Genomic DNA, 71196 nt, shown 5'->3' with positions numbered 1-71196 from the left:
GCTGTTTTCCTCTTCTTTGCAGTTGCTAACATACATTCAGTTGTCCCTTCAGCAGCAATGTAAGCTCCACAACAACTCTTGTTAATTTCTGGGCCCCCACATTTAACACCGTGCCAGAGAAGAAGCACAGAGTGGGCTCTCAATAAATAACTAATAAATCAATGAATCACTGAATGAATCAGCCCCACCATAACTGGGTCACGAAACCAAACAGCTTCATGTCCATCCCCTGACCTGACCCCCCAGCACAAAGATTAGCCAAGGATGGGACTCAGGGGCGTGGCATTCCCAGGGGGTGTGCCCACATGCTGTGCTGTTGGCAAGCTACAGGAGGGCAGAGACCTCCTGCCTTCCTGTCTCCTGGATATTTACTTTTCCCACCCCAGTGCAGGTTCCCATCAGTTGTACGTTTCCCCGAAAGGTCCCGTGCGTGAACGCCCTGTGTCTTTAGGCACTGGTGTCATGATGTAGACATCCATGCTCCCTCTTGCCAAACAGCTGTCAGAGTTTGGCAGTGGATGGCCATGGTGTCTTGGCAATCCAGCAGGGCAAGTTTCTACCTGAACTTCAGCTCTGCCAGTGACTGGGTGAAGGGGCCAGAAAGAGAATCTGGGCCAAGGACAGTGCATTCCCATTTCTGATTCCCAATCACTCTGGGTGAGGAGAAAAGGATGTGCTGATGGTGATGGGGAAACTCCACTGAGAACACACATTCTTTGGACAGATAGGAGGAAGCTTGGGTCTTCCATTCATTCCCTTTGTGGGGTAAAGCATTTAACTTCACCCAAAGTAATTTGGTTCCTGAAAGATAACTCTAAACCTTTGTAATTTCCTGAGTAATTGAAGCGCTTTTGTTATCTATAAACCTCCAGACCAGACCTGAAAGAGTATGCTAATGAGGTGGCTCAGGTTGGGGTTGGTGATCAATTGATCAATCATGTCTGTGTAATGAGGCCCCAAGCTCCATGGGCTTTCTGGTTAAGAGACATCGAAAGACATTGAAAGACATCTCAACACAAGGGAGAGAGGTGTCCCTTTTTGGGACATGGGAGCTTGGCATTGGGAACCCTCCCAGACCTTGCCCTATGTGTCTCTTCTTTGTATCCTTTTTGCTGTAATAAAACTGTAATTGTAAGTATAGCACTTTCCATGAGCTCTTTGAGACATTCCAGTGAATTATCAAACCTGAGGGAATAGTGGGAGCCAGCAGGTCACAAGTGAGGGGCACTGGGAAGCACTGAGCTTACAGCTGGTATCCTGAGGGGGTAGAGGAACCCCTGAATTTGTAGCCAGCAGGTCAAAAGCGAGGGTGTCTCGGGGACTCCCATGCTTGGGGTTGGTGTCCTTTAACTTGTGAGGGCTGACCTAGCTCTAGGTGGTTAAGGTCAGAGGAAGGAGGGCTGCATGTGCAGCTGGTGTCAGAACAGAAGTGACAGAGACATGGAAAGTGGAGATTTGATCTGATCCACACATCCTGCACACAATTCACCTGGGACAAGCCTGTTCTTCCACGGTCCCCAGTCAAGAAGCCCCTCCTGATATCAAGTCTGATCCACCGCATTCAGAACTGTGATCCCTCCCCAGTGAGCACTGCCCCAAGGGTGGAGAAATCAAGTCTGACAATCCTCTTCAGGGATCAAGATGGAGCAAGTACCATTCTCAACCCAGCCTGTCAGCAAATGTGTTGTTGCTGCTGTTGTTTCCAAAGACCCTGGTCCTAATTCTGTCTTGTTGCTTGCCCCTACTCCTAGGAACATGAGAAGCTGAATAAGAAAACAGGCTTAACTCTTCCCTTGGCATGGATGGAGCCCTGGTGGTGCAGTTAAACTTGGCTGCTAACAGAAAGGTCAGCTGTTCAAACCCACCAGCAGCTCTGTGGGAGAAAGATTGTGGCAGTCTGCTTCCATAAAGATTTACAGCCTTGGAAACCCTATGGGGCAGTTCTACTCTGTCCTATGAGTCACTATGAGTTGGAATCGACTCAATAGAAATAGGTTTTGGCATGGATAGAAACTTGACAGAGATGAGTAAGAGTGAAGCAGCTTGCAATATTACTACCTTGGGCCTGCAAAATGCTTTATGTTAGACAAAGCATTTCCTCATTTGAGCCTTAAAATTGTGGGATGAAGAATACTATATTAAGTCCATGGTAAAAAACCAAACCAAGCCAATTGCCACAGAGTTAATTCCAAATCATGGTGACCTCATGTGTGTCAGAGTAGAACTACCCTCCATAGGGTTTTCAAGGCTGTGAACTTTCGGAAGCAAATTGACAAGCCTTTCTTCCGACGTGCCTCAAGCACTTAACTGTTTGTACCACCCAGGGACTCCTAAATCCATATTGTTGTCAGGTGCCATTGAGTCGGTTCTGACTCATAGCGACCCCACGTACAACAGAACGAAACACTGCCCAGTCCTGCGCCGTCCTCACAGTTGTTGCTATATTTAAGCCCATCATTGCAGCTACTGTGTCAATCCATCTCGTTGAATGTCTTCCTCTCTTTTGCTGACCCTCTACTTTATCAAGCATGATGTCCTTCTCCAGGGACTGGTCCCTCCTGATAACATGTCCTAAGTACGTGAGACAGAGTCTCGCCATCCTTGCTTCTAAGGAGCATTCTGGCTATACTTCTTCCAAGACATATTTGTTCGTTCTTCTGGCAGTCCATGGTATATTCAGTACTCTTCACCAACACCATAATTCAAAGGCATCAATTCTTCTTCGGTCTTCCTTAGTCATTGTCCAGCTTTCCCATGCATATGAGGTAATTGAAAATCCCATGGCTTGGGTCAGGCACACCTTAGTCTTCAAAGTGACATCTTTGCTTTTTAACACTTTAAAGAGGACTTTTGGAGCAGATTTGCCCAATGCAATACATTGTTTGATTTGTTGATTGCTGCTTCAATGGGTGTTGATTATAGATACAAGTGAAATGAAATCCTTGACGACCTCAAATCTTTTCTCTGTTTATCATGATGTTGCTTACTGATCCAGTTGTTAGGATTTTTGTTTTCTTTATGTTGAGGTGTAATCCGTACCGAAGGCTGTAGTCTTTGAGCTTCATCAGTAAGTGCTTCAAGTCCTCTTCACTTTCACAAGCAAGGTTGTGTCATCTGCATATAGCAGGTTATTAATGAGTCCTCCTACAATCCTGATGTTGCATTCTTCTTCATATAGTCCAGCTTCTTGAATAAGTATGGTGAAAGGATACAAACCCAATGCACACCTTTCCTGATTTAAACCACGCAGTATCCCCTTATTCTGTTTGAACAACTGCCTCTTGGTCTGTGTACAGGTTCCTCATGAGCACAATTCAGTGTTCTGGAATTCTCATTCTTTGCAATGTTACCCATAATTTGTTATGATCCACACAGTTGAATGCCTTTGCATAGTCATTAAACACAGGTAAACATCTTTCTGGTATTCTCAGCTTTCAGCCAAGATCCATCTGACATCAGCAATGATATCCCTCATTCCACATCTTCTTCTGAATCTGGCTTGAATTTCTGGCAGGTTCCCGTCGATGTACTGCTGCAATCACTTTTGAATTATCTTCAGCAAAATTTTACTTGCATTTGATATTAATGATATTGTTTGATAATTTCTGCATTCTGTTGAATCACCTTTCTTTAAAATGGGCACAAATATGGGTGTCTTCCAGTCTGTAGCCCAGGTAGCTGTCTTCCATCTTTCTTGGTATAGAAGAGTGAGTGCTTCCAGCGTTGGATCTGTTTGTTGAAACATCTCAATTGGTATTCTGTCAATTCCTGGGGACTTGTTTTTCACCAATGCCTTCAGTGCAGCTTGGATTTCTTCCTTCAGTACCATTGGTTCTTAATCATATGCTACCTCCTGAAATGGCTGAACGTCAACCAATTCTTTTTGTATAGTGACCCTGTGTATTCCTTCCATCTTCTTTTGATGCTTTTTGCATCATTCAATATTTTGTCCACAGAATCCTTCAATATTGCAACTCGAGGCTTGAATTTTTTTCTTCAGTTCTTGAGACATATGGAGCATGTTCTTCCCTTTTGGTTTTCTAACTCCAGCTCTTCCTTTACACATTCCATTCTGTCTTCTCAAGCTGCCCTTTGAAATCTTCCATTCAGTTCTTTTACTTCATCATTTCTTCCTTTCACTTTAGCCTCTCTATGTTCAAGAGTAAGTTTCAGAGTCTCTTCTGACATCCGTTTTGGTTTCTTTTTTTTTCCTGTCTTTTTAATGACCTTTAGCTTTCTTCATGTATGATGTGCCTGCTGTCATCCCACAACTGGTCTGCTCTTTGGTCATCAGTGCTCAATGCATCAAATCTACCCTTGAGGTGGTCTCTAAATTCAGGTGAGATGTACTCAAGGTCATACTTTGGCTCTTGTGGACTTGTTTTAATTTTCTTCCAAAAGTATATTACAAGGTGCTAAATACTATAAAAAATTAAAAGGAGATCAGGTTAAGGGAGATCAGGTATATTGGGGTGGGGGAACATGTCATAATATTAAACAGACAGTCAAGGAAGGCAACAATGTGGAGGTGAGATTTGAGTGAAGACTTGAAGGAGGGGAGGGAGTGAACCAAGCAGATATTTAGGGGAAGATTATTCCAGACAGAGGGAGCAGCCTGGTGAGCTCAAGGAAGGGCAAAGAGGCCAGTGTGGCTGGAGCAGTGTGTATGAAGGTGGCAGAGTGGCAGGAGGTGAGAGAGGAGAGGTAGCAGGAGGCCCGACGGTAGGGCCTCACAGGCCATTGTAAAGACTCCAAAGGGGAACCATTGCAGGGCTTCCAGCAGGGGCATAGCATGACCTGACTTAGGTTTTAAAAGGTTCCCTCTGGCTGATAGAGGAGCCCTGGTGGTGCAGTGGTTAAAAGTTCGGCTGTTAACCTAAAGGTCCGCAGTTCAAACCCACCAGCTGCTCCACTAGAGAAACCCTGTGGGGCAATTCTACTGTGTCCTATAGGGTTACTATAAGTTGGAATCGACTCGATGGCAGTGGGTTTGTTTTTTTGGGGGGTTTTCTGGCTGCTTGTTAAGAAAAGATTGCAGATGGGCGAAGATAGAAGCAGAGAGACCAGTTAGAAGCTATTGTCAAATCCAGTCCCAAAGATAAACAACCCTGGTGGAGCAGTGGTTAAAGCAGTCGGCTGTTAACTGAAAGGTTGATGGTTTGAACCCACCAACAGCTCTGCTCGATAAAGATTACTGTTCTACTCTGTCCTATAGCTTCAACTTGACAGCAATGGATTTGGGTTTTTGTTTTGTTTTGTTTTTTGGTTTAGTATATACAAACAATGGAGTATTATTTAGCCATAAAAAGGAATGAAGTTCTAATACATGCCACAACACAGATGAACCTTGAAAGCATTATGCTAAGTGAGAGAAGCCAGACATAAAAAGACAAATATGTATGATTCTACTTCAATGAAATACCTAGAAGAGGCAAATGTGTAGAGACAGAAAGTAAATTAGAGGCTATCATGAGCTGGGGAAGAGGAGAATCAGTGATAATGCTTAATGGTTACAGAGTTTCATTTGAGGTGATGAAAAAGTTTGGGAAACAGCGGTGATGGTTGTACAACATCGTGACTATAATTAACGCCATTGAATTATACATTTAAAAATGGTTAAAATGGCATCTTGTATGTTATATATATTTTACCACAATTCAAAAAATAAACAAAAAACAGGCCAGAGATGATGCTGGCAGTGGCTTCGCCCAAGGTGGTGTCAGTGGTCAGATTCTGGATGGAGTCAGGCAAAGTATGGAAACGCCTGGCAGAGCTAAACAGGCAAGTTCTAGGGTCTTGGGCCCTTCGCCTCTCTGCCCAGGGAAGTAACCTAAGGACAGCTGCTGTCCCAGTACCCCCAGGGAAACAATCTTGCTCTGGTAGCGGCTGGGGAGGCTAATGAGAAGGTCAGGTTCTATCCCATTCGCCAATATCTGGTGGAGACATTAAGGGCTGATAGTGCCATGCAGTGTCATGGAGCTGGGGGTTGGGATGCATAAAAGCAAAGCGATCATAGTTTCTCCCATGAGTACAGCCAGTGGTGTGTTGGTCAGTGTTCAACAACTGGCTTTCTGGGGAAAAAAATGTGTGTGTATATATAATTTTATTGTATATACATTTATATAATTTTATTGCACATAATTTTATTGATATAGAGGATATAGAGTATACAATTTACAAATGATAATAGAATATACATTATCCTTCACTGTGAATTCCATAGAGCCAAGTGATTGTCACAGAATGCTTTTGCGGATTTTTGCAGAACTCTTGAATCTGTAGCCAAGCTATGGTGGCAACTGACAAACGAGTGTCATTCCAACTCCAACATGAATGTGGGTTGATATTTTCATTAACATTAAAGGTCAAAATGAAAGTGAAACCATGAAGACTTTTTTGGAACTTCATTCGTTCGTCACTAATGTGAGTGACTTATTCGCTGCACGGGATAATAGTTTTCAATTACTGGAAGAATATTTCCTCAATTTTTTGTGCTATTTACAATGTAATGGCTACAGACACAACACACTTTTAAGTTTAATCTGCATTATTAAGATTTTCTCCATCACTTTTTAAAGTCTAGACAATCAACAAAACAGCAGATGAAGTCCTGATTTATAGCGTTTGCCGATTCCCATGTTGTAAATACTCCCACCATAGCCAGCTGAAGCTACCAATGTGACAGACAGCTCTGAACATGGAGTTGGGAAGAGCTGCTTAGTAGTATACCATTACATAGTATTTCCAATGGACACATGCAATAGATGTAAATAACCTCAAGAGCACAGATAAATGTAAAATGTAATGAAATAATTAGGAAGTGAAGTGCTTTGAGTATTTATGGTTCTTGTGTTTAATATAACTTATTTAAGTGTAAGTTTATATAATTTAATTTTTAATAATAGTTGCATTTATCAACGAGCTCACAAAATTGCTGAAAATGTAACAATCAATTGTCATGAGTCAATGACACAAGCTAGCTCTAGCACACCACTGGCTGCATAGTGCTTTCCCAGAAACCCCCGACTCTTCCCACCAAGAGATAGGGTAGCTACTGCTACCAAAAAATGGAGAAACTGAGCCTCAGAGGGGTGAGGTGAGTTGCCCAAGGCACCTGGTGGCTGATGTTCTGGAGGAAGAGTGGCTGCAGGGAGTGTGGTGTGAGTGGGAGGGAGGGTGGTGGGCATCTGAGAGAACCAGAGCAAGCAATTTCGTACACAGGCAGTGAGAGCCGACAGAGGTTCCCAGATGTGAGGGGCACTCAACCCCACGCCCCATCACTGCCCCCAGCTCCCTACAGCCTGTGGGAGCCAGCCTCTCAGAAGAGGATGTTCACGGGAGAGCCAACCTCACCTACGATGCGTAGGCTGTGGGTGATTAACAAATTAACTGTAAATCATGTGCCAATCAACATAAATAACAAGTTTGTCCACAGGATGGAAAAATCTGCTGGTGCCACCCTCCTCACTGGGTTTTCCAGAGTCAGCACGTACAGACAGGGCCAGCAGTGGGACAGGCAGAGCCTCTGCATCATTTTGTCCCAAAGCTCTAGTGTCTCAGAATTTGGGGAGGGGCCAAGAGAGGGGTTGAGAGGCAGGAGTTGGCATCCCAAGGATCACAGCTGTCCTCCGATTCAGCATTTAGTACCTGCTCTCCACCAGGACAGCCTCTCTTTCCCCTTAAGTCCTCAGGGTGCTATCCAGCTCCCCAAGTTCCTTCTCTACCCACCAGGGCCTCCAAAACACTCACTGATTTTCTGGGTCTCTGAAAGCAGAGTTATGATGGCAATTCTGGGCCACCCCAGCTCCGCAGGCCCACCTAGGTCCTGGATGTGGGGGAGGAGCCATGACAGGGGTGAAAATCACTGACTCCCAAGCCCAGGGCCCATGACTGCAGTGGCCGCTGCTAATAATACAATAAATCCTTTAATGTCATAATTTTAATGTTCTTTTTTTAACTATTTAATGATCTGGCTCCTGTCTTCCTCTCAAATCTCATTTCATGACACTCATCATTGCTCCGCTCTGCTCCAGTCACATGGGCCTCCTTGCTGCTCCTCAAGTATGCTGAGCAAGTTTCCACCTCAGGACCTTTGCACCTCCTTTTCCCTCTGCTGGCGATGCTTGTCTCCTGGATATTTATCCACAGGGCTTATTCCTTCATTCAAGTCTCTGCTCAAATGTCACCTCGGAACCTCAGACAGATATTTCTTTCTAGTCCTTTATGCTGCTATTGCTCTTCATCTAACCTGTCACTGCTAGACATTATGTTATACAGTAAACCCTGTGAAAGCCAGAAACTGTGTAAGGTGGAAACCCGTCAGAGAAGGAAAACCCAAATACAGTGAAAGCTGTGAGAGCCAGAACTCGATGGGACTGCCTTGTTTTCCCCAGTCTCACAAGTTTTTTGTCTTTGACAGGATGTAGTCTTACCTCTTTTCTATCGCTCTCTATTGGTGGAAAAGTATTTGAGTTTTCCACTAAAAAGAGATATATACATATATAGAGAGAGAGACAGTCCTGATGGCGCAGTGGTTAAGGGCTCAGCTGCTAACCAAAAGGTCAGCAGTTCAAATCCACCAGCCACTCATTGGAAACCCTTTGGGGCAGTTCTACTCTGTCTTATAGGGTCTCTATGAGTTGGAGTCAACTCAATGGCAACAGGTTTGTTTGGTTTATACATATATACACATACATATGTGTATGTGTATATAAATACAGCACATTTGCTTTTTCTATTATATAACTTTCCTCCCACTGGAATGTAAGCTCTATGAGGGCAGAAACTTTGTTTTCTGCTGCATCTCTGCTGCAGACCTGATGCAGAGTAGGTGCTCAGTCACAGGGTGCTGAACGAAGGCACGAATGAGTGAGGTAACACTGTGAAGCTCTCTGAAGTCATGCTAAGGTGACCTGTGGGCTCACTTACTGAATTACTACTGCAGAACTCCAAGCACCTCACTTCAGCATGAATTTGTTTCCCATGAACCATCGAAGATACATTTTAGGGGAAAAGTTAAATGTGGTAGTGATGGCCCTGGCAAATTTGGAGATTCTTGAATCAAAATTCTGCCAGGCAGTATATGGTTATAAGCATATACTTAGAGCCAGGGCCCTGGGTTCGGATCCCAGGTCTGTTTTTCCCAGCCTGTGATCCTGGACATGCCCACTCAATCTCTTTGAGTCTCAGTTCCTTTATCTGTAAAATGGGAATAGTGAAGATAGCTCATGACTGAGTCACTGTGGAGATTAAAGGAAATAATGGGTGTAATGCGTTCAGCATGAAAGTGAGGCAGTTCTTGGTATTAATGCTGCATTTTGCAAGATTAAAAACATTTGGAGGCAAGAAGCCCAACTGGTCTGTAAAGAAAGGAAAGAGTCTTGGCCAACTGGGAAGCCGTTTCTCGGACAATGTTTGCAACTTCTGACTTGACCCTGAAAATGTTATTGGGGGAAGGATTCCAGAAAATGAGTAATTTTTCTTTAAAGTTGTTTCTCAAAAGAGACAGGCAATGACAGCCTTCGTAGACGCTACAGAGCAGGAGGGACAGGCTGGTGCCCTTGAACTCATGGGCCTCCCCCGAGCCCTGGTCTCCTGCTTAGCCAGCCCTGACAAAGGAGGGTCCAATGTCTGCTGCACCTTCCCACCCCCTAGTTCCCCAGTCTGGAAGCTCGCTCCCCCTCAATTTTCCTTGCCAGTAGGACTTGGATCTGGGATGTTGCTACCTGTGTGCTATGATTGAATGCAATGCCACCTCCGCACAGGGTTCCCCACCTGGGCCTCTGCAGGGCAGCTCTGCACACAGTCAGTGGCACTCACCCGGCTTTAACCACCCTGGGTGTGGGGAGAAACGCGTGGGCCTGGGAGTCCCAAGGACCAAGATAAAAACTCTGGTTCTGCCACTGTTACCTGGCCTTTCTGCCTCCTTTTCTTAGAGGCATTCTTGGGGTCTGAAGGGCCTCCATGAAGACCACCTGGGTTAGCATTGCTCTCTCCCCAACTGCTCCCCCACTTTCAAATTCCCCAGATGCTATTGACAGCTCAGAGGGAGCTCCTCAGCCCCAGAAAGGAGCTGACCTTAGGTCCAGCTCACTCTGAGGAAGAGGATGAGGGAAGCCAGTGGAAGGTGAGTGGCTCTTAAGGAGAAACAGGCAAGAACTGCAGAAAAAGATAAGCAGAGACCAGAGTGGGAAGGTAGGAGACAGGGAGGAAGTGCTGACACAGCACTCATTCTGCAAAATTCTGCCATAAATCACTCTGCCCGCTCCCAGCAGCCTGGAAGCCCCCACAGTAGGAGAGAGAAGACTCAGAAATCCCAGATCCTAAGCCCAGATCGTTCCCTGGGAGGGCTGGGGAACTTCGGACAGCTCTTTGTTCTAAACTGAGGGGCTTCAATTTACCCTATTGTAAATCAGTGAGCACCATCCCTCCTCCTGGGCCCTGTGCAGAGACCCTGCTCACATACCCTGGCATCGAGGTCCCCACACAGAGGTGGGCGGATAAGCAGCGGGGTCATTATTAGAAATTATCTTTCCTACCAGTATTTAGGAAAAGTCTCACGGAGCTCAGAAGCATGTCTGCTCTGGGGTGTGGAATCATAACTAATATTATGTCATGCCTCACAGCATGAAGACCACAGTCATATGTATTTTTCCCATTCTACTCCTGAAACAATGCATTAATGCCAGTAAAGCAAAGATTTTTCCCCCTGGTTTAACACACCAGGAATTCACCATTCAAAGAGGTAAAGGGGCTGTCCCAAGTAATTGTGGAGGGGACCAGAGCCCAAGTCTCATGATTCTAGACCCCACCCTCACCCTTTCCACTAGCCCACACCGAAAGAGCTGGATCCTGGAAGGATGCCCTGAATCTGAGGCACTGAACCCAGGGAGGTAGATTTTGCGGGACTCTTGAGAGTGCCTCTGGAACCAGAGGTTGGGCTTCGCTCCCAGCTGAGCCACTTACCAGTGGTGTGAACCCAGCTACCTTCTCTGTATAATAGAAATAATACACATAGCACCCCCCTTCTAAAGTTGTTGTGACATTAGATGAGATAATGGATTCAGAGGGCTTAGCCAAACTCCTAGCACAGAGAAAGTGCTCAATAAATGTTGTTAGTTACCATTGAGTCAGCTCTGACACATAGCAACCCCAGATACAACAGAATGAAATGTTGCCTGGTCCTGCACCATCTTCACCATCGTTGGTATGCTCGAATCCACTGTTGCGGCCACCGTGTACTTTCAGTGTCTTCCAACCTATAAGGCTCGTCTTCCAACACTATGTCAGATAATATTCTGTGTGATCCATAGGGTTTTCAGTGGCTAATTTTCAGATGTAGATTGCCAGACCTTTCTTCCTAGTCTGTATTAGTCTGGAAGGTCTGCTGAAACCTGTCCACCTCTGTTGGTATTTGAAATACTAGTGGCATAGCTACCAGCATAACAGCAACACACAAGCCACCACAGTATGACAAACTGATAGACGAATAGTGGTAATAAATGCTAGCAATTGTTATTATCATTCCTAAGGCTCAAGGGAAAGGTACTTGTGTGTTTTCCCCACCTGCCTTGCCTGCTGAAAGATGGATTTGGTGACTCCCAGATCTCAAAGCATTTGCTCCTTTCCCTTCCCTTTCTGTGGAGGCTGGAAGTCATGCCACCTGCATTTCAAATGTCAGCAGGGTCACCCATGGTGGACAGGTTTCAATAGAGCTTCCAGACTAAGGCAGACTAGGAGGAAAGGCCTGGCAATCTACTTCAGAAAATTAGCCAGTAAAACCCTAGGTAGGCAGAGCTACCTAAAGATCAGGATTTTTCTTTTTTGTGTGACCCTTAGATGGGCCCTTTGGTCAGGCAGCATGACGGGGTGGGAGTGGTGGTCACAGAAGCATTCGGTTGCTCCTTCCCACTTCTTCAGAATATGGCGGTTGCCTCAGCCTTCCAGAATATGCCACCTCACATGCCACTAGGAACCCCATTTCCCTCTCGAAGGCCAGCTGGCTGCCTGGCATCTCAGTCTGGCTCCTCCCTTGGTCCCCTGGCCCTCCTCCAGGACCACCTTGCCCCGCTATGCCCGCACGTGGGCATTGCACGCCCTTGGCAGCTTCCATCAGCGCACATGGGTCTTCTCCTGCGGTCCTCACCCCTGCCGCAGCCAGCAAGCCAGGTGAGGCGCTCTGCCATTAAATGGTGCTGTTTAGCCTGGGGTCTGTGTTGTGGTTTTGCCCAGCTGAGTCTGTGTGCATTTAGACTAATCCTATTAGCTGGCAGGAGTGGTCTACCTGCTGTTTAGCAAGAGTGCTTGTATGATTCCCATTTGATATGCAGCCACCTTCCCTCAGTGGAGAAGCCTCCACTCTCCTGCATCCTACAAGAGCAGAGAGGCAGCGGGATCCACTAGAGAGGTTGCCTGGGTCACCCACCCTCTGCCCGCAGACCCATCCACCAGTCTGCACCAATGACTCTGCCTTTCAGCACCTACCCGGGACTCCGCTTTTATCGCAAGCCATTTCATCCGTCTGCGTGTTGTGTTTGTTGTATCCCTTCTAGAAGGTTCCAGGACCATGGACGTGGCTGTTTTACCACCGGCAGGAGGCAGGGGTGATCTGAACAATGGTCAGAGACCACCCTGTCCTTTCCCTCACATGATCCATGAGGTTTACAGTGTTGAGTGGAGAAAAACTACAGTCCAGTCCTGTCACTGTCAGCAGAGGACCTCAGGGAGTCCCTCTGGCCCTCAGTTTTCTCACCTGTAAAATGGAGCTAATAATACCTGTCCTGCTTATGCAGAAGCTTGTCATGAGGTGATATGAGACTATTTATTGAAAGTGCTGTGGAAAGTGTCCAGCCTGCACAGCTATCAGGGAAGGCAGTGGGGGTGGTGTCATGGGCACATGTTTGTAGGCAGGATCCAGTTCTGCCCCCTTGTGTGCCACCATTACACACGGCCACTCTGTTTCTTTATCTGTAAAATGGGGATAATAATTCCTGCTCCCTCCACTCAGAGTTGACGCGAAAACTGACTGAGATGAATTTTGCCTGTCTTTGAACTCTTACCATGTGCTTTCAACACAACACCTAATTTCACACCGACAACCAGCTGAAAGCTTGGCAGATTGAACTCACCCAGAGGACTTCGAAAGAAAGGCCTGGCAATCTACTTCCAAAAAATCAGCCACTGAAAACCCATAGAGCACAGTTCTGCTCTGCACATATGGTATCGCCATGAGTCGGAATCACCTCTATAGCAAATAACAACTATTGATAAGGAAACTGAGGCCGGGGCAAACCCGGCTCTCACTGCCTCCAAAACCTGTGCGTCTGAAGTCTGTGTGCTTCCTGTGGTGACATCAAGAGGGTGCAGTTCTGTCCACCCACACAGGGTCACACCATGGTGCAATGACCTCTGCCTGGAGGTGGGCGGGTGGGATGAGGCCACTCCTGCCCCAAACTGCACAGGGTCAGAGAAAAGGCCGAGCTGGTGAGTGCACCCATCCCCACCACGAAGGCATTCCTCCAGGTCCCGTCAGTCCTCTCACCTGGTAAGCTCTTCCCGAGCAAGGTCGCCCTCCCCACAGCCTCCACCACGGCAGTGCGCACCCCAGTCTCTATCCTCCACCCTAAGCTGGGCCCACAGGCTCTGGAGTTCGACCCACTCATCTGCAGAACAGAGGCAAGAGCCCTGTGAAATAAGGAACACATGCAAGGCTCCTGGCCTGTACCTGGAGCTAGGCATAGTGCTGAAGTTTTCTACAATTTTTCCAGAGGTGGGTTGTTGGTGTTGTGTGCTTTCAAGTCGATTCCAACACATAGAGACCCTATAGGACAGAGTAAAACTGCCCCATATGGTTTCCTGGGCTGTAATCTTTACGGGACCAGATTGCCAGGTCTTTTCTCCCGCAGAGCTGCGGATGGGTTTGAACTGTGTTCGAACCACCAACTTTTAGTTAGCAACCGAGTACTTAACCTCGCACCACCAGGACTCCTTAGGTAAGGAACTGTTATTATTCCTGTTTTGCAGATGAGGCAACTGAGGCACAGAGAGCTTGCTAAAGATCATGGAGTTGTATGTGACAGAGCTGGGACTTAGACCCACATCTACGGGACTCCAGAGTCAAATGCCACAATGCTATACTGCCTTCCCAAGGCAGACAATCAGAGTGTACTGAGTGAATGCCTACCTTCACTCTTGGGGACCTCACTGCCTCATGAAGCAGTCTGCTGTACTGTTGAACAGTTCTAGTTACTTCAAAATTCTTTCTTTCATTGAGCAAAAATTGTAGCCCATCGTAACTCCTCCCATTGGCCCTGGTTCTGCCTCTGAAGGACACCTGATGCTCAGGGGCCTGGTCACCACTGACTCCAACTGCGGTACACAGGAGGCCGCCTCCCCGCTCACACTGCAGGAGCCCCGAGCCTGCCTGACCCCAGGGCACAGCCCTCTCCCACCCCTTTATCTAGGATCTCCCACTGGATGCAGAGAGAGCCAGACCCCCTCCCCAGGGACAGAGACTGAGGCTTCCCACCGGGAGATGAGCCCCTTGTCATCCATGATTTGGGACCTGTGGACACACCAGGTCAGGTTATAGCTGGAGCAGAATCCAGGTGAGTGCCGGAGGGGCCTGTGGCCGGCAGTCGGGGAGAGGTGGGGACACTCTTTCTAGCATCCTGAGCAATCTCACGCTTGGTTAGCTCTGTGAGTGACATTGCTTCCGAGCTGACCCATCGTGGCCCACATGCCGACATGACCAGAGAGGGCTAAGGCCTGAGTGCAGGCTGGAGGGGAGGGGTCAGAATGAGTCTCCCCTCCCCCAGAGGAGTGGTAACCTGCCTGTCCTGCAGTCAGGCAGGAGGGAGCACCTGCTCCCACTGCTAGCTGCTCTGGACAGGTGGGGGCTTCACCTCTGTCTCCAGGGTGCATCATCCCTGGGCCCACTCACCACAGCAGGCCCCAGGGTGAGGAGCCCGTTCTGCCTGCCTGTGAGAATTCAAGCTGGGTCTGCTCCTGTGGGCCGCTAGGGCTGAGACTCCCAGCAGTCCAGGGCCAGGACCTCCAGCTGTGTCCTGGATAGGGAGGGAACCCCCCCACCCACCCAACAGCAGCTCAAACAGTACCTGCAAGTTAGTGTTACCTTTGAGAGCCCGGTTTGGGGTCAGGATGACCTGAGCTTAAATCCTGCCTCTGCGAGTTACTTTACTGCCTAGACGTGTATTTCTGTGAAACCGGGAGAGTCAGTCTTGCCTTGGCTGTAAGGATTAAATGACTATTTGAGCCAATCCCAAAAGGTTACGTACTGTATGAGTCCATTTATATGACATTCTCAAAATAACAAAATCGTAGAAATGGAGAACAGATTAGAGGTTACCAGAGGTCAGGGAAGCAGGGCAAGGGAGGCAAGGGTGCCTATAAGAGGCAATGGGAGGGCCCCTTACAGTATGGAAGTGTTCCGTATCTTGGCCGATTGCATCAACAGCCTGGTTGAGATATTATACTATAGTTTTGCAGGATGTTACCATTTGGAGAAACTAGGTTAAGGGTACATGAGATCTCTCTGTATTATTTCTTACAACTGCATGTGAATCTACTATCTCAAAATAAAAAGTTTACTTTTTTAAAAAAGTTACTTAAATCATGTCTGGTGCATTAACCATCTTACTCCCACGTACCTGTTCTCTCTGAGTTGGTGTGGCCTGGGAATTGGGGTCACATAAAACTGTCACATCAAATGGGGGGAGGGTTGGGTTACAAAAGCTTGACTATGTATTTAGCGCCTTTAATTTCTGTGCCCACTTGAATGCTTCATAAATGCATCAGTGAGTGAGGGAATGAATGAATGACTATTACAGCAAGTGAACTATTGGTCTCTCAGGAAACGAAATGGGCTTAAAGCAAGAGATACTTGGAATAGACATAGGAACAATCCTGCTGCCGCCGCCGCCCCTCCCCCCATTCTCTCCCACCCCAGGGCTGGGTCCCAGGCCAGAGCAGGCTGTGTGCCTGCGTGGACAGCAGAGTGATGTACTTTAATTAGCGCAAGAGTAAATTACTCCAGACGAAAAGACACCCAACTTCTTCTGACGACGGGGAAAATGGAAGCCTAGCATTTTCAATTTAAGGCTTAGTTAGATAATGCCTATTGGCGCCAGTAGATTAGAGAGTAGATATTAAATCCTGCAGGATTTGGAATCGGAGCATCCAAGTGGACTCTGTAAGTAGGAGGAAGCAGCCGGAAGGAGCTGGCCCGCCAGTCCTCAGCTAACAAGAGAGCCTCTCCGTGTGAAGGAGCGGCCGGCACAGACCCTGGGCCTTAAAGTGCCCAGTGACAGTTACAGGAAGTTGGAGAGTGGCTGGTGATCACTGAAATTTCAGGGGCTGGAATCACTTTCCTTACTGGCCTCCTGAGCAAATTCTTCCCACATTACAGATGGGAAGACTAGGGCCAAATGCACTACCTGTTTTGACAGTCAGAATAGGAACCCCCACTTCCAATTGCATCCAAGTCTCTCCTCCCTTCTTCATCTAGTTATCTCTTAAACAACCTTCAAAACGGCTCAAACATCCCCTCCTCCAGGAAGCCCTCCTTCTACGTACCTGGATGTAGATGCCTTCCCCAACGTTGCATTCACCATTGGTTATTACAACCAAGGACTTATGCCTCTTCCCCTGCAACTCTTTGAAGGGAGTGACAGTAACTTACTCTCACATATCCTCCCTCTTGGAGTCCCTAGTGGTGCAAATGCTTAATTTGCTAGGCTGCTAACTAAAAGGTTGGTGGTTTGAATTCACCCAGAGGTGCCTCAGAAGAAAGGCCTGGTGATCTACTTCCAAAAAAAAAGCCATTGAGAACTCTATGGAACACAGTTCTGCTCTGAAATACATGGGGCCACCATGAGTCAGAGTCGACTCAACAGCAACTGTTTTTTGTTTTTTAAATTTCACTCCCAGGTACAAAGGGGTCCCCAATAAACGTTTGCTGAACAAATGAGGTTTTTACATTAAATTTATATTTATTTTTGAGCAGTTGATGCATTTTGAATAGGTGATACATTCACAGGGTTCAAGACTCTGGGGGTACAAAGTGTCTACAGCCAGATCCTCCCTCCTACCCGTCTTGCAGCCAGCCACAGAGGCAGCCACACTCTGTGTGTCTGTTCAGAGAAGCTGTATCTACACACAAGGAAACATGTGACAGGGTTGGGGGGAGGTTCCCCCTTTCTTAACACCAGTAGCAGAACATGACACACATTATTCTGCACTTTGCTACCTTCACTTAACAATCTCTCTTGGAGATGGTTCCTTATCATTCCACAGAGGGTGTCTTCATTTTCCCTGTCATCTTTCAGGAAGGGGAGCCAGTGGGCAGGGGGCTGGGAGGATAGAAGCCCAGGCCTGACTCTTCCCTCAGGTGGGTATGAAGTGTGCCTTTGGGCACCTTAAGATGGCCTCTGAGTCCAACCTGGACAAGCAGGCTCGGGCTGCCAAAATTAGCAGCCACAGGAGTGCCAACACAGGATCTGGAAGCCTTGCGTGGGGCCCACAGGACGGGATGGTGGTGGGACCATTGCTCGCCTTCCCTGGGGCCGGTGATGTCTCCAGCAGGCCCAGCATGGAGGCTTGGGCTCAGCGGAGGAGGAGGATATGGAAGCTTATTAGTTTAAGCAGGATGAAGTGTGTAAATTAATTACCCCGGCCACCCGTGCATGTAGCAGCCGGCCCTGCACGCTGGGAGGGGAAGCATTAGCCTCCAATCCCTCCTGCAGTCTGGCTGTTTTTCCAGACGCAGCCCAGAGGACCAGGGCAGGAAGGGCTCAAGCTCTGCCCACTCCCAGAACCAGATCCAGGAGTGGCCTGAAGGGATAAGCCGGCCCTTCCCTGTCATGGCCAGGCTGGATTCCACCACCACCAGCACGAACAGTGGTCAGACGAGAAGGGACCACGGAGGAAGGACCTACCCTCAGTCCTGTTCTCCACGTCCACTCACTGAGCACTTATTTACTGAATGATTGTAATGTGCCAGACACTGTGCCAGCTTGCTTCCTTTTATTTAATCCTCACACTAAAAACCTGAGCAGTTGCTATTATTAGCCCCATTTTGCAAATAAGAAAACTGAAGGCCAGGAAAAATAAGTCACTTGTTCCACTGACACCAGCAGCTAACCAGCAGAGTCAGGAGTCAAGTCCAGACAGCACTCCGCCTCTCGCCGGGCAGACAGTGAGGCGTGCTCTCTGGGTCATGTCACCCAGATGAGGCCTCCCTGTTCAGTCCTCCTTAGCCATCACAGGGGAGCTGCAGCCCCCCTCCCGGTGTCAGCTCTCCCTATAGCCAAGACCTGCTCCCACTCACCTTCCCTGCCCAAGTGCCCGTGCTCCTAGCCATTTCCTACCCTGCCTGCCATCCTCTTGTGCCTGCCATGCCTCATGCCTCTGCCCGTGCTGGCTCCTCCACCTGGGATGCATTCGGTCCCACCGTCAGTGTCGTTCACCTGGACCACACCGCAGCCCCCCCACCCCCAACCTCCTGCTTCACCTCCATCAGTCCCACTCCCAGCAGCCAGAGCCTTCTTACAGTGCTAACTTACCAACCACTCTCCTGGGGAGGTGACCATGGCATTGACGATGAAGCCCCAGCCCCAGTGTGACCACACCCTGCCTGCCCCGCTGCCCGCCCCACACTGTCCTCACACACAACTCACTCTCCAAGACAAGCTTTCACCCGGGTCTTCTCACCACAAGCCCCAACTCAGCTGCCACTTCCTCAGATGAGAACAACCCCTACCCCAGTCTACCCCATGGCCAGGTTCTACTTCCTTCATGGCATTTATCACTAGCTAAATCACCCTGCTGGTTTACTTATGACTTCAGCATCTGCTTTCCCAAACAGACACACCATCCATGAAGAGCAGAGAGTGTGTCTGTCTTGTGCCTCCTGTGTCCCCAGTGCCTGGACCTTGGCACATTGAGAATATTGGTCACTCCCTGTCAGAAGCCTGCCCTCCCCTCCAGTCCTGCCCGACACCATGGATCCCCCTCCCTGCCCTTCTGCACTCCTTTCTCTTACCTGGATCTACTCAGTGGGCCAAATCTTGAGCTCCAGGTCATCTAGTCCAAGTCCCCACCTCGAGGCAGGTCCACACCTAAGCCATCCAAGACCCACACACTCATCTCTCAAGGAATGAACTCTAATCCCCCCAGCCTCTTCAGGGGTGGGCTCTCAAGGGCTCCACCTTCCTACCTGCCAGGTCAACCTTCTGCAAGTTGCCAATCAGAGCATACTGGTTGTTGTTGTTAGGTGCCGTTGAGTCAGTTCCAACTCACATCGACCCCGTGTACAACAGAACTAAACACTGCCCGGTCCTGCACCATCCTCACAATTGCTGCTATACTTGAGCCCATGGTTGGAGCCACTGTGTCAACCCATCTCATTGAGGGTCTTCCTCTGTTTCAGTGACCCTCTACCTTACTAAGCATGATGTCCTTCTCCAGGGACAGGTCCCTCCGGATAACATGTCCAAAGTATGTGAGACGAAGTCTCACCATCCTTGCTTTTAAGGAGCATTCTGGCTGTACTTCTTCCAAGACAGATTCTTCTGGCAGTCCATGGTATATTCAATATTCTTCGCCAACACCATAATTCAAAGGCATCAATTCTTCTTCAGTCTTCCTTATTCATTGTCCAGCTTTCGCATGCATATGAGGAGACTGAAAATACCATGGCTCGGGTCAGGTACACCTTAGTCCTCAAAATGACATCTTTGCTTTTGAACACTTTATAAAGAGGTCTTTTGCAGCAGATTTGCTCAATTCATACATCGTTTGATTTCTTGACTGCTGCTTCCGTGGGTGTTGATTGTGGATTCAAGTAAAATGAAATCCTTAACAACTTCAATACTGTATCTGTTTATCATGATGTTGCTTATTGGTCCAGTTGTTAGGATTTTTGTTTTCTTTATGTTGAGGTGTTACAGCCCATCAATTTGGCCCCATTGAGGGTCTTAACATAAAGGTGGAACCAAGCTCAGAGAAATGTAGCTTGCTACCAGGGCCAACCACAAGGCCAGCCGGGACACAAATTATCATTCCATTTGGGATTAATTTCTTGATAACCATGAGCCATACTTGGGTGGTGCAAACAGTTAATGTGATCTTCAGACCCTGCTAACTGAAACGTTGACAGTTTAAGTCCAGCCAGAGGCACCTCATAAGGAAGGCCTGGCGATCTACTTCCAAAAAATCAGAGCACAGTTCTACTCTGACACACATGGGGCTGCCATGAGTTGGAATCAACTCGACGCAACTGAAAAAAAGCTCATGAGCATGGCCAAGGCCCCCCTCCACCTGGCTCCCCGTTCCACCTGGACAGCCTCAGGGACACCATTCTCATGCCCGGGGAGAGGGGGTTTCCTGGCTCACCCACACATGACCACCCCCTCTGTAAGAGGGTCTGCTGACTCCAAAGGTCCCAGCGCCCTCCCTCCTCTCTCCCTCTCCTCTTCCTAGTCTCAGCCTTGGCGAGGTGATGAGTTAGGAACCAGGAGCTGGCACTTCCGCCAAGCAATTAGCGTTTCTCTCCCTTGTTTACGTGGCTGAACAAGAGTTCGTTTTCAAACTTAATACTCAGAAAGATAAAATTGCCTGGGCCAATCTTGGGAGGTGATTTGAGGGTTTGGTGGGAGAACAAGGGTGGGTCTGAGCTGGGTGCACGTCCCCAGCCTCCAGCACCCATCTCTGGACAGTTATTCCTGGGATGAGATGGGTTAGGGCCCCGATATTACCCCTCTGGCCGCCCTCTGCAGTGGATCGGGAGGAGGGTACACAGGTCCCCATCTCATGGGTGGGAATCTGAGGATGACAGAAGGCAGGGGTTCCATCGTGGATTCCATCTCACACCTCAGCTGGTGTTCTGCCTTGTCCCAGAGGCCCCCACTCTAACGCTCATGTGTCCCCTACAGAAGCTGCAGACTGAGCCTACATTCCCCCCAGCCCCACCGCTCAGGCCTGCCCTTCAGAGGGAACCCAGCAGCCTCCCCGCAGAGGAAGCCCAGCAGCAGAGCCCTTGATGAACTGACCTTCCCTCCCCACCCCTGCAGCTTCCAAGCCAGGTCGGTACGGTTTGGTGCATAAGCAGCAAGCCCCTCGCTCCTGCTCAGGCTAGGGGCCTGCCTTCCCATGGTAACACACCCCCGCAGTCTAAGATAGGCAGGTCTGCTTACAAAGAGAAATGGAGGGAGGAAGGGGCTCACCTTGTGGAAGGGATGCTGCTGGCAGAGCATCTGGACAGCCTGGGCTTCAGGAGGGAGACCTAATGCCCATTAACCACAGTGAACTGCCGCCACCTCCTGGCAATGTCTCAGAACTGCAGGAAGCCTTTACGCAGTTTCTGGGGCTGGGCGAAAGGACAGCCAGCCTAGCGGCCCCAGCCCCTGCCCCTCCTGTCCAAGTGTCAAGAGGTTAAGAGGGGTGGGAAATCAAGTGTGGTCCCACGTGGGAATGCTGTTGTGGTGGTTGTTTTCACCGTCATTTATTTGACAATAATAATATTATCGGTTCCCAATTATTGAGCAATGCGAGGTACCTTGTTTTTCACAACAACCTTGCATTATCCCACCCTCATTTTACAGAGGGGTACGTGAACTCGGACAGGCTGGGTGGCTTGCCCAAGGTCACAAAGCTGGTGAGTGGTGGGGGGTCTGGCTCTAGACTCTAACGCTGCTATAGACCATGCTGCCCTTGGAAGCCCATGGCATAGCTCCCCGACAATGAAATGCCCCTGTGCCCCTTTGCTGGACATCCTCCCGACTCCTCTTCTGCTCCTGTTACCCTCCTTTCCCCCATCCCTCCAGCCTCCCTCCCCATAACTGCTTCTTGGCCTCCAAGGCCTGTTCACACACCCTGTTCCTGGTTCTAGGCTACCAGGGAGAACATAGCGGAACAATCCCTGCTATTAGGAACCCATGTTCCAGTGGGGTCTGGAGATTCAGGCCCAGAACAGAGCACAGGAGCTTCTGAGGCCCCAGCCCCCCTCCTTTCTGAAGCCTCTGACAGTCTGGGTGTACAGGTGAGGAGGAGCCTCAGGAATTTGGGAGTCCCATCCATCTGACTCTCACTCTGGACCTTATCACGAAACTTTGACCCGGGACCGAGCTCAGCTTTCCAGTCCCTCCAACCCTCCTTGCTGTGGTCTTTGCCTCACAGACTATTAGGGCTGGAAACGGACCTCAGGAGTGGGCCCGTGGAGATGGAGATGGTCAGGCCCAGGCAGGGCAAGCTGTCTGCCCAGGTCAGTCAAAAGTGACCAAGCGAGGACAAGAACTCAGGTCTCCCAACCACCCAGCCGGGGCCCCTGCTGGTGCCCAGCACCACCTCCATCCTCCTCCAGCCCTGACCCAGGCGGGTCCACCCCATCATGGGAAACGGGAGAATGTGGAGCAGGACTGCTCTGGGTCTGAGAGGAGTGAGAAGTGGAAATGGAGTCTTGCTTCTCTCCTTTTTCCCTTCTGGGGTCTCCCAACAGTTCTCCCATTTCACTCATGTGCTAGGGAGGAAGGTGTTCTCAGAAACTGGGAAGAAGGATTCCTTGTTTTATAATCACAGCTTGGGTGGTGATGGACCTGGACATGATGGAGGGGTGGGAGGCTCAGGGGGACATCCCCACACAGGCCCAGCAGAGGGCCTGGTCTCCTAGGACACGGCCATCCTACCCATCTTCCCACTTTGCTGGCCTCTGCCCTGTAGGTAGCAGCTCGGAAGCTTCTGAGGCCTCAGCATCCCTCCTTTCTGAAAGGGAAGTGAGGTCCACGCCCAGGGCAGGCAGAGCCCAGCTGCCCCCATGAATTTTAGCCTAAGGAATTCAGCCAGACCCAGGCTCCTGTCCATGTTCCCTCCCCTGGAGCTGGGAGGCTTGGGGCAGGGTCCAGGGAGCGGGGAGCTCCCACAAGGGCAGGGCCTGTCTCAGAGAGATAGGCATCTCTCAGGCCCAGGAGTATGGCCCTTCTCGTGACTGTGGCCACAGGGATGGCAGGTCCTGAAGGTCAAGGAGACTCACAGGACTAACTGTCCGCAGGCTCCCTGGGCCACAGCACCACAGCAGGCGGGCCTGCTGGGAAGGGCCCCTCAGAGAGCATTGCTTGTGGGAGCCAGCACCAGGGCAGGCGGCTGTGGGGACAACCCTGGGCTACCTCCCAAGGGAGAGCACTAAGGTGGCCAAGGCATGCCAGCCCCTTGTGATGGTCTCCTTCTGACAGTGTCTGAAGGTCCCCCATAGGTGCACCCCACCCCTCTCCCTTCCTTTCCTTACCCTCCTTTCCCCTCCATCTGTCTCTCTTATCCACTTCTCCCTTCCCTTTTCTCATTCCAGGAAGCCCTCTCCTAAGAAGCCTGGCCCCTGGCCTGTGCTCCTAATCGCCCCCTTAGCCCAGCAGGGCAGGCAGAGGGAGGAAGAAAGAGTGCTGTCCCCCCACAGTGGGGGGACATTTAGGTGTTTGACTCAGTCTGGAGCCACTTGGGATGGGGAGGGGGTCTGCTTCCCCAGTGTCTCTTGGCTCCTAGTGAGGAGCAGAACAAGGAAAGACAGTGAGAACCGAGTGGCCTGGGGCATCCTAACCACATCAGTGGAAAGAGCTTGGCTTTCTCCCATTCTTCTCTCCTTGCTACCAAGTCAGGCTTCCTTCTGTCTTGCTTGCCTCTTCCAGGAAGCTTTCCCTGACTGCCCTTCCAAGCCTACCTGTGCCCCCAGGGACTGGATGGCTGGGTCTCCTTCCTCCATTCCCCAAGCCCAGGATGGTGCTGCCCCCAGGAGGCTGACTCTCCCACCCGCCTCTGCTGTGGGCTCCGCTGCCAGAGCCACCAGTAACAGAGAAGACCTTTAGGTATGAAGCCTCTGGTCAGCCTCCATTCCAGTCTGGCCCATGTGTGAGCACCAGAAAGCTCTGGGCTACTGACTCTGGGCCCGCTTGGGCCCTGCTCCCCTCGGCAGACTCGGGTGGGCTGGCCAGGGGCTCTGTTCTCTGGCTCATGGCCCCAGTGTAGGATTCCTCTCCCACGCCTTCCTTCTGCTCACTGTTAGCCAAGGGCTACTTCAGGAAGGTCCTGCTCCCTGTTGACTTGGCCAAGAGGCCAGGAGGAAACCCAAAGGGGTCTCATCTTCAAGAGAAAAAAGGGATGATGACGGCACACTTGTCCGAGGGGGAGGGTGCCTTCACGGCAACTGCAGCCAGTCCCTCCCGTGACACTTAGGGAAACACTTGTTCAGTACAAAAGAAGTGAGTGATGAATGATTTATTAGGAGGGGAAAACCCAAGTGGAATGTCTCCCTTCCTCCCCGCTCCCTCTCCCACCTATGTAAGCTGGCCCATCCTTTCTATGGCCCCCAAATGCTAGGAAGTAGGGGGAGGAGAGGGGGCCTGGGGGTGACTGGAGGGATGAGCCATTGCTGCTCCTAGTTCGGTCCTCTCTCCAGGCCCTGGGCCTGTGAGATACAACATGAGGATGGTCATAGGGAAGAGGAAACCTCTCTGAGGGAGGCAGTGTGTAAGACATCCTTGTAAATAACTCCCCGAGTTACCAGGCCAGCCACATTTCCACTAGCCTGCTCACTTTCCTGCTAAGGAGAACACAAAATTACAAAGTAAATGAAATCCTATAGGAAAATGATATCTCCCTTAAGGGCAGCTGGGTGAGTAGCTATTTTCATGGGTACATTATATCACGTTGAAGGAATTGCCTATCCCAGCAGGAGAAAGAGAGAAATATCTTGGCTAAGATCATCCTGCTGGCCAGGAGAGCCGTGCCCTGCAGGGACCAAGGACTCAAAGTGGATGAGAAAATTCAGGGCCAGGGCTGGATGATGCCATGACACTGAGGAGGTTTCCCTCTGACATGGCCTGGGCTGTGGGTTCTGCCAGGCTGAGCACTGGTAGCTGTGACCAGAGCAGGGCACACGGGGCAAGGCCTCTCCTGGCAGTGCCAGGCAGCTGGGAAGAAGAGGGTCTACTTGGATGGGAGATGTGCAGCTGTTTTGGCCAGGCACCTACTAACCACATCATGGCGGAAGGGACCTTGGAGAGCAATGGTCAACAGGCCTGGAGACAACAGGGCTTTGGCAGAAGACGCAGGCTGAGACCACGTGGGCACCCACTGCTAGCCCCAACAATCCAGCCCAAGAAGAGGTGACGAGTGAGAAGAGAGAAGCTCCACCTATCTCCCACCCCAGCAATGGTTTGGTCTACGAGCACAGGAAAGATGGTGGCCATGAGAACATACAAAGCAAGAAACGGGCTTGGACGGAGTGTGCTAATGAGGAGGAAGTGAAGCCAGGACTGCTTGGAGAGGGCCGGAAGAGAGCTGGGGGAGGCAGGCTTGGGCCAGGCGCCCTCCCACCCAATAGGAACAATAGCTTAGAAGGCACTAACAGCAGAATCAGCTGAGGAGGGCAGGGGTGGTGGTGCCTTGTTTCCTCATGTCTAGGACTCATGGGGCCTCATTGGACCCAATCTCATTGCCTTTGTTGACGCAGAATGGCCGGTAGTGAGACTGTGGGGGAAACGAGAGTGGTTAGGGAGGGCAGATGGCGGCCAGCCCACCAGCCCCACCCACCCTACCCTATCCTCCCCCCAGGAGGCAGCAGTGGTCTGAACCCCAGCAATTCCCAGGGCCTTGTGGTCCAACCTGCAAGGTCTAGCTACCCTGTGATCAAGAGCTGGTTCCTGTTTGTTATTAGAATTCCAGGTTAAAATCCTAATTAGAGTTCATCCTGGTCAATGGGTTGGTTAGCTTGAACCTTTAGTCCCCCATCAGACTTTCTCTCCATGGCCCAGGAAGGACCTCCAAGCACCACCATGTTCTTGTGGGCTGCCGTCCAGTCAGCCCCCCACCTCATGGCGACCCCATGCACAATGGAATGAAATGCTGCCCGGTCCTGTGCTATCCCAATGATTGGTTGCAGATCAGACCATTGTGATCCATAGGGTTTCCACTGTCGGGTTTTTCAGAAGTAGATCACCAAGCCTTTCTTCCTAGTCCATCTGAGCCTGGAAGCTCCACTGAAACCTGTTCAGCCTCATAGCAACACACAAGCCTCCACTGACGGATGGCTGGTAACCGTGCATCAGGTGCATTGGCCAGGAATTGAACCTGGATCTCCTGTTTGGAAGGCAAGAGTTCTACCACTGAACCACCACTGCCCTTACAGCTACCATTTATTTATATAGTGCTTCATACTCTACAAAACTATACAGCTCCGTTCTGAGTGTTTTGTATGTAAGGACTTGTTTAATTTTTATGGCTACCCAACGAAGTAGGCTACTATTATCATACTCATTTTATAGTTGAGCAAACCAAGGCACAAAAACCCATTGCCACTGAGTTGATTTCGACTCATAGCAACCTTATAGGACAGAGTAGAACTGCCCCATAGGGTTTCCAAAGAGCAAATGGTGGATTCAACTGCCGACCTTTTGGTTAACAGCCGAGCTCTAAACCACTGTGCCACCAGTGCTCTACTACAGAGAGGCTAATAACTTGGCCAAGGTCACCCAGCCAGTAAGGAAAAGAGTCAGGATTCAAGCCCCTGCAGCCTGGCTCCAGAGTCCACACACCCCACATCTCTGCATCACTTCTTGAGTCTCCAGGGCTTCTGCTCTCTCTGCATAATTGTCCCCGACACAGGGAGTACAGAGAAGGCAAACCCCAGCCCAGCCCAACACAGACCCTGGACCCCTCACTTCTCTCATCCTGCCCCCTCATCAGTATTCACCCAGTGTCTCCCGGGACAGAGCCCAGAAACAAAGTCCCCAGCCAGCTCTGTGTATTACATCTCGCACATAACTTCACAAAATCAGTGTGTCCTCGCTTCCCAATCACTTCATCAGAGCTCTGCAAAATTCACCCTCCAGACTGAACTGCAAGAGCAAATCTGAGCTGCTACTTGTGCATGCGAGCACCCTCGGTCCCTAGAGGGTCTTGGGAAGTAGATCTGCCCCCAAGCTGGGTCAAAGAGACTGAGCCCTCCTCCCACCGCCATGCCCCACTGAGACACCATTGCCACTCCCACCCAGCAGACAGGCCTGCCAGGGAACTTAAGTCTGCCACTCAACTCTTCACCTAAGCCTGGTTCCAGAGCAGGACTCAGGGGTCTGTACAATGCTGGGGCTGAGAGTCCTTAGCTCAGACCTTGGTTTACCCAACGAATGAGTAAATGAATGAAGAAACTGAGACCCAGTGAGGGTAAAGGACAAAGCCAAAGTCACACAGCTACTCAATGGCAAAGCAGAGCCTGGGACCAGGTCTCCTGACCCCCAGGTACCAGCCTGGACCTCAAAGCAGTCAATAAGGCAGTTAACAAACCTGGCAATAGCTGAGGCCTTTCTTTCAGGAAAGCTGGGTCAATAATACGGATTGCAGGTAGGTGAGTGGTGCCATCTTATTAATAGCCCAGGGTGGCGGGTGGGCAGGTACAGAGCCCCACAGCATCCGGGCAGGGCCCTACCCCTCCCCTGCCTCAGGGTCACAGCACTTGAGAGTTAGTTAGAAGGGCTGCTGATTATCCAGGCCATCTAACTCATGTTACAGATGGTGAAACTGAGGCAAAGAGGAAGAATAACTAGCACAAGGTCATACAGCAAGTTGGCAAGAGGGCTGGGAGCAGCACCCAGGCATCTGACTCCCTGGCTGGCCCTCTCTGCACACTAGCACCCTGCCTCCATCCTCCCAGCGCTGGGTGCTAGCCGGGGACTACAGAGTCCTGCCGTGCCACAGGTCTCAAGGTCGCGATGAGCCTTCTCTGCTGGGACCCAGGCTCTGGGAGGGTGTATGTGGTAAGAGGGGAATGACCAAGTCGAGGAACAAAAATTTTTTTTTTCTCCCCATATCTGCTTTTTGCAGTCCTGCTGTTGCAATGCCCCTGGGCACAGCTCTAAATTACACATGATCACTTAGCTCCCATAGGCTGCAAATTAAAGATGCTCTCCAATTAACCAGCCCAGCCACTCTTTGTGGCCCAGAGCTAGTCACCTCCCCATGCTCGGGCCTCCACATGCAAAGACAGCAGGAAGCAGGTGCTCTCCGCCCAGCAGGAGCCCGGCTGCCACTCCATCCCAGGGCAGCTAGCTGGCTCCCTCATCAGGGCCTGGTGTGAGCCTTCAGGAGAGATGCACAGCATGTGAGGGACAGTCCCTGATCACTGAAATCTCAGACAGGGGTCAGGTATGGCAGATCTAAAAGGGATTAACCAAAACCAAACCAGTTGTCACTGAGTCAAGTCTGACTCATGTGACCCCATGTGTGTCAGAGTAGCAGTATGCTCCATAGGGTTTTCAATGGCTATGACCTTTCAGAAGTAGATCACCAAGCCTTTCTTCCAAGATGCCTCTGCGTGGACTTAAACCCCCAACCTTTTGGTTAGCAGCCAAGTGTGTTAACAGTTTGTACCTCCAGGGACTCCCAAACCAGTCAAGTTGACTTCTACTCATGGTGACTCAAAGAGGATCCAAAATCATCTAATCTCAGCATCTGAGATCCCACAGCCAGCTGGTGGTCCTGACCCTGACCCACCCCAGGCCCCAGAGCCAGCAGGTAGCCTAGACCCCAAGGCCACACTTTCCTGTTGTCTGCTCTTCTGATGCCCTGGCTTTGGGTCATTAGACAGCAGAGCCTAACTATCACTATTCCTAACTCTCCAGCCTCCCTTCCCCATGCTATCATCCCCATAACCTCTATGCTGAGAGCTAGAGAACTGCCCCCAAGGTGAGACCCATCTCTTGGATGCCTGGCCCCTGGACTCAGCATTTTACAGTCCCAGAGTGGGCAGGGACCAAGCAGCCATTCAAATAAGCCTAGGTGCTCAACAACCATTTGCCAAATAAAAAGCCAGCGCCACCTACTTTATAGATTAGAAAACTGAGGCCCAGGAAGTATATGCTTACACCAGATCCCCCCGACCATTAGCCCTGGGTCTCTCCTACCCTTTGCTGTATGCAGGTATTCAGGCCACTGCTGCCTCCTTCCCCCACCCCATGGCCCAAAGAAGTAGCCATCCTCCCAGGGACCCTGGGAAGTGATGGCCAGTTACCCTTTGAGAGCCCCAGTCTGTGCCCAGGTCTCTGGATGTGCCTGTGTCTGGGCAGCTCTCCCGCGTCCCCTCACTCACCAGCAAAGCCTGCTTGCTGGATTTCCAAGTCTGCGGCTGAGCCTTGGGGCTCTGGCTCCGCATGAGGGAGGGATAGCCTGGGGAGACAAGAGGTGCCAGTAGACCAGGTCCCAAGGCTGGGACAGCACAGCTTCCTTCTCCCAAGTGACCACCAAGCTTTGTCCAGTCCGTTACCAAATGCAGCCACCCTGAAGAGGCGTGCAGCAGCTTGGGTGACACAAATGAACTCCTGGAGAGCTGGCCAAAGGGCGGAAGCACCCAGCAGACAGAAGGAGGAGGAGCAGGCCAGGAGGGTGGGGCCAGGCAGCAGGGAGTGGTGCCCCAAATCCAAGTCAGGATCACACTGGCTCTGCAGGGGCTTCCACCCACCCACCCTGAAGACTCACACCATGATTCCTCCCCTATCTGGCACCCAGGAAAGCTACAACCTGCCAGGACTTCCTGCCTGGGGGAGCTCATTCTCCCCTAATGCCCCTGTGCTGGGGGTACAATGCTTCCCATTTATGGAGTCCTACTTGTGCTAAGCACTGTGTTGGGGACATTGCTCTCCTCACCCAGCCCTCACCCCACTTCTGTGTACTCAGCAGTTTGCTCAGCTACACAGCCAGTAAGCAGCAGTTAGGATTTGAACCAGGTTTTGCCCGACCCCAAAACCCATATTCATGTTCTTACACAAGGCTCTGCTGCCTCTCCCATTTCACTAGCAGGAAACAGGGGCCCAGAGAGGGGCAGTAATTTGCCCAGGTGGCTGCAGCCCAGGGTGGGAAAGCAAGCAAGAGAGGGCCAGGCACTCTCTGGTTTGATCTCGAAGGTGCTGGCACCCCCTCTCTGCCCCTCCCCTCTGTGCAGGGGACGTGGCAAGGAGCTCCACCCCTGCTGGATTTGTGAAAGGGAAGTGCAGTTACCAGCCACAGGGATACAGGAAGAGGCTGGACGCTGAGGAGCTCAAGACATAGAAAGGTCTGTTCCTGGCTGGGGCAGCCTGGACAGCCCAGGAGACGGACCTCTGCCCAGCGCGGCCAAGGTCCGCCCCTGGGAAGGCCCTGCCATCAGACCCCCTGAAGTACTGCCAACACCAGCTCCGCAGGCTCACCCACCCTGCGGATGGCACTTAGCAAGGAGGCAGGAGAGGAGACAGAGCAGACGACTTGGTCTCTGCCTCCATCTGGGGGTGGGGCAGCCTTGGAAAGAGAAGGCTCCATGGGCCCTGAGTGGGAGGTGAGAGAGGGGAATGCAGACCTCACGTCTCAGTTCCCAGAAAGAAAGCCCTATACCAGGCATGAAGAGAGGAGGATGAGGATGGGGATGGGGATGGGGCAGGGGTGTGGTCCAAGAGACCCACCCTGTGCAGCAGGCAGAAGTCAAGGAGTGGGGAGCTAGGGGTGGCAGGTGATGGCATGCACCCCTCTGCAGGGAGCTCTGGGGAGGAGGGACCAGGACACCCTAGAAGTGGCAGAGAGCCCCCACAGGATGTCCCACCTGCCCACTGTGGGAGACAAAAGGGGAGGGATGGAAAACAGGCAGGTACCAGGACTGTTTTTAAACAGACAACTGCCGTCCCACAGTCTGGAAAACTCTGAAGTCGCCTGTCCCAAGGTGGCGAACTGATCAGGGGTTTTTCCAGTGCCTGCTTGGAGAGACAGAGGCATTAGCAGCACAGTCTGGCCCCAGCAGGGCCGGAAAGGAGCAGGCAGCGCAGGGCCTTCATCGGGGCTACCCGGAACGTGTGAGGGTGGGTCAGTCTCTGCCGGTGGGGCTCTCCTTGCACACAGGCCACCCCTGCCCAGGACCCCCTCTCCCAAAGCCATTGCCAGCTAAGGAATGTGATCATGGGGTTCCCGTGCTACTCCCCCAAGGTAGAGTGTATGGAGAAGGGGCTCTCCCAGGGTGAGGCCACAGGCAGGAGAAGGTCTATGCAGACTTGTGGGGAGATATTTGGGAGCATAAAAGCTCCAAATTCCATGAGAAGATGGCCATCTGCCGTGCTGGGTGGCCTTTGCTCCAGACTTGACCAAAGAGAAAGGAGGATTCTTCTGGAAGCCAGAGGACAAGGCAAGCCCCAGGGCTCCCCAGGCCTGGCTCAGGGCTAGGACATCCTTGGGTCCTTCAGGCTGGGACCCTCCAGTAATAGTCGTTCTTCACCTTGCTCATAGCACCAAGAGTCCCTGCCCAGGGCATTGGCTGGGACCCCAGCCTGGAAGGGACAGCTAGGTGCTAAAGCCACCTGCAGAGGCCACTGCTTGGGGGTGTGTCTGCCCTGCACAGGCCCTCTCCCTCACCCTGTTCTCCTCCCTGCCCCTCCTCCACTGCTTAACCTTCCAGACCAAATGCCCTGGGACCAGAAGAGAGATGGGGCTCCTTCCAGCACAACACACTCACCCTGTCCCTAGGACCTTTTGGGATAGACATGAGGCCCTGGCCCCACCGTAAACTGGGGTCTAGGTCAAGCCTGCCCACTCAGGATGACCCCAAGGGACAAGAGGCATTGGCCACACAGCCTCATCAAAGAGCTCAGAGGAGCAAGGCAGCTAAGGGGTAGGGTATAAGAAAAGGAGACTTAAGTTTGGGGGGCCTTAGAGGTCATCTAGTCCAGCCTTTCTCAAAGAGGTTTCTGCAGGACTCTGTGGGGTGTTGGTGGGTGTTACACAGCAAGAGGGTTCTAGAATCACTGGGCAGAACAAAGTTAGCTAGGCTGTCTGCAGTAGAAGACTCAGTATGTAAACCCAACAGAGCACACTGAGGGTCTCCAGGACTGGGAGTGTGAGGGTGCCGTGTTTCCTCACCCCATGGACCTTTGAGGTCTTTCATTGTAGAGCATCTTTAGGAATTAGTGTGTGGTGATCAGGCCTTGAGAAAGGCTGGTCTGGTCCAATCCATCCACCCTTGCCCTCGTTTCACAGCACAGACGGTAGTGGCCTGGGGAGGGACCATGACTTCCCAACGTCCCGCCAAGCCGCAACCAGACTCCAGCCTCCCACCTCCAGGCCAGTGCTCGCTCCTCTACAAAGTGAGAGCCCGGGAGTGGGGAAGCGGGACCACGGCAGGCTTGTGGCATGACGGGGGAGCTGTGAAGGCGCCTTCCACTGGGGAGGAAGGCAGGGCCGGGGCAAGGTGAGGGGCAGCAGAGGGCCGGGTCTCACCTTTCAGGGAGAAAGAGGAGGTGCCTTGGACTGCGGGCAGGTCATCAGAGTTCTGGATGGTGGAGTAATCCCAGACCCGGGAGGTATAGTTACCTGGCAGGAAAAGGAAGGGGGTCAGACTGAGGCTGCCTGGCATGGAGGCGGGAGGGCAGGATGTGGTCATTTTGTGACTCTCTCTCCAGCCCCTGCCACATCTCAAGTCCCTAACTGGGCTCTCATCCTCCAGTCATGCCTCCCTCCAATCCTTCCTGCCATCCAAGGTATCTTTCTGTATTTACATTTTGTGATGAAATATAGTCTCCTCAGGTCCCTGCCCTACCTAAAAACCCACTGTCCCCAGAATAAGGCACAAAGTTCTTAGCATGGCCCACAGGCTTTTCATGACCTGCTGTCCCACCCTACCCCTAACACCACCTCCACCTGCCTTCTGGCCTCCCTTCTCCCCTCCTACCCCTAGTCACTCAACAGTCCACCTAGGCTCTTAGCTCCTTAGACACACCAGGCTCTCTTCCCTCAGGCTTTTTGCACAGACAGGGTCCTCTGCCTCGAATAGTCCACCTGCTCCCCACTCGTAGAAAATCCATTCAGGGATCAGCTTACATGTAATTTCCCCCAAGCCCGTATGTGCCTCAGTCCCATACCCCACATCACCCTTGGGGTGACCCTTATCTGTTTCCCTCTGGGTCATGATTCAGGCTGACTTGTCTGTCTCCCCACTGGGCTGTGGGCTCCATGGGGGTAGGAAATATGCCCTTCTGGCCCAGCAACACAGCCCGTTGCTGGCACAGAGCCTGGTTCCTCAAAGGTGCTCATTGTACGGTTGATGGATGAACGAATGAACAAACGAACAAATAAATACAAGCACATCCTAAGCATTGGGGACAGAGGCAGCTGATTTAACTCCTGACACTCTGTTTGCTAAGTTGAATAGGCTGACAAATGTCTGTTTGCAGAGTGGGTCCCACAGGCTAGAGGAAAAGGAGGATGTGGGGGAACCACAGGGGGTGCTGAGAGGGCATTAGAGAGCAGCTTTGGCGCCCCCATGGACAATGGAGGCATGAGCACACCCCTCCGGTCCCCCCTCCTCAGCAGGCTGGGGGGCTGCCCGCAGTGTCACCAGTCTCCCTTAGTAATGCTTACACCACAGGAGTGGCCCCCCCAGCCTGGGGGTCCTCTCCCACAGCTGCTTGCAGCTAAGTGGTCAGTGATGGCTAGGCCTGGCCTGCTCCCTCGTGAAACCCTCCCCAGGGGTCTCAGAAAGGTTCTGCAGCAAGGCCCTCAAGAGCACACTCATGCAAGGGTCCGAGAGGCCACATGCCTTGCCCTTTAATTTACTCATTCGGTTATTCTTTCTCTCTTTCAGTGAATGTTTCCTGAGCATCCCCTCCTGCTCCCCTCTGGGCACAGGACAGACAGTCCCTGCCCTCATGGGGCTCAAGTCTATTGCATATGCAGAGAAAGGGGTGGTGGTTGGTAACAGCTGACCACCAACCTGGGCATAGAAGCCTGGGCATTGCCCTGGCCACCACACACTCCTGCCCCGCCGGTCTTACTGCAGGGGTCACCCACTCTCCTCCTCACCTCTGCTGACCGGCCCAGGTCTGTTGGGGGAACTCCTGCCTATGGCAGGCATGCACCCCGGGGCCCCTGGGATGGCATGGGCCTCCAGAACCTGGGCTCACTGAGTCCAGGGCCTGGCTTTGGACAGAAAGTTTCCCTCAGTGCATTGGGCAGCTCTCCCATTGCAAACATACTGCCTGGATTCCCAGAGATGGCCTACTGCATAACATGCCCTCCTTTCCATTCACAGCTCAACTACTTTGCCTGAAACACTGTACAACTTTTCACATCAGTAAAGATACTCTGTGGGCCCTGGAGCCCTGATACTTGCTGGGAGGTGTCTCACACCCAACCCCAGGGTGGCAGCTCAGCCCCAGGTTCCCCTGACTCATCCTTCAGGGGTAAGAAGATCACATGGACTTGGGGAATGTCCAGTGTTGCCAAGGCTCCCAAGCTGCTTCTCCTCCAGCCTAATGATGTCACACATACACACACACGCACACACACACACACACACTGCTTTAAGCTCAGGATGCCCTTCCCCACCCCTCTCTGGGACCCCGCTCCCCCCACATCCCCACATTCATCTCACATTGGGTCCCAGCCTCCCTGTCCCAGGGCCCAGACCTGGCCCCCTCCCCAATCCCACCCCCTGCTGCAGAGCCCACACAGGGGCCCTGCCCACTCTTCAGCTGAGCCCCCTCCTACCTTTGGTGCCATAGAGATTGTTGAAATTCTTCTGATTGGTCTCCTTGGAGAGGCGGTTGGGGGACGATGGCTGGTACGATGTCCGGGCTCCACCTGTGAGGCAGACGAGAGGGGTCTGTCATTGCAGAAAGGGGGGTGTGTCTCAACTCAGGGGGCTGAGGGGTGATATGCAGGACTTCTTGCCCCCAAACAGCTCCCCAACTGCCTGTCACGGGGCCTGGATTCCGCCACTATGAGAGGTCCTCTAGGTCTAGGGTAAAGCGATCACTTAATTTTTCATCCAAATGGGACACCTATAAGTGTGAAACAGGTGCTGTTAACAATTACACCAAGAGCAACAGGTGTGAACCTGGTGGTCCTGGATAACTATGACATATGGCCACACTACCTAGGGGCTTGTGTGGTCATCTGAAGGCCGGTAAGCCACCACCTCTCTCCTGAGCCAGTGATCCTTGGTGGGGAAAGCCCACCACTGTCTGGGGAAAGTCCATGTGTGAATGAGACCCAGGAGCCTGGGGTGGGAGCTCCTGAGGAAGGAAAGGCCAATGGCAACAACTAGAGACAGAGACATGGGCCCCTGGCCAAGTGAGGGTGACTCATCTGGAGGTGGTCTGATGGGCAGTGCCCACTAGCATCCCCCAGGTGCCAAGATGGCAGCTGTTGCTCACACCCATGGCACAGAGCCTTACACAGCAGAGTGCTTTCCCTCCCTCACCCATTTGGGCTCTCCCAACAATCTTGTGATGAAGGCAGAGGGGTATCCATACTCCCACGTTACAGATGAGGAAATGAGTTCCCACGTGCTTCCGGGTCCTTCTACCAGCTCTTCCCTCCCTGCCTAACCCTCAGAACAAACAGCCTTGGTTCTAGCCCTCCTGGCCCCGGCACCTGCTGGTCCCTCCTCTAAACCTTTGGGACTGAAGTTCCTCTGACCCCAATGCCTCTGTCCACCACAGCCCTGCATCCACCACCATCACAGCCCTGTGTCCACCACAGACCTCTGTCCACCACAGTCCTGTATCGACTATCACAGCCTTGTATCCACCATAGCCCTGTGTCTTACTACAGCTTTGTGTCCATCACAGCACTGTGTCCACTATCACAGCCCTGTGTCCACCATCACAGCCCCGTGTCCACCACAACCACATCCTCCTTACTGAGCACATTGTCTCTCTTTCAAGAAGCCTCACTGCCCAATCCCAAAACTCCCAGACTCAGGCAGTTGGCGGCCTAATTTCCCTGGTCTCCTTGATGACTCCGACTCTCTTGGCCCTTCCCTTGCCTCTACACAGAGCCTGGGAGCTTCCAGAGGGCAGATTTCCTCTTCTTTCTTGTCCTCAGTACCCACAGTGCTGGGGTGGGGGCACCAGATGAACCTGTTTTCTTCCACCTACGAATGTCACAGACTGACACAGAGACAAAGCTGGAAGGTCTACTAGCATTTGAGTCAAACCTCTCTCTTCTCAGATGGGGCTACTGAGGCTGGGGGGGAGGGGGGGAGGGGATGGCCAGCCCAAGGCTATCTAGACCCTTGGCCTCTGAGGTTACATCTTGGCCTTGCTTGTTCCACCTCCACCCCCTGTGCTGTCTGCCCTCCCCGCCTCCCACCCTGCAATGGAGCTCACACTGGCCCTCAGTCCCATACAGAGTAGGAGGGCCAAGCAGGAGCTAGTCAGGGCACTGGACACCACCTCAGGGGATGGTCCTGGGAGGAGGAGCGGGAGACAGAGGGACCAGGCCAGGGCGAGGCAAGAGGAAAGCCTCTGAGGAGAGGGATAAGGGGGTGGCTCCTTAGTGCCGGTCACCTCTCACAGAACTAGGTCCACAGGAAGTGGGCAGGACTGGTTGGCTGGGGCCTGGCCCACACCAGGAATGTGGGGAAGGGGGCACACAGCTGCTTCCCCAGACCTCCACGAGAAGCCCAGGGGTTGCTTTCAAATTGGGTGGTGTGGCAGGAAGTTCTTCTCAGCTGAGCTCATCTCTCCAAATCTCTTCCCCCTGTGCATGTGTGTGTGTTGGGGTGTGTGAATTACTGCTTAGGGCCTCGGTGCCCCCTCCCCAGCCCCAGTGCCTTCCCCTGTGCCCGCCCCCCAATATCCCACCCTCCTCCTACTCCACATGACCGTGCCTGCGCACACCCCCCTTATGTACAGGCATTGTTGTGGTTTGTTGCTGGTGCCAAAGAATGTGAAAGGCTACCACAGGGCAAGAACGGGCAGGCACTGGCTTATACCCCTCCAGGACGTCACCACCGCAGGCTGGGACTCTCTGGGGCCTGGTGAGGGAGGGCCAGAACTAGGAGAGAACCGTGAGGAGATCTGGGAGAGGAGATGTCACCCTCCTGCCCTTGAGGAGAAACAGAATGGGTTTAGGGAGATAACCTTCCCAAAGGGGCTCAAGACCCACAAAAAAATAAGTGGCAGCCAAATATAGCTCTGGCCATGGGCAGACGGAAGCCGATGAGACCAGCAGCAAGGAGACCCCCTCAAGGAAAAAGAAGCAAGGTGCGGGATGGAGGCAAAGGTATGGGAGGGAGCTGCCTGCCTCCCAGGGAGGGAAGACTTTGAGGAGCAGGGTGAGCACATAATTCATCATCTAAACCACACACATCTGAGAGTGAAAGGAGGCGCTATCAATAATTATACCTGGACAAGAGGTATTTGTCAGGACTGACCCAGCTCACCTCAGCGAGGTGGAGCCTGGTTGAGAGTTACTCAATGGATGATAGGGCTCTTCAGCAGCAAGAGGGCACCAGGCCTGGGGCAAGGACAATCCCCTTACCCTTAGGCGTGAGGTACATGGAGTATCTCTTCATGGTGTCTGGTGCACTCCACTCACTTGAGTAACTGTTTGTGTAGTTGTTCATGTAACGATGGTCACCACCTGGGAAGGACAGGGGTCAGGTCAGCAGAAGGAGTAGCGGGGAGGCATCCCTTGGCTCGGCTGAGTCAGCCCATGACCCCAGGAGAACCAAGGTTTCCCAGCCTTGGGGAATGTAATGTTCTTCCCAACATCCTCTCTGCTCCTGATCTCTTGGGGGTGGGGGGGGGAGGGTCTGCAGTGAGCCAGTCACCCTCTCTTGGACTGATCCCTTGAGAATAAAAGCGTGTGCACAGCACGCTGCAGTTTACAAGGTGCTGCTAATATCCATTTCCTCATTTCATTTGTACGTCAACCCCTGGGCAGGGATGAAGATCCTCATGTGACAGATGAGGACATTGAGGCCCAGGACGTGAGGGAAGCAACTTGCCCAATGTCACATGGCTAACAAGGGCAGAGTTGGGGTTTGAGCCCTGGTCCCCCGCTTCCAGCTCAGTCACAGCCACTGCTGGCAGCCCAAGGTGTGGGAACACAGTCCTAGCTTTGGCTTCCATGACACAGGGATCCAGCCAGCTGACCCGAGCCCAACAGAAGCTCAGATCTTGTGGTCCGCAGGCGGGAACCATGAAAGGGAGGGCCCACTGACTCCTCCCTCCCTGACATCCCACTGCACCCATCAGCAGACTCCTGATACCCCCAGCCAGCTCTCCACCCCATTCCTTTCTCTTGCTACTTTCTCATCTTCCACTTTCCCTCTGTTCTCCCCTCTTATCTCTCCTAGGAAAGAGGAGGAGTGAATGGCTCAGACTCTCATCATCTTCATCGCCTGTGCCTGGCAGGGGGCCTGGCACACAGCAGGCATTCAATGAACAACTGAACGTCCCTCTCCCTCTACCCGCTGAGCCTAGAATGAAGGTGTCCTGGTGTCTCTTAGCCCCTGGACCTTGGAGGCTGGGAATGTGTCCCTGGTCTGGTGGGAGGGCCAGCATTAGGGAGAGGAGGATGGTCACTAGGAGGTGTGACTCACTGTCTGCCCATCCCCAGCCTCCCACATCCAGACACACTCCCAACACCAAGGCAGCAGTGACAACCTCACAAAGGAGCCTCACAGCAGCCCCAGGCACAGGGGCAGGGCCGCTGACATCAGCAGTGCCCTTCCCTGCTTCTGGCCACCGCCTCACTGCACATCTTGTACAGGGCTGCAGGGCCACACCTGCCCAGAGGCCATGGCAGCACAATCGTGACCTAGAAATGGGGCAGAGGGGGGCCAGGAGGCTGGACTGTCCCTGCAAGGCTCACAGGCCACCCCACCCCACCCCAGCCAGGGCCATCCTCATAAGTCAGGCCCAGATCTCACCTGAGGGGCTCCCCTGCCAGATGTGTACCTCAGGGACGATAAACATCACACTACCCAACCCCACCACCATCAACAGCTTCTCACATGAGAAGGCACAGAAGGCTGAATTACCTATTGCCATTGAGTCAATTCCAACTCATAGCGACCCTATAGGACAGAGTAGAACTGCCCCATAGGGTTTCCAAGGAGCAGCTGGTGGCTTCAAACTGCCAACCTTTTGGTTAGCAGCCTGAGTTCTTAACGACTGCACCACCAGAGCTCCAAGGGCTGAACAGCAGAGTGTTAAACCAACAGCATCACCTACTTAGCTGTGTGACCTTTGAAAAGATCCTTATCTGAGCCTCAGCCTTCTCATCTGTAAAATGTAATACATCCCATAGGTGTTGTCAGGGGAAATAAGATAATGTAAATGAAGAGCTCAGAGCAACACCCAGCACACAGGAGCACTTAATCAGCATCAGCATCACCATTAGTATCATCGCCATTGTCACTGGGTGGCTTCCAGGATCCAAGTGCTGGTGGAAACCAAATGATTGTCTTGCTAGGAAATGGTTCATCTGTCCTTAGGTGTATTCGAATGGGGGGCTACATTTCACAGGGTCACTGTGTAATATCATCATCACCATGACACAGACATATTCTCCTGAACCCCGACCCTTCTGCACACTATTATCCCCCTCTCCTCCCCAGAATCATGGGCTCCATTTGGAAACTAAAGACAGAGGTCTCTTCCTTTGGGGTGTTCATGGCTAGAAATCATTAACTAGGTAGCATCCTCAAGGGCTGTCAGAGAGCTGTGCAGCAGAGGCCCTGGGTTGGTCCAGGGTCACTGGGTAGGGCCTTGGGGAAAGTTCCCAGACTTCAAGGCCTAAAGAGACTGGGTTGTGACTGGTGGAAAAGGATTTAATAGGGTAGTTTCTCAGGTTTGGAGGCTTTCTATGAGATGACTCAGTCAACCCTGCTGAGGGACAGCATGATTCAGGAGAGAAGCTGACTGCAGGGGCGTTTACGAGTCACAGAGATGTTGTGTCCCACCATCCCCGGCCTGGCCCACCTGGCCGAGTCCAGTCCTGGGTCAGCACTGCTCAGCACAGCCATGATGACCAGCAAGTTCTCCCTCTAAGCACGGGTGCAATCTTAGGTCACATTGATGCAAGTCTCCAAACCCACCAGTCTGGGCTCTGGCCCATACAATCTGCAGCATCCACACAATGCTGGATTTGGCAACAGTCCCTGAATCTTAGATCAAAGCAGCCTTGAGTGGGTTGGTGGGTGGCTGGCTGGATGTCAGCCTGCACCAGGCAGATGGAATTGACTTGGGAGAGAAAGGCTCGTTGCTTTGGGATCTGCCCACAAGAGGGTCCTACCATTTTCCATGTGGTTCTTCTCGATGAAGTTACGGCTCAGGTCTGCCTTGCACATCTTCTCAACATGGCGCATGCACACGTTGAGCAGGTCGTCCTTGAAGTTACCGAGTGACTGTCCCAGGCCCTCCCCCTCCAGCAGAACACGGTAGGTGGGCAGGGGCGGTGGGAGGGAGTAACTGCTCATCAACGCACCAAATTCCTATCAAGAAAGAAAGGAAGCCATTAACTTCCTGGGTCTTTAGGAGCTATGAGGACACTTCTCTGCAAGTGACTCTCACAGGCCAGATGGAAGACTCAGCACTGGGAGCTGGGTTCTAGCTTGTGGTCTGGTATTAACTAGTTCTACTTTTTCTCACTGAGGATTGGGTTCTCCTGGAAAATGAAAGGATTTGCCTAAAAGCCACAAGATGCTCTCTATCATCCCTGATGGTACTAGTATTCATGTGATTCCATGGTTCCTACCCTTAAAACTGGGTACGTCACTCCTTCCACACAGGGGGTTATGACAGTGACACAGCTGTGAAGACTTTGGGAGTGAAAGCACTGAAGAAACGCAAGGAATTACTACTGTGTCCTGGGTCAGTCTTGGTGGTATTTCCACATTTACCTGCCACACCCAACCCTGCCTGTACATCTCTGCACTTCTCATTTCCCTTCCCTCACTGAAGAATTCCTCCTTCAAATCCTAACCAGCCTTGAAGACCCAGTTTAAATTCCACCTCCTCCACAAAGCTGGTTTATGTCATTCCAGCCTGCTGGCACTTCTCTGAGCTTCCACAGACGCTTATCTCCTGAACCATGCACTTTATCATTTAATTACACATTCTTCTATGTTGTTCTCTAATTGTACATGTCTTATCTTCCCAGCTGGATTGCAGCTTGTTGGGGGCCGAAACCATGTCTTGTGCTTCTCTATTCTCCACAGCACCTAATAGAGTTCTGGGCATACAGTAGTACCCAAAGCACTCTAGCAGATGGAAGGATGGATGAATGATTAGACAGACAGACTAGATCAAGGATAACAAATATGCAGCACTCATATCACCACCACCCATATCCAAAGCAGGCATCACTAACCAAATACAGACCTCCTTCCTGCGGAGTCTGGAGTACTGTTAATACCAACATCAGTTGAAGCTGGTACAAGGTGATATTTGTGTGCCATTTTTAGAGTAGGTAGGGAAATGGCTTTGCATGGAAAAAGTAGATGGATAGATGGAATGGAAGAACAAACGGACTGGATGATGGAATGGGATTATGGATGGATGACTTGGATGCATGGATGGATGGGTGGGTGGGTGGATGGATGGATGCGTGGGTGGGTGGATGGACAATGGACAGATGAGGATCTAGGAAAGTGGATGGGAAGACTGAGGGACTGAACAGCAGCAGAGCTGCTTATTACCTGCAGAAAGAGCACTGAGTCACTGATGCTGTGCAGCTGCTCTCTGGTCTGCTTGTCCTCATGCAGCACTTTCGCCCTTTCGTCCAGAGCATCCACAATCACCTTCGCTTGGTCCACAGCATCCTGCTCCCGTTGCTCCAGTGCAGCCCTCACTTCTTCTTTCTGCTTCTCCAGGTCCCGCACTAGGTCCTGGAAGTTCTGCTCCAGGACGGCCTTCTCATTGGTGGTGAAGTTCTGAATTCAGGGTCAGGGAAGGGATGAAGGAGGGCTAAGTACAAAACCTCCCTAGTGGTGTGCGTCTTTAGGTTCCCAAGACAGGGTCAAGGCATTTCCACTGACCCAACCTGGCAAAGCTTGTTTGGCCAAGAATCATCCTCTCACTCAAAGCCACCATTGAGAGATGCCATCTATTGATAAAGATGGCCATTCTTTTTAAAAGCCTACCCTTCCTTACCCACCTGCGGCTCCTTCCCCTTGACGGATTGACATGATCCATCATTTCCACCCTTGCGTGACTTCCCATGGGCCCAGAGGGTCCCCCATGAGTCAGGGTTAAAACTAGTTACCATCAAGTCAATTCCAACTCATAACGACACCATGTGTGTCAGAGCAGAATTGTGTTCCACAGGGTTTTCAATGGCTGCAACGTTTCACAGGAAGATGACCAGACCTTTCTTCCAAGGTGCCTCTAGGTGGGTTCAAACCTCCAACCTTTTAGCTGCTAGCTGTGTTAACTGTTTGCACCACCCAGGGACTCCTATGAGTCAGGGTGTGCTTACTGAAATCTCAACCAGAACCAAACATCATTTAGAAAGCGAATGAAGTGGATGTTTATGCACAAGAGTCAAGGGTCAGTGACTTCAGATTGTGGTTTGCAATTATCGAAACCATGGCAGACTTATGTCCAACCACACTGGCACAAGCATAAGAGAAATGGTATGTATTTGGTGGCTGGGTAGTCTGGTGGGCAGAGTAGACACTGAAGGACTTTGGAGAACAAATTGGAGGGCAGGCCATTCTGAGGTCCTTATTTGCTGGAATGATGTAAAATGAGCATAAGGTGACGGGCAAGACTTAGGAGGGGAGTTGGTGGGAATGCCAAGGGGGTTGGGAGCCCAGAAGAGACAAGTGTAGGATATAAATGTGGGCCTGAGACCTCAAGCGGGAGCCAACGCCCACTTCCTCTGAGGACCAGGCAGGGCAGGTGGGGTGAGGGTGCAGCAGGGGCAAGGTCTGGGGGCTGCTCACCTTGATGCGGTCCTTCTCCTTCTGCCACTTCTCAGCTTCATCCTCCATCTCAATGATCTTGAGCTGCAGCTGCTCCTTCTGCAGTGACAGCTCCGTCTGCAGGGAAAGGTTGGGGATTGGCAAGAGAATGAGAGGGGAGGAGGTGGAAGAGAACAAGAGAATCAGAGAGAGCCCACCCAGTGAGCAAACTCTAAGGCAGGGCTCATCATTCATCCATTCATTCCTTCATTCAGTAGACGTTGATAAAGACTGGGATATGTCAGTCACTGTGCCAGTCACCAAGGACACGTCGACCAGTGAAACATGGTCTCTCCATATCCTCAGGCCTCTAGGGCTAGACATCCCACCCATACCTTTATAAGGACTAAACCTCTGCCTGCCCTTCTACCAACATGAGCAGGAGGGAAGCTTATTTATGGGGTTCTTGCTTCTTTTGATGGACCTCGGGCCACTGGGGAGAGGGAGGAATGCTCCTGCCTCTTTCAAGCTAAGAGGAGGAAGGGGACCTAGCCCAGTTCAGCACAGCCCAGCCCAGGCCAGGGAGTGTCTCATGGCAATAACAGCTTCCAACGTTTCTGAGGCATGACACACGGCCCGTGTTGCACGCAGGAGCTGGGGTTGCCGCCAGCATGGACTCTGTCTGGACAGGCACAGCTATAAACCTGTTTATGGGAAAGTGAATGCATTCAGCAGTTTTGACAAGAGACTTTTATTCAGGGCCCTTGGGGAAGGAGTGAAGCTAGAGAGTGAAGCTCTGAAGGGTAGAAGAGAGAAGAGAAGGAGGGGTTCTAAGGATCTCCACTTAGCAGAGGACGTGGGCTCTTGGGGCCCAGGGATGTATGGAAGAGGAGTGTGCTGGGACTTGAGCTCTCGTATCCATATTTTCCTTCCATTTGGGAAAATGCTCTTCTCTGAAAAGCAGTTACAACAGAGGGAAAAGGGAGGCATGGAGCTAAGGCCAATCAAATTCAGCCAAGCCAAGAGGCACCTCTTTCGTTCTGCTAGGTTCCCCTCTAGGGTGCTCAAAGTACCTTCCAGCTTGGAAGATATGTGGATAATCTACAAGAGACAGGCATGAAGAGCAAGGCACACAAGGAAGTCTTAGATGGCTCAAGGTCTCCCCCAAATACCTTACGTTTTTGAATGTAGAGTCTCATCTCTTTCTCCAGCTATCTACTTGAGGAACCCATGAGAATCTTCAAGATGAGAAGCCACAAGCCACTAGGAATGTGAGCTCTATCAGCAAGGAGTCACAGCAGCTGGGCAAAGAGTTTCACCACACATCACATCTTTGAACACTCCACTAGGCCAAGGGGACACTAATTGGGTACCTGTCACAGACACCCAGGGAGGTGGGCTGGTGGTCCACGGAGTTTCTCTGGCTCTCTTGGAAAAGGTACCCAGAGGGCTGGGGAGCTGGTGGAGAAGGTGGGGAAGGCACAGGACGGGAGTTATGGAGCTCTCCAGACAGAGAGTCTCTGATGCCATGTCCCTCCCCCTCTGCCTACACTCCCAGGCTCTCCAGGCATTTGTCTAGCCAGCAGAAGGTTGGAAATTCCATGACACAGAAAATGTTGTCACCAGAGATAAAAGATGGTTATCATCAGGAGAGGAATTAACAGAAATGGGGATGGGGATTGGCCTGGTCTCTGGAAAAAGGCAGGAGAGAAGTCAGCTGTCAACAGACACCATGGTGGAAGGTGAAGAACAAAGATGCTAAGTGCCCAGTGTGGATGTCAGGAGACTCACCCTCCAACTCTCTGAGGCTGAAGAGCCTCAGAGCCCAGAAGACAAAAGTCAACTGAGCCAGTGGCCCTGAAGGCCTCTGAGAAGGCTGTGCCTCATAGCTGGATCTGAGCTGTGAGGAAGAGACTAAGAGGCTAGACAGTGGGTCTATCCCAGGCAGCTTTCCCATCCCTGGAGAACTCCTGAGCTCCTAGGGAGAGCTAAGGCTTCCTACCCCCTCCAGCTGAGATTTCCTAATGCAGCTCAGGGATGGAGGAACTGGCACTTGGGTTTCTCATCCCCACTTCACCACCCTCAGAACAAAAGTGCATTCTCTCACACTCTCCTGTCTACCTTCACCCCCACCCCCAGGCCCAGGCCCACCCCTGGTAAAGGTCCTAGGCACAGACAGGAGAAGGGCAACCTCTCCACTAAATGAGCAATAGTGGTTCCAGGAGGGGGGTCCCCCCGAGTACAAGACTACCACTACCTACAAGCCAGGTGGCCTTCAGTGAGGGACTTGACTTCTCCCTGTCTCAGTAGCTTCATCTGTTAGGTAGAGGACCTGGATCTGCCTCCCAGGGGCGTTGTGAGGGTAAACTGAGATAGGGAAGTAAAGCTCTTAGAAAGCGCCTGGCACAGGGGATGTGCTGACAGACAATGGTCACTGCCATCATTGTTTGTGGACACCTGCATGGACTAGGGGCCATACTGGATTTCTCTGATCAGTGCTCAGTGGGAGTGAGGGCAGTGTGGCGGGCAGGGCCCAGGTCACAGACAAGCCAGTGGTGAGGAAGGTGTGGTTGTGGCACTGGGGCCCACAGGCAGAGAAGACACTGTCCGAAGGGCTGGAAGATGCAGAATGAAGAGTACATAGAGAGCCTGGGAGGTCAAATGTTAGGCTGAAGACGCAAAATGAAGGCTCAGACCACAGATCATTGAAGACTGGAGGTGGTTGGGGAAAACAGAATAGGGGTAAAAAGAAGGAAATGAGGGCAGCCTAACTACCTGTGGGCGGGAGGTTTGACCAGAGAAGGTGAATGCCGGGGAGCAGAGTGTCTAGAGTGAGCTTCCCACAGGGAGAGTCCTGTTGGCAGCTGTTTGGGGGGATGACTCCAGGATGGAGCCTACAGGTAAAGAAAGGTCTTACGCAGGTAAGCATGGATTTGCTGGACAAAGGGGTGAAAGAAGGTATTAATGAAGGGAATTAAGGGTATTAAAGAGGGTATTAAGAAATGGAAAACCCAATAGGGTTTCAGAACAATGAAGCGGCCAGCCTCCTGGGAGTTCAGGGCGTAAGACAGTTGAAATATGGAAAGAAGAGCAGAGATGTCAGCCAGAGGAGGCGGGAGAGGTGGTTGATCTGGAAACGTGTGAGGGCACTAAGGAAGCCAGACAACAGGGCCTGGGAGGGGGCCTTGCTCCCATAGCATGCCTGCCAAAACCAGACTTGCAGGACACAGCAGAATCTTGGAAGGGATCTTGGACTGGAACCCTGTGCTGCTGAAATGGTCCTCTCTCACCTCTGGGATGTGTCCTACTACCTGTCAGGAAAGAAGGGTCTGGGGTAGGACCTCTGGGGATGTACCCAGCATCTGTTCAGCTCCTGATAAGTTTTCCCTGCTGGCAGGGCTGTACAGAGCTGACATAGGATATAGGAAGCAAGACAGCATGAGAAGTCCCAAAGACGTTAGGTTCTCCTGCAACACAAGGAGGAAGGAACTTAACTTATATTATTGAGCATCTACTATGTGCCAGGCATTTTCTCTCCTTTAATCTGCAAATGCCCCCATGTGAAGGTAACTAGTGTTATTCCCATTTTACAGATGTGGAAATTGAGGCCTAGAAAGATTACATACCTTGCCGGAGTTCTCACAGCTAGAGAGTGGTAAGACCAAGATCCAACAACTGGACTTGGATCCTATCATGTGGCCTCTTAAACTCCAGGCTATTCTCTGTATCTTCTAGGACATTATCCTTCCCCCTTAATCCTACTAATTTAAGCCTACCTGGGTTCCTTCCACTTCGAAGATGGTGCAACTGGATGATTCTACCTCTTTCCCTTGTTGCCCCTCTCCTCTGTCTCCCCATACCCTCCCCATAATCCGAGGCCTGGCTTTCTTGTTCCCTCTCTCCCTCCTCCCTTGGAATCTGATTGAAGCCCCTGATGTGGGACTGGGACTCAGTTCTCCACAGCACCCCTGCCTGTACCTCCTCCCAACAACTTCCTCCTACTGCCCATGGAATTTCTTTCGCCCTGCCCAGGCCTGTCCCTAAATGCTTCCTTTGTTCCTTCTCCACACTCATCTGGTTGCCTCTCGCTCTCTGATACCTGGGACAGGCCCTGCAAGGGCCACCCAGCCTTGAACTCCTTCCAGCCTTGGGTGAGGAAGGGTTCCCTGAGAGCAGAGGGGTAGCACAGCAGCAGGTGATGCCATGGCCTGGCCAGAGCCTTCAGGTGCACCACACCTGAGCACACACACCTGAACACTCACCTGGATACGTGTGTTTGCGCTGCCTCCAGGAACAGGGAGATTGGGCTATGACTTTCCTCTGGCCTGAATTAACCACATGGGCCGTTGGCTGTGACATCTGCCAAGTGAGCCAGTTAATTGTCAAATTTGTACTCTCTGACAAACAGTAATTATTCTGGATAAGAATCTGAAATGCTGGATAGATTTCCTTGTTTCCACTCAGATGTCAAATAGCCCAGAATTAATTAGTCAGCTTGACTGGGGTTCACCATAACTCTGCTTCCTGATAGCACTCAGTCCAGGGATGGACAAGAAGGAGTGGGAAGAGCATCACCTGGCAGCCTCCAGACCAGCGGGGGCCCTCCAGGAAGTCACTTCAATGCCCTGGGCCTCGGTCTCCTCGTGGTACAACTGGACTAGATTTCTGATTCCCAACCTGGCTACTCATTAGAATCCCCATGGAGACTTAAAAATCCAGACCCTGGGCCCAGCTCCCAACCTCCTGAATCAGAACCTCCCAGGGTAAGACCTGGGAATCTGTGTTTTAACAATTCACCAGGTGACTTCGGTGTAGCCAGCTCAGTACTGGTCTGAGGACTAATGTTTGGGAACCGCCGGACTCGATGGCCTCAAGGAGACCCTTCCAGCCCTACCAAAAAAAGGTTTAAAATGGGGGACAGGAAACAGCCTGGGCTTTGGCCAGACCAAGACGCTTGGTCTGAATCCCAGTTCTGTCACTTTCCACCTCTGCAGCTCTGGTAAGTCGCTTTGCATCTTCGAGTCTGTTTCTTCATCTGTAAAACAGGGGCAATAATGCCCACCCTGTAGGACCATTGTTAGCAGTAAGTGGGACAACGTGGAAAAGCCAAGCACCAAGCCTGGCACATAGATGTGCTCAACAAAGCCTGGTTTGTCTCCTGCCTGCCTGCCCTTGTCTTTTCTTCCTGCTTCCTGTCTGTAAACCTCCAAAACTGTGCATAATTTTTTTCTTGAGAACGTACACTCCCCACCCCTGCCAGGCATCACCCCAGCACCCCAGAGGTCATCTCTACCTCCTTTCTCACCCACCCTATCCCTGTTCTCCATGAGCTCTGGGGAAAGTGTCCCAGCCCCTCCACAGCACCTCCAACCTTTGAGCGTGGCTCCTCTTCCTGATTCCTGTCACCACAGTCAGCCCACAAAGAGCTTTCCTGCCCAGAGTAGCACAGCTCAGAATGCTTAAGGACCATGGACCGCCCATCGCCCATGCCCAGTAGCTGGTGCTTCCACTTTAGTGGAAGAATTGGGCAATAAGATGAGAAACAAAGCCACTAGGCATGGTGAGATAAATGAGCTGAGCCAAACGATGGAATTGAGAGTGGACAAGGCACTGTATCTGAGCCACTCTGAGGAGCTGGGAGCTCGCCCCCAGAGCCGTGCTCATGGCTGAGTGTTCCTCCTCACATGCCCGCCAGGCTACCAAGCCAGAGCCCAGGCAGGACCCACGCCAGGGCAGGGCTGCCAGTGGGTGCCAAAGCCAGGCCAGCCACCCCAGAGCTGCAGCCACCCTCCCTGGAAGGAGTCCTAACATGCTGGCCTGCTGCAGCAAGAGGGACTTGGAGTAGACAGAAGAAGTATGAGACAGAGAAAGGAATGAATATGTAAATTTTAATCTTATCAACCTAATCTAGCCTGGGAAATGTCCAGAGGCAGAGGGACGGACTGGATGATATCTATGGGACCCCTAGTGGCATTTGGAGTAGAACTGGAAACATTCTGTCCTGGGATTTCCATGTTGCCACACCAAGTGCCTCCCAACACTCTGTCTGCCTGTAGTCTGTAGGTAGAGCTGAGGCCCAGGAGATGAGCACCACAGTCCTGGGTGTCAGCTACAGCTTCATGCACCTTACCAGGACAGGTCTGAGCTTACCTCACCTGGGCCTTCACCAGCAGGCCACAGGTTCTGGACAGGGTTCCTTAACAAACAGCTTGTGTGGGCTGATGTTTGGGTCTGCAGGAGACACCTCCAAAAGATGCTAGGATTGACATGCTCATTCTCTTTGGTCCATCAACCCACTAACCCTGCTCTGTGCCAATGCCCCCAATGTCTGACATTCCAACAGTGCCTGGCCTGGACCAACTGCACAGCTCCACTCAGTCCCCTTGCTTTTCTGTACCATTCTTCCCTGCCTCTACACACATACATAAACACACACACGCATGCGCGCGCGCGCGCACACGCACACACGCATGTGCATACACATGGTCTGAAGTCCCCACCACGGGAGCCTCCCCAGTGGACCAGGGCACTTTCTCCTGAAGCCCCTGCTGAAGCACGCATATCCTGAGTCCCAGCCCCTCAATGCCCCTCCCTGAGGCTCTCAAACATTGGAAGAAGACTTAGGGAGCGTTTTCCTCAAACTCTAGAATCTTGGACAGGTCCCTTTCTCTCTCTGGGTCTGTGTCCGCATCTGCAAGGTAAAGGAGGAGACTGACGATGTTGCTAATACTCCGATCTGATGTTTAGGTACAGCTACTTCTTCATAACTGGGCGTAGGCTCCCAGTCGTGTTTGTGTCGCTCAGCTCTACTTCCTGACCTACATCATGGGACCTCACGGGCAAGGACCATGTCTTTGATTCCTGCAGCAGTCCCAGTACCAGAACACAAACTCTGAGCTCCCGACACCTCCAGAGAGGGCTGCCAGAGACGCTCCTGTCCCCTAAACAGCCTCATGGCCCCTCCAGTGGCACTCAGGCTTTTCTTATGGGGAGATACCCTTGGTTCAGATGAAATTTGGGGTATAAAAAATAAACAAGGGTGTTCTCTGCTTGGTAGAGCCTTCTTGGCACCTCTTTGCCCCCTCTCCTCACCCTTGAGGCCTCAAAAACACTTCTGAGAATCCTAGGGCTCCATAGGGTTCGTGGAAAACCACCAATCTAGCCCAACCCCTTGGTTTTACATCTAGGAAAAAAGAGACTGAGAGAAAAGAGGGACTGGTCCACAGTTTCACAGTTAACTAGAGGCCAAAACCAGGACTGGAATTTGGGTCTCCAAGGAGCCCTGGTGGTGCAAAGGCTAAGCACTGGGCTGCTAACTGAAAGGTTGGGGTTCAAACCCACCCAGCAGCTCCATGGGAGAAAGACCTGGCAAGCTGCTCCCGTAAAGATTACAGCCAAGAAAACCCTATGGGGCAGTTCTACTCTGTCACATGGGGTCGCTATGAGTTGGAATTGACTCACCAGCACCCAACAACAACAAAATCCAGACTGAGGCTCTGCACTGTCTTGGCTGCAATGCATGAGATGACTGCCACTGTTCCAAGGAGGCCCCCTGAGGATGGATTCCGTGTCCCTGCCACATCTCTATCCCCCAGCAAGAAGCTTCAGGCCAGACAGTGGGGGAGGACTGGGAGTACGTGCCTGGGCCAAACAGGGCTTCTGAGAAGAATCTTGGAGTCTGTTCCCATCTCTAACTCATCCCTCCCTGCCCACAGGTGTGGCAAGGAGTACAGGGGAAAGAATATCAACAAGCTCCTGGTCAGGAAGGCTAGGAGGCTGGGAGGAGCTGCTGTGCTACCCCACCCTGAGGCATGCAGAAGCTCTTGAGGAAATTTAGGTCCCCTACATCCACTGGCAGGAAGGTTCACCTTCGGAGAGGCTGCCCACAGCAGGGAGCTGCACAGCTGTGAATGAGAGCGGGCCTAGCATCTGTGGGGCAAGGGCAGCAGCCACAGCTGGGCCCTCAGCCAGGAACACCTCCCAAGACGTGCCACTCACAAGCCTCCACACGCCCCTGCTCATCCCCATCTCAGCCCAAGCATAATCACATACACCGAGCTACGCAATCACACTTACATATCATGTACACAAATATATGCAAGTATCCACATAGGCACATAAACATCCACTTTGCACATAAAGCACTCACACATCCCCCCTACACACACACAGACTTCAGCCCTCATTGATAATGTCCACCTACAGGCATAGTCATGTGCAACCACATACACAAAACCCACAGGGCCTGCTGAGAGAAGGCTGAAGGAGGCCATGGGGGAGTCTGGAGACACTGGGCCATCAGACACAAGAAGCCACAGTACTGCAAATGCAAACTCCAAAGCCAGCCAAGTAGCCAAAAACTTCCTCCTCCTCCTATCTTCCCTCACCCATGACCCATTCCCCGTCGGCCAGTCCAGCTCAGGTAGGAGAATTCTCTCTCCCTTAAAACAACAAAAAAGAAGAAACACCACAGCCTGGCACAGAGCCCAGACTGAGTGTTGTATCTTTGAGTCTTCTTCTCTGATCCGATGTGAATTTATCCTATTTATCAAGCTCCCAACCTTTTCCAAGTGCCTATTTGCTCATCTAGGAAGTGGTCCCGTCTCCTGAGGCCTTAGGGAGCCCCCTCTGATGCCCAGCCTGAGGTGTGAAGGAGAAACAAAGCTTTTCTGAAGGAGCCAGGGGCAGTGGAGACTCAAGCCCAAACACTGAGAACCCCCGGGGGAGAAGGTCACGGCTGGAGCAGCATGGGAGGGAGGAGAGGGCTCCACACCTTTGTGGAGGCCTGGAGGGGCCCAGAGTTACCTCCTTCTCGGCCTTGGCCTCCTCCACAGTCACGGTGCTGTGATTCTTGTGCTCCTGGAACATGCAGAGGTAGCAGATGCAGGTCTGGTCCGTCTGGCAGAAGAGCTCCATGGTCTTGCCGTGCAGAGGGCACTTGCGGGCCTCGAAGTCCCGGATGGGCTCGAGCAGCTGGTGGTCGCGGAAGGCGGCACCCTCCAGGTGGGGCTTGAGGTGGAGCTCACAAAAGGAGGCCTGGCACACCAGGCAAGACTTGACAGCCTTCTGCTTGTTGTTGATGCAGGAGTCACACAGGACCTCCTCGGAGCCTGACTTGGACCGCAGGAGGATGCCGGTGTCAGCCCGGGTATAGCTGTTCTGCCGCGCCTCTCCCGGTTCCATGATGGACACCGTAGGCTTCCGGGGCTCCGAGAAGATGGACCTGCGCAATTCCCCCTTTTCGGCAAAGGTGACAGGTGGCTTCTTGGCGGCCCCCAGCTGGATCCCTGTGTAGGGGGACCGCCTGCCTTCGGCGGAGTCCATGCTGAAGTAGTTGGAGCCCTTGTCATCCACAGACTCAACAAACTGGATGATGGGCCGCCGCCACTCATTCCCGGAGAAGTGGGAGCTCTTCCCGTCTCCTGACTTCAGGGTGCTGCCCAGGCTCTTGCCCTCACCTGTCTCCCCACCGTGCCCATTGGTGATCTTGGCGTCCTTGGCTTCAGCCTTCGTCCCGTTCTCTAGGCCGCTGTTGGGGCCTGGCAGGCTGCGGGCATCCCTGCCTTCTGGGCTTGCCACTTTGCTCCTTGAGGCATTTGCAGCTTCCATGGCAGATCACTGGGCTGGTCTGTTTCGGGCTTGCCGGGGCTCCGGGTGGGTAACCTGTCTGGCGTGTGTCTCAGCAGGGAGTGGGACAGGCAACCACGGAGCACAGAGACACACCTATAGAGACAGGGAGGAGCAGGAGTCGAGTGGGTGGAGCAGTAGGGGCAAGCCTGACACAACGGGCCGGCTGGGGAGAAGCAGGCAGCTCCTGGAGCCAGCAGAGTGGCTAATTACTCAAGGGCCCAAGCCCTGCACATTCATACCTAACCTGATTTTTTAAGAAGTGTTTTTTCTCCCTCTGTTTAATTATTTTCCACAACCCAGCAACCAGTCGGGCTGCTTCCATCTGATGTATTTGCTCCTTATCCAGGAAGTGGGGGGAGCCTCCATCCTCACAGGGGGGCAGGCTTGGTCCCGCTGAGGGGCCCCTGGGGCAGATGTGAGGTGTCCACAGAGGCCCATGGGACAGAAGGGCTATTAATTGGGTCACACAAGCCAAATCGTCTTGTAACTTTCAGGCCTGGATTTCAGAGATTCTCCACCCTGGGACGTGGAGTTGCTTTTCACCTTAAGGGGAGTGACGGGTTCAGTTTGGATTTGGAGTGAAGTGGCTACTGATCATTGAACCCTGTTCTCAGTACTTTATCTATATAAGTTCATTTGATCCTCACTACAGTCATTTCAATTATTCCCATTTAATAGATAAGAAAATGGAGGTTCTAAGAAGATACTCACTGTCCTAAGTCAAGTGGTAGAGCTGAGATTCGAACCCAAGACCCTTGAGATTTCACAGTCCTTTCTTCGAGGGGACAATGGCCCAGGGGGTCATGGAGTGACCTGAGTATCTCTCCAGAAGATGGCTTCTGAAAGTCATTCCTGTCCCAGCAGCCCTCACAAGATGCATACAGACTTTAGGTTATTTCTATAAGGGCAGATCAGGACTTGCTTGGATCCAAAGGACACGGAAACAGTGATGAGGGGCATTCACGCAGTGAGAAGCCAGGTGGTTTGGTCCTAAGAGTCCAAACACTTGACTCTTATCTGTCTCCACAGAAGGTTTGCTGTGTGACTCAGAAAAAAATGTGCTCACCTTCTCTGGGCCACAGGCTTTTGTTGTTGCTGTGTTGTTGTTAGCTGCCGTGATGTTGGCCCCTGACTCATGGCGACCCCTTGCACAAGGGAACAAAATACTGCCCAGTCCTGCGCCATCCCGTGATCAGCTGTGGATGGGACTGTTGTGATCCATAGGGTTTTCACTGGCTGATTTTCAGAAGTAAATCACCAGGCCGTTCTTCCCAGTCCATCTTAGTCTGGAAGCTCCACTGAAACCTGTTCAGCATCATAGCAACAGGCAAGCCTGCACTGACAGATGGGTGGTGGCTGCACAAGAAGTGCATTGGCCAAGAATTGAATCAGGATATCTCTCACGGAAAGTGAGAATTCTACCACTGAACCACCAATTTCCCTCATGGGCCACAAGTAATACCCTCCAAAAGGCAGCCAGAGAAGTATGGGACTCAGAAAATCTCACAAGTGAGCTGCTCAAATATGACTATCGTGTAAATAGAAACCTTTAGGGGAGAAAGAGGAGACAAACTGCTCTAGGCCCTTTCTTTCCCCAACCCCCTGCAGGAACACTGGGCACTGTCCTCTCAGCTCCTGCCAGGCTGTGCCATCTGGTCATCTCTGGGCTACCACACACTGCCATGGTCCCAGGAAGCCCACATCCACCCCCTACCCATCCCCAAGTTAAAGGGCTGTGCCTTTCCCAGGTGGCGCTGATCAGGGCTGAGGAAAAGGTAGGTGTGCCTGGTAGGGCAGGTTCTGGGCTGTGTGTAGGGAAGTGGGTTTCCCTTCCTTCCCCTCGAATCCAGGCCAAGCTCCAGGAGCCCTGCCCCTGCACCAGGCTGAACAGCTAATCCTTTGCAATAACAGCCATTGTGAACAAGGACAGAACCAAGCATGGTTCACAAAGCAGCCAGAAGTTTTAAGAGGAGGTGTGTGGGGGTGGTGTTTGGGAGGGGAGTGATGGCTTCATGATGCGGATTCTCCTCTTATCTGACAGCTCTGTTCTCAGGCCCCACAGGAGCCCCCTCTTGTTTGAACTCACTGATGAGTCAGCTAAGAGCTCATGGAAACTTCTGGATACAGAACCCCTTCTCAAAAAGCCAGGCCAGAAGGGAGAGGTCGAGAGAGAGAAGTATTGTCCTGGTCTGCTGGATGAGGAGGACATTCCCATCCCTTTTCCCCAGATAGAACGTAGCCTGTGAGAACAGATTTTGAGGGGAAAAGAAGGAACAGAAGAGGAGAACCAAAGGGTTTGGGTAATGGATCCAGTATTAATGCTGCCTGAACCTGGGATGCTGCACTGGGAGGCCTTTGCTAGTCCTTAGAGTTCATACACCTACATTCCAGGAATCTGGGGAAAGATTCTGAGTCTTAGGAATAGGCTGACACGAAGTTGGTCAGAAAACATTTGTTGATGATGGATAGATGGATAGATGGATGGATGGATGGATGGATGGATGAAAAGGTAGGTGAATATAAGAGTGGGAAATAGATACATGGGTGGATAATAGATGTGAATAATGAATGGGTAGATGGATGATGGCTGGATACATAGGGAATAGGATAAAAATGAAGGAAGGGTTGGAGGGAGGAAGGGAGATTGAGAGAGAGAGGGAAGTTAAAAAGGAAATGGGATGGGTAGGTAGTAGATGAATGAGTGGACTGCAGTAGTATGCTGGCAAAAGTTTAAAAACTAGCTCTTCCCAAGGAGGAAAAAGACTGGTTTATAATGCTTGCCAATTTCCCTGGTGTAAATACTCTGGAAAATTTCAAGCTACCAATGTGAGGTATACTAGGAAGAGATATATATACAACGGGCTCTCCCAAGGCAGTGGGAGCTGGCTCCAGCACACCACTGGAGGAATGGTGAATGATTGAGGCAGATAAATAGTAGGAGGGAGGATACAAATAGGTGCTGGAGAATACCACCTTCAGTCATCCTGAGGAGAATAACAGGCTCAAATGATTTCAAAGCAAATGGGAAGACAAGGCTAATTTATTTCTTCCATTAGGTTTCCCCTGTGCTACAAGCCTACAGGGACGGCTCCCTTCTCTGAACCCCTGTAATATCTACTGTCTGTCCTATTTAGAGGAGCCCTGGTGGTGCAGTGTTTAAGAGCTCAGCTGCTAACCAAAAGATTGACAGTTCAAATCCACCAGCCGCTCCTTGGAACCCTGTGGGGCAGTTCTACTCTGTCCTATAGGGTCGCTATGAGTCAGAATCGACTCAGTGGCAACGGGTTTTTTGGGTGGTCCTACTCAGAAGGCATATAGCTCAGACCACCTGATGTTAATTGTTCATTCACTCATACCTGTTTACTGAACATCCTATTATGTGCTAGAAACTAAGCCAGGGACTGATCATACAGACATGAATAAGTCCCGTGTCTTGCCCTTGAGGAGCTCACAGTCCAATGGGAAAACAGACCAGTAAGTAAATGATTTTAATTTGACGTAAATAGAGCACATAGTACATGTGAGGAGGTAGGGCAGCCCAGAGAAGGGTACATTCAGGACCTCCTGAGACAGGCCTGTCTCTCCACCCAGGCTGGGTGCTGCTCACTTTGCGTGCACTGGAGCATCCTTCCCTAGCCACACAAAAGAGGTGGTTTTGATTTGATTCAACAGATATTTATTCAGTTGAATTCTCAGCCAGTGCTGGTGGACTGGTCTTTTGGACCTCCTGCACCAGGCCCACGGCCCCTCCCTCTCTTGGGGGTTGCTCCCTCTAAAAGCTGGTGGAGGTAGGCTGGCCTGGGGTCTCTCAGCCTCCAGGGGGTGGAAAGGCCTTCTCTGGGGAACAAACCAAAGAAATAATTCTCCTTCCAGGGCTGGCCTAGCCATCACAACACCACCCCCATTTCCACCAGCTCTCCTGGAGCTGAACTATAAAGGTGAGGGCTCTCATCTGTCGAGTGCTGAGGTCTAGGGTGGACACCGAGGAACGGTCATGCTCACAGAGCTCCCCCCATGCCCTTCGCTACAGCTCAGCCATTTGTGTCCACCAAAGGAGCTGGTGCACCCAGCCCCTGCTGGGGTTCTGCCTCTCCACCCTCAAATCCAGTTGCAAAGATTCCACAGGGGAGCATTTCCTGACAGCCTATGTCTCACATGCAACCTGGCCAAAAGCCCCCAAAGGCCATCATACCCCATCCACGACTGTGGCCTAGGGAAGGCTTTGAAGCAGAGGGAATGCTTCATTTTTAAAGGCCTGAAAAGACAGGGGTCCCATGAATCCCCTCAGTCACTCATGACCCATCTTATCCTGCTCCCCCCTTGGTCTAGCTTAAAGCCTTCCTGCTGTGACATTTCTCCCTATACCAAGTGATAGTGGAATGTAACTGGCTGCCAACCTCTACCTTGCAGGGTTCAGGAGGTAAGAAGAGCCAGCAGGTGTGGCTTCCAGAGAAGGATCCTTATACAACAAGGAGAATTCCACCCCTCCTCTTTGATTCCCTCAGACCAGCTATGCCCTGCCAGCCAAATCCACCCCCCCACTCCATCACCCCGAGTTTCTTCCTCCCACACGCACCCACCAGCCAACCCCAAGCCTCCTTCCAAGCTTCTTTCATGAGGCATCTCAAAGCGGTTCCCCTCCTGGCAGCCTCCCTTGATTCAGTGGGTGGAGCAGCCTCACCCACCCACTGCTGTGGCCTGGTGACACCTGATTCCATCACCAATCATCTTCAGATGAAAGAGGAAATGCCTTAAAAGGAGAAAATTCCTCCAGCTTCCTTGGAATCCCAGGGCTGGAAGGGAGAGGCCAGCTGTTCCATCCCCCTGCCTCTGGATGAGACTATATCTAGAAACTACCTTTAAAAGACCCACAAGTGAAGGAGATTTCACAGTATCCCTCAGCTATTCATTTCAAGCTTTAGTACAGCTCACTGCAGGAAGTTCTTCTTTTGGTTTAACTTAAGTACTGTATAAATGAAAGGATCATATGAAGTTAGAGTTGAGGAACTGAGCTGGCCCTGCAAAGGACAAGTTAAGAGACAATCACACCATGAAGGTAGGGCTCTGGATCCACTTTAATGCTCACTCGTTTCTTTTGACTTCTTGGTACCTTTGTACCTTTGGTGAGCTTCTAGTTGTAGACATCAGCAAGAAGGCTCTGGTGGTCCAATCTAGCTCTACTGGTATAACATAGTTTATAAAGAAAATGTTCTATATTCTACTTTGGTGAGTAGCATCTGAGGTCTTAAAAGCCTGTGAGCGGCCGTCTAAGATACTCCACTGGTCTCACCCCTTTGAGAGCAAGGGAAAATGAAGAAAACTAAAGACACAAGGGAAGGATTAGTCCAAGGGACTAATAGACCACAACTACCACAGCCTCCACCAGACTGAGTCTGGTGCCCAGCTAGATAGTGCCCAGCTACCACCACCGACTGCTCTGACAGGGATCACAATAGAGGGTCCCAGACAGAGCTGGAGAAAAATGTAGAACAAAATTCTAACTCAAAAAAAGACCAGACTTACTGGCCTGACAGAGACTGGAGAAACACTGAGAGTATGGCCCCTAGACACCCTTTTAGCTCAGTAATGAAGTCACTCCTGAGGTTCACCTTTTAGCCAAAGATTAGAAGGCCCATAGGACAAAACAAGACGAAAGGGGCACATCAGCCCAGGGGCAAGGACTAAAAAGCAGGAAGGGACAGGAAAGCTGGTGATAGGGAACCCAAGGTCGAGAAGGGAGAGTATTGACATGTCATGGGTTTATTAACCAATGTCATAAAACAATATGTGTACTAACTGTTTAATGAGAAGCTAGTTTGTTCTGTAAAGCTTCATCTAAAGTACAATTAAAAAAAAAAAGGCTGTGGTGATTCAAAACTTTATTGCAATAATAAAATTTTAAACTCTAATTTTCTCATTTTGCTATCTTGAAATTAGAGGGATTTGGATTATACATTAAGAAGAACTCTCTAGATTGAGAAGTACTGTCCCTGCTATCATAAATTCCCTTTTTGGAATAACTTTAAAAACAGGACCGACTTCTACCTTCCTAGCACATTTCAAGGAGTCCCTGGGTGATGAAAATGGCTAAGCGTGTACTATTAACCAAAAGGTTGGCAGTTTGAGCCCACCCAGAGGCTCCTAGGAAGAAAGGCCTGGCAGTCTGCTTCCAAAAGGTCACAACCATGAAAACCCTATGGAGCACAGTTCTGTTGTGCAACACATGGAGGTCTCTATAAGACAAAATTGATGGCAACTGGTTGCTTTGTTGATTAGCGTGTTTCAGGTATCTACCTGGGAGGCCGGGGCAAGGGAAAGGAACAAACACTTGTGGCTATCTCCAGTGGGCCAGGCATAGTCCCAGCACTGGGATACAGAGAAGAAAAAGACACTGTCCCCAACCTCAAGTGCTCTTAGCCTACCGGGTCCTCAGGATTCAAGAAACAGTCCTCTGATACCTACTCCAAGGATTGTCCTTTGCTCCTTTACAAGCCTTTTTCTCCCTAAAGAGATACTAGGTCTTAACTATCAATCCTAACCATCAACTATGCTGAAGCAAGGTGGACCTCGCCAGGGTGGGCATCTGGGTTGGTGGGATGAACCTGACCTAGGATGTGTTCACAATGGGGAGGGAGCAGTGACAAAGTCATCCCACATTCTTGGCCCCCAGAGGGATCTGCAGTCACAAGTCCCCGGCCTCTGTGCCTTTCCAGCACTGCCCTAGAAATCGGGAAAATGCCTGCTGGCTAAGACTGTCTCCTCCCCATGGCTCCCTCTGGGGACAAGCCCATGTTCACACCTGTAAGGGAGGGTCTGCCTGTGTCCACTCTCCTCCCTTGTCAGGAGCCCATCCATCCTCACTTCGCAGGGTGTCCCCGTCCCTACTGCAGCCCAGCTCTAGCCTCTGGGGCTTCAACAGCTTTTCAGTGAGAGAGGAGCTCCGACAAGGGACTGTGAGGACTAGCCGCTCTGTGGGTGCAGCTAGGGTTGGGGTGAGAGGAGCAGGTGGGAGAGCCTGGGTAGAGGAATCCTGGGACTTACTTGTGTGAATTTGGGCAAGTTACTTAATCTCTCTGAGCTGGGTTCCTCCCCTACAAAATGAGGCTAATCATAGCTCCCTCACAGGACTGTTGAGGGATTAAGGAAAGTAACGATTGTGAAAATGCCTCTACAGTGCGTGGCTCACAGTAACGGCTCAATAAATGTTTGCTTAAGGAAAATGCTTTAAGGAAAGATGAGCAGGGCTTTCCCCTGCTGCAGGAGAATGAGATGGGACATCAGGAATGGGAAACTGGCTAGGTTTACCTCTGTCCATTTCAGGCAGTTGGATCAGGCCAGCCCTATAACCGTCTGCGCCTGGCTCCCATCCACGTCATCTCCCAGGTATCTTCTGGCTCTGAAATTCTATGATGATAGGATGGCATCCTAAAATACAGAGAAGGGGGGTGAAAATAATTAAAGACTTGGAAAACAGGACCTGAGAGGGAAGGGTTAAAGGTGCTGGGATTATTTAGCCTTGAGGAGGGATGGCTTAATAACACCCTTCTCAACCTAAGGAGGGTTATTTGGATGAAGGCGCTGGCCAGATTTTCTCCAGCTCTCTTGAGGGCAAAACAATAGGAAACAGGCTAACAGCACAGCTAGAGGGATTGACGTTAGACAGCAGGGTGTCTGCCTTGCCTGAGATAACATCGGGGGCGACTTGCTCCCTCAGAGAAGTTGTCTGGAATGATTGGCAGATCTTGCCTTGTGATAGGAAATGGATTGGATGGACTTTTGGTTTCCTCCCTGCTTTTTGAAATTCTAGAAATTTCCCCAGAATGATGAAAAATAGAAGAAAAGGGGAAAAGACAAACTGAGAGCAGACTGAGCAGGTGTGGTGGGGCAGCCCAGCAGCAGGAGACCACCCTGCCCTTGCTTGGAACATTCTCAGTGGGAAGGATGACACTGGGGCCCAAGGTTATGAGGGGTCATCTGCTCACACCCCACAGAGGGGAGCATCAGAGAGAGAAGTCTTCTCTGGGCTTGCTCCAAAGACCCCAGAAGACGCCTTCACACCCCATTCCCACCACACAAATTTAACGTGTACTTGCCTGGGTTCAGGCACTGCTAACATCTCAGAAAGGCTTTAAGGAAAATAAAACAAAACATGCTTCTTGTCCTGAGGCTGCAGTAGTGCTCTCTCCCGGGAAATGTGGAGACGGGGCCAATTCCCTCCCAGACTTCTGAGCTCGTACCCATCTTCATCATCATAGTTATCATCAGGATACCAGTACTAACTACTATTTTTTATTGATGGTATACTCTCTGCCAGGCACATCACATAGCTTATCCCTGACTCCCACAATGCTCCATGGTGCACAGATGAAGAAACTGAGGCCCAGAGAGGGGGAGCAACTTGCCCAAGGCTGCACAGCAGAGCTAGAACTTAGCCCTGTGTCATCCACTCCATCTGAACTTCATTATTAATCTATGAAATAGAATCATCCCCATTTTACTGATGCGGAAACTAAGATTGAGAAGTTTAGAGACTTGCCCTCAGTCTCTCAGCTGTTCATCAATGAAGCCAGATCTTCCAACTCCAAAACCTGAACATTCCCCTACTAAAATGAGGCTGGGGGCACTCCACTCTTTCTGTAGCTCTTTATCCTCATGGATGGGGGGAGTAAATCCTTGTGAGGACCCTGGTTGGTGGCAGGCAAGACCAATCACCTCTGCATCAGAGGGACTGGACAGAAGAATATGATAAATGTCACTATTATCATTATTTATTAAGCACTTACCACATGACAAGCACTGTGCTAAGCCCTTGGCATTGATTATCTCAATCAATCCTCCCAATATCTTGTGAAGTGGGTACTTTCATTCTCTGTGTTTTACAATAAGGAAACTGAGCCACAGAGAGGTTAGCTGACTTGCCCAAGGCCACAGGGTAATAAGCAGCAGAACTAGATTTTGAACCCCACATGACCAGACTCCAGAATTCTCCCTCTTATCCTTTAAGCTGTACTGTTAAGTTTTTCCTCCTGAGCCAAATGTGCTCACTGATTTTAGAGTCCAGTAGCCACCCTTGTGATGTCTTTAAAAATTCTTTCCAAGCACTCCATTTTTTTCCAGACTCTACTCCCAGCAAGTTCACCCACAGCCCATCTCACCACCCTATGGCAGTCCCTGCCTCCCTCCACCCTCCCCCTCCCTCCTCCTGAGCCCAGGAATGGGGACAGGGAGGGGCAAGGAGGAGACTGTGAGGTCTGGAACTGCTCCCTTGCTCCTGGCAAGGCCTAGTTCCCGGTTTCTGGTCTCACCTGCAGGAGCAGCGGAGTCTGAGCCAGGGCCAGAACCAAACGCAAACCAAAATCAAAACCAGAGCCAGAGCACTCCCCAAGAGACAAAGGGGGCGGGAGGAGGCAGCCTGACCCCACAGAGACAGAAGGCGTGAGTCACAAGGAAGGAGAAGCCAGCTCTGCCTGAGTCATTGCCCAGCCTGAGGGCTACAGGGAGGGAGGGCTGGCGAGGGGAGGAAGGGGAACCAATTGAGGGGACACCGGGCATCAGCTCAGTGCCATCCTCCGCAGTCCGTGTGCTACTCTAGGAGAGGCCAGGCCAGGGCCCACCTCAGGTCCTCCTGACCCACGCAGGAGCTCGCATTGCCAGCGGGGGAGGGGGAGCAGGGAGGCTGGGCGTGGCAGCCCCTGGCAGTGGAGCTATTGGGTATTCCAGCGTCATCTCTTGGCCGGACCCACCCCTCACACCCAAAGTCACACCAAACTGAACTATCTGCAGTTCCCAGGACACCCTGCGAATGCTCACCCCCGGGCTGTTTCACATGCTGTTCCTTTGCCACTCCACCCTATTTGGGTCTTAGCTTAGTCGGCATTTCCTCCAAGAAGTGATTCTTGACACCCTACCCCACCCCAATCTGGCTATGCCTCCAGAGCTCCTTGTAGCTCCTTATAGCTCACAGGCGCTGCCTGGCCACACTGTGCTGTAATCATCTGCTTACTCTACTCCCCACCACCATAGGCCTCACATCCAGGGGCTTAATATGGTGCCCAGCACACAGTGGGTGCTCAATAACTACCTGCTGAATTAACAGATGGTTAAACAGAGCAAAAGAGAGGGCAGAGTGTAGGCATCTTGAGGATGCCTCCCCAGAGCCCAGGGTTCTCACAGCAGCAAGGCCCAGGCTCTCAGCTCGTTCTTGGCAAGAACAAGTCTGGGCAGCAAGGGTTGGGATGATGGCAGTGGCAGTGAGGCACTGTTTGGAAGGTGAGGGGTTGAGGTGGAGGCTGGATAGAGCAGGTGGCTTCAGAAACGGGGTGGGCCACAGTACAGGGCTGGGACCCCGTCTCAAACTTCTTTCCAATCTGAGGGTTTTCAGGGAAGCCAGGGAGAGGAGACGTATCAGGGCAAAAACAGCCTCGCCACCTTGTTACAGAGGCACTGGCACTCAGAAGGCAGTGGCAGCAAAAGCAGCTGCCCCCTCCCCAGGGGATAAATGGGGAGGTAGGGTTGTGCGAGAGAGTGAGAGAGAAGGCGAAAGGGCAAGAAGCAGTGACTTGGGATGTCCTGAACCTCTCCCTCATAATCTTCTCCAAAGCAGAATGGTTGCTGTGTAGCCACAGCTTCGAGGCCATCCCTTCACCCAGTTTGCTGCCACTAGACCCCTCATACAGCCAATCTGGAGCCCTCATCAGACTAAATGCAAGCGAGCGGAGAGGGGAAGCAGGAACAAAGTAGGGGGAAATGAAAAGAGAGCTGCAGGAAGGATGAATGAAAACAAGAATACAGCAGAGACAGGAAGAACCAGAATGAGTAAATGAGAGGGAGAGGGAGGTAGATAAAAGAGAGAAAGCTCCCATGGAAATGTGCTTCACAGCCTACAAAACTCTTTCACTAATATTGTCTCGCATGAATGCACACTAGCCCCATGAGGTATAATTATCCTTTTCTTTCCTTTTATTTTATTTCACATTTTATTACGGAAAACTTCAAAAATAGACAAAGTAAACATTATAGTATAATTTAAATCCCTATGCACCCATCACCCCACTTCAACAATTATCACATTCTCATCTCACTATGCTTTCACCCACTCAATTTTTATTATTTTTTACAAAAATTTGCATACATTAAAATGCACAAATATTAGCTCTACAGTGTTGATAAATGTTTACAGTCAAGTAACCCACATCCCTATCATAATATAGTATATTACTATCTCACCAGAAATTCTGTCACCTTCCTTCTCAGTCAATCCCACCACCCACCCACCCACCCACCTCCAACTTCACACTAACCTAATTTCTAACACTACAGATTTGTTTTTCTGCCTGATCTAGAACTTTGCATCAATGGAATCATACAGCGTGTACTCTAGTGTTTGCCTTCTTTCCTCAGCATAATATTTTTGGGATTCATCTATCTTGATGCATGTTATCAATGTTCATTTCTTCAAATTGCTGACTAGTATTCCATTGAATGGACATGTTATCAGGAGGGACAAGTTCCTGGAGAAGGACATCATGTGTAGTAGAGGGTCAGTGAAAAAGAGGAAGACCCTCAACGAGATGGATTGACACAGTGGCTGCAACAATGGGCTCAAGCATAACAACAATCATGAGGATGATGGAGGACCAGGAAGTATTTCCTTCTGTTGTACATAGGGTCACTATTAGTTGGAAACACTTCAATGGCACCTAACACAACAATTCCATTGAATGAATATATCAGTATTTGTCTCGTGATTTTCCTATTGATGAGCATTTGGTTTGTTTCCAGTGTGTGACTATTGTGAACAAAGCTGCTGTGAACATTTGCTTTTGTGGGCATATGCTTTCATTTCTCTAAGATAAATACCTGGGAGTAGAATTGCTAGGTCAAAGAGTAGGTGTATGCTTTACTTTATAGGAAAATGCCAAATCCTTTTCCAAAGAAGGTGCCCTACATTGCATTCCTACCAGTACTGTGTGTGTGTTATACTTGCTCTACAGCCTTGTCAACATTTGTTGTTGTTAGACTTCTTAAATTAACCATTCTAGTGGGTGTGCAGTGGTATCTTACTGTGGTTGTAATTTGCATTTCTCTAGTGACTAACGAGGTGCTTATTGGCATTCGTATATCTTCTTTTGCCCGTTTTTGTGAATTATCTGTGAAGTATCTGTTCAAGTCTTTTGCCAAATTTTAATGGGACTGCTTGTCTCTTTATTATTAAATCATAGGAGTTCTTTGTATATTACGGTAATATATCCTTTGTCAGATATATGTTTTCTGAATATTTTCTCCAAATATGTGGCTTGCTTATTAATTTTCTCAATGGTGTCTTTTTATCAGATTTATTAAGGCATAATTTATGTAAGAGTCACTAATTTTAAGTGCACAAATTGATGAGTTTTTGATAAACATATACAGTGATGTAACTGTAAATGGAAAAGTTTCAAACTGGAGGCACTCGGTGTCAGATGTAAGAGTGATGGGGGCCAACATGCATTCCCAAGAAGTAAAGGTCAAGATGTAAACCATTCGTTCATGAAAAGAATGTGTCAAGATGTAAACAATTTGTTCCCTCTGAGCCAAATGGCCAACCTTTACATTTCAAAAGACTTCAAGCTAAAGCTGATCTTACCTGTAATCAATCGGAAACTCCCTACCTTTTCTTTGTTCTCTATGTATATAGACCCCTCTTTCCACTTGAATTGTGGAGTGCTTGGTATTTTCACTTAGCATTGTTCAGCTCATGTTGTATTATTCCTCAATAAAACTCCTTTTCTGGGAGGCGGGGCCAAGATGGTGGAGTAGTCAGACAGCTTCCTATATCCCTCTTACAACAAAGACCTGGAAAAACAAGTGATTTGATTGTATATGAAAATCTAGGAGCCCTGAACAAGGCAAAGTTGAGGAATTCGATTAAGTGGCGGGGGAGAGGGAGACGGTTTGGAAGAAGCGAGGAGTGCCAGACTGGCAGTGGTGGAACTGCAGCTCTTCAGCCCTGAAGGGCTCTAGGTGAGCAGAGAAGCCGGCAAACAGCTCCGAGCATGCTCGGGAAGCAGTTTCCACATCGAGAGAGATCCAGCAGCAGCGATTCTGCTTGGACACTCCAAACCAGTGAAAACCATCTCCCAAGTGGCTAAAGATAAGTACATGCGTGCGGCCTTTCACAGGGATTTTAAAAAAAAGAACCCATTTGGGAAAAACTTCTCTCCCTTTTACTTCCTCCCTCCCTGCTCTGCACTGTTCTGGCCTTCCGAAGTCTCTGAGTCCTCTGGGCCAGAAGTAGATACCAAAAGGCACCCTGACCGATTCTCCTGGCCCTGGAGAGGGAACAAATAAGCAACTGGCTCCCCTAAGCCAAGAACTCAGGGTCAGCACAGCTCCTTTGCTAGGCACAGGCATAAGAGGTCCGCAGACTTTGAGTGCCTTCCATTCCTGGATAGACTTGTGCGGACCCATCTCAACAGCGTAAGCCCTCACTACCGCAGTACAACAGGGTATGCACCTGAAGTCTAACGTCAACTGTTTCAGCTGTGAAGTGGCAGATTTGTGACCTGTGACACGGCCCTGTCCTTTAAGCAGGCACCTTTATGGGTCCACACCAGGGGCTTGAGGACTAGCCCACCTACATCACCTAGTCACCTGCTACAGGTGTCCAGGAATAAGTGGTGCCCCTGAGTCTTTACAGCCAACTGAGTAGGGGGCTCATAGTCAGGCCACAAACCTCACCTATCTACTTGCTCTAGGGAATAGGGACAAGCTTTCCTTTCAGACACTCAGGGGCAGCCATCAGCCCCCGTCCTTGCTCAGCACGTGACCCCCTACTGCAACCAGATACCTGTGCCTACACCAATCACCCATGCCTCTCTAAGACTGTAGGTGAGAGCCTGCACCACACACTTGGTGACCTACTGCCTGGACACCTGAGCTGAACCCATACAGCAAAATTTAATGGACTCCTATGTGCACATACTTAGTTACAGGACTAACTACCTGGTTACAATAATCAAACTAGTGCACACGAACAGCCTATTTGGGCATATCAAAACAAAACAAGAAGCTAGGACACACTAAACAAATATAAAATAAAATTATAATAACTTATCGATGGCTTGGAGACAACAGTCAATAACAAATCACATAAAAAGGCAGTCCATGATGGCTTCAGCAAGCTCCCAAAATAAAGAATCAATAAATTCTCTGGAGGAAGAGAATTTCTTAGAATTACCAGAGGCAGAATACAAAAGATGAATATATAGAACTCTTCTAGATACTAGAAAGGAAATTTGAGAAAATGTAGAAATTGCCAAAGAACACACAAAATAGTAGTGGAACTTAAAAGTTATTCAAGAACATAATGACAAATTTAATAGGCTGCAAGAATCTAAAGAGAGACAGCAATCAGAAATCCAGAAGATTAACAATAAAATTTCAGAATTAGACAACTCAATACAAAGTCATAGGAGCAGAATTGAGGCAATGGAAATAAGAATTAGTGACACTGAAGATAAAGCACTTGATGCCAACTTATTTGAGGAAAAATCAGATAAAAGAATTAAAAAGAATAAAGAAACTCTAAGAGTTATGTGGGACTCTATCAAGAGTGATTGGAGAACCAGAACGGGGAGGATAACAGAAAATACAGAGAAAATTGTTGAAGATTTGATGACAGAAAACTTCCCTGATACCATGAAAGATGAGAAGATATCTACCCAAGATGCTCATCGAACCCCACATAAGGTAGATACCAAAAGAAAGTCAAAAAGACATATTATAATCAAACTTACCAAAACCAAAGATAATGAGAATTTTAAGAGCAGCTAGGGATAAAAGAAAAGTCCTCTACAAAGGAGAGTCAATTAGAATAAGCTCGGACTACTCAGCAGAAACCATGCAGGCAAGAGGCAATGGGATGACATACATAAAGCCTTGAAGGACAACAACTGCCAGCCAAGAATTATACATCCAGCAAAACTGTCTCTCAAATATGACGGCAAAATTAGGGCATTTCCAGATAAACAGAAGTTTAGGGAATTTGCAAAAACAAAACCAAGATTACAGGAAATACTAAAGGGAGTCCTCCGGTTAGATAATCAATAACATCAGATAACAACTCACAACTAGAACACAGGACAGAGCAACCAGGTATTGACTCAGATAGGGAAGTCGAAAGTACATCAAACCTAAAACATTGAAAATAGGGAAACAGAGATATCAATATGTAAAAAAGGACAACATTAAAACAAAAAAGAGAGACTTAAAAAATGCAGACATAGATTTTTCATGTGGAGGGGAAGTCAAGGTGATATAAAGAAATAAAAGACAGGTATAAACTTAGAAAAATAGGGGTAAATATTAAGGTAACCACAAAGGAATGTAACAATCCTACAAATCAAAATAAAAAAGTATAAAAATATAAAGACTCAGCAAACACAAATCAACAACAGTGAAAAAGATGAAAAGAAAATACATAAAGAAAAATGACTCAGCACAGAAAATTAAGGAGAACAAAGAAACTGTGAACAACACACAAAAAGAGACAGGATGACAGCACTAAACTCATACTTGTCAATAATTACACTGAACGTAAATAGACTAAATGCACCAATAAAGAGACAGAGAGTGGCAGACTGGATTAAAAAACACGCTCAGTCTATACGCTGCCTGCCTACAAGAGACACACCTTAGTCTTAACGACACAAGCAAACTAAAACTCAAAGCAAACAACACTCAAAAAAGAGCAGGAGTGGCAATATTAATCTCTGACAAAATAGACTTTAAAGTAAAATCCACCACTAAGGATAAGGAAGAGCACTATATAATGATTAAAGGGTCAATACACCAGCAGGACGTAACTATAATAAATATTCACGCACCCAACTGACAGGGCTCCAAAATACATAAAACAAACTCTTAACAACACTGAAAAGAGAGATAGACAGCTCCACAATAGTAGTAGTACCCTTCAACATGCCACTTTCGGTGAAGGACAGAACATCCAGAAAGAAGCTCAACAAAGACACACAAGAGCTAAATGCTACAAGCAACCAACTGGATCTCATAGATATATACTGAAAACTCCTTTTCTTTCACTCCTAACAGAGTACAAGATTTTTGTCTTGACATAACCATCACCAGAAGCATGATATAAAACATTTCCATCATTCCAAAAAGTTCCTTTGTGCTCCCTTGTAATGAATGCCCCATCCCTAGCTCCTGGAAACAACTGATCTGCTTTCTAGAATAACAGTTTTTCCTTTTCTAGAATTTCCTATAAACAGAATCATGTAATATGTAATCTTTTATGCCTGACTTCTTTCACTTAGCCTAATGTTTCTGAGATTCATCCATGTTTTACCTTATCAGTAGTTCATTCCTTTTTATTGATGAATAGTATTCCATTGTATGGCTATTCCACAATTTGTTTATCCATTCACCAGTTGATGGGCATTTGAGTTGTTTCAGTTTGGGGCTATTATAGATAAAGCCGCTATGAATATTTACATAAAAGTCTTTGTGTGCTTATTTTCATTTCTCCTGAGTGAATACCTGCAAGTGGGCTTGCTGGATCATATAGTAACAGTATGTTTAACTTTGTAAGTAACTGTCAAACTGTTTTCTGCAATGGCTATACCATTTTGAATTCCCACCAGCAATGTCTAAGACCTCCAGTTGCTCCTTATCCTGAAATACATAGTATAATCAGTCTTTTAAGTTTTAGCCATCCTAGCAGTTATGTGGTGCCCTGATGGTGTAGTGGTTAAGAGTTCAGCTGCTAACCAAAAGGTCGGCAGTTCAAATCCACCAGCTGGCCCTTGGAAACCCTATAGGGCAGTTCTACTCTGTCCTATAGGGTTGCTATGAGTTAGAACCAACTCAATGGCACTTAGAAACAACAACAGCAACAGTGGTTGCCTAGTGGTATTTCAGTGTGGTTTTAACTGGTGTTTATGTAATGACTAATGATACTGAACTTTTTTTTATGTGTTTGCTCGTCACTTACATTTTTGGAAAATGATTCTCCAAATCTTTTGTTCATTTTCTAATCAAGTTGTCTTCATATTCAGTGGATAGAACTTTTTTTCAATGCCAGATCCAAGTCCTTTATTAGATATATAAGACAGAGTAGAACTGCCCCATAGGATTTCCAAGGAGCGCCTGGTGGACTCAAACCGCCGACATTTTGGTTAGCAGTCGTAGCTCTTAACCACTAAGCCACCAGGGTTTCCTTATTGGATATAGTTTTACAATATTTTCTCCTGTGGCTTGCCTTTTCAATTTCTTAACCTGTCTTTTTAAAAGCAAAAAAATTTATTCTGAAGAGGGTTAGGAGCTGGTTGAATGGACATGGGAAATCAAGGGTGGAAAGGAGGAGTGTGCTGTCACAGTATAGGGAGAGCAATTAGGGTCACACAATTGTGTGTGTATAAATTTTTGTATGACAGACTAACTTGAATTGTAAACTTTCACTTAAACTACAATAAAAAAAGAAAAAAAGTATTTTGATAATGTCTAATATATTGATTTTTATTCTTGTAGAAGTTGTGCTTTCTGTGTCCTATCTATGTGCTTTCTGTATATGGAATATTGGCTAACTCAAGGATACAAAGATTTTAAGACTTTGATCCATCCACCATTTCAAGTTAATTGTTGTTTATAGTCTGAAGTAAGGGTCAAATTATTTATTTATTTAAATTATTTTGGTATATATCCAATCATCCTGGCACCAATTGTTGAAAAGATTATCAGTTATCCTACCGAATTACCTTGACATAAATCAGTTAACCGAATGTGTCTATTTCTAGACTGTATTCTGTTCCACTGATCTACATGTCTATTCTGTGCCATCATAAATGGTCTTAACTTTATGGTAAGTCTTGAAATTGTGTAGTAAGTACTACAAACTTGTTCTTTGTTTTTCTTTCTCTTCCTCCTCCTCTTCCTCCTTTTCCTTTGTTTTCTTTGGCTATTATACTACTTTGAATTTCCATATGAATTTTAGATTCAGCCTGTCAATTTCTCCAAAAACCGTACTGGGGATTCAACTCCAAGTACACTAACTCTATAGGTCAATTTGGGAAGAATTTACATGTTAACAATATCAAGTCATCTGGTCCATGATCATGGTGTGTGTTTCTCAATTTATTTAAATCTTTAATTTCTCTCAGCAGTGTTTTATACTTATCAGTTTACTGTATAAATTTTGCTAATTTCTCCCAAGTAGTACATTTTATGTATTATAAATAATATTTTTTACTAAAATTTCCAACTGTTAGTCTCAAGTATATAGAAATGCAACCAAATTTTCGCATATTGTGCTTACACCCTGCACAACTGTGCTAAACTCTCTCCATGAGACCAGGAGAACTGGATGGTGCCCAGCTACCCTTACCAAACAATTTGATCAAAGATGCTATAGAAGAATCCTGATAAAAAGGAGGGAAATGTGGAGTGAAATTTCAAATTCTCATGGAATCCAGACTTTCAGGAATCACTGAGGCTGAATGAACCCCCAAAACTGTTGCCCTGAGATAACTTTTAAATCTTAAACCAAAAATATCCCCTGAAATCTTCTTAAAACCAAACAATAGTTTAATTTAAGCTGTGTCTCTTGTAGGCAGCATATACACGGATCGTGTTTTTTTTTATCCAATCTGCCACTCTCTGTCTCTTTATTGGTGCATTTAGTCCATTTACTTTCAGCATAATTATTGTTAGGTATGAGTTTAGTGCTGTCATTTTGATGTCTTTTTTTGTGTGTTTTTCACAGTTTCTCTGTTCCACTTAATTTTCTGTGCTGAGTCGTTTTTCTTTATATATTTTCTTTTCATCTTTTTCATTGTTGTTGATTTTGTGTTTGCTGAGTCTTT

The 71196-nt window shown here is 50.0% G+C and overlaps 1 protein-coding gene and 1 non-coding gene across 2 annotated transcripts; both read right to left on the bottom strand.

Annotated features, from left to right (window-relative positions):
• Positions 1 to 25466: 25466 nt before the first annotated feature.
• On the bottom strand, positions 25467 to 55864 carry TRIM29 (tripartite motif containing 29). Its single transcript, XM_012558187.2, has 10 exons — positions 55855 to 55864; positions 51512 to 52429; positions 42749 to 42844; positions 41501 to 41734; positions 40096 to 40294; positions 37333 to 37434; positions 34552 to 34644; positions 32284 to 32376; positions 29144 to 29220; positions 25467 to 25530 (listed from the first exon to the last, which is right to left on the bottom strand). Exons 2-10 carry the CDS (start codon positions 52313 to 52315, stop codon positions 25468 to 25470), a joined length of 1761 nt encoding a protein of 586 aa, XP_012413641.1. The 5' UTR covers positions 52316 to 52429; positions 55855 to 55864; the 3' UTR covers position 25467.
• TRNAG-UCC (transfer RNA glycine (anticodon UCC)) lies at positions 26110 to 26180 on the bottom strand. The gene has a single exon. It is a non-coding gene; the product is annotated as a tRNA-Gly (tRNA).
• Positions 55865 to 71196: the final 15332 nt, after the last annotated feature.

This window comes from Trichechus manatus, unplaced genomic scaffold, assembly GCF_000243295.1.
Source record: "Trichechus manatus latirostris isolate Lorelei unplaced genomic scaffold, TriManLat1.0 scaffold00143, whole genome shotgun sequence".
Classification (NCBI taxonomy): domain Eukaryota; kingdom Metazoa; phylum Chordata; class Mammalia; order Sirenia; family Trichechidae; genus Trichechus; species Trichechus manatus.
This window is presented reverse-complemented; position numbering and strand designations above follow the sequence as displayed.

Bases quoted from the DNA above. Each gene is read 5' to 3' on its own strand.
- TRIM29 (XM_012558187.2), bottom strand. From the start codon at position 52,315: ATGGAAGCTGCAAATGCCTCAAGGAGCAAAGTGGCAAGCCCAGAAGGC. The intron at 29,221-32,283 runs GTGAGACCCGGC...TTGTCTCCCCAG, and splicing joins CTCCTCTTTCTCCCTGAAAG to GCTATCCCTCCCTCATGCGG. The intron at 25,531-29,143 runs GTGAGTGAGGGG...TTTCCCCCACAG, and splicing joins CCAGCAAGCAGGCTTTGCTG to TCTCACTACCGGCCATTCTG.